Here is a 63253-nt window from a genome sequence, read left to right as displayed (position 1 = left end):
GGGCCACGATGGGAACTCCCTCACAATATTTTATAAGCATCAGACCTTTTTTATTTTTTAAATTATTGTTATTTCCCCAATACAATTTTTTTCCTTCTGTACAGCGTGGTGACCCAGACACACATACATGTTCACCTTCTGTTTTCTCACATGATCATGCTCTAGACAGAGTTCCCCGTGCTGCACATTGTAGATTTAAATGTTTAAATCCGAGTGTAGTTGGTCTATGGCGTTGTGTACCTTGACAATACTGATTCTTCCAACCTAAGAACATGGCGTATCTTTCCACCTGTTTATATCATCTTCAGTTTCTTTCAGCAGTGCCTTATCGTTTTCAGGTCTTTTGCCTCTTTAGGCAGTTTTTCTCCTAGGTATTTTATTCTTTTTGATGCAATGGTAAATGGGATTATTTCCTTAACTTCTCTTTCTGATCATTTGTTCCCTCAATGCCCACTTTCTGGAGAACTTTTATCAAAAATGAGTGTTAGGAGTTCCCGTCGTGGCGCAGTGATTAACGAATCCGACTAGGAACCATGAGTTGTGGGTTCGGTCCCTGCCCTTGCTCAGTGGGTTAACGATCCGGCGTTGCCATGAGCTGTGGTGTAGGTTGCAGACGGGGCTTAGATCCTGTGTTGCTGTGGCTCTGGCGTAGGCCGGTGGCTATGGCTCAGATTCGACCCCTAGCCTGGGAAACCTCCACATGCCGCAGGGGCGGCCCAAGAAATAGCAAAAAGACAAAAAAAAATGAGTGTTGAATTTTGTCAGAAGCTTTTTCTGCATCTATTGAGATGATTATATTGTGCATCACACCGATTTGTGGGCCTTGAAGAATCCTTGCGTTCCTGGGATAAATTCCACTTGATCTGGTGTATGATCCTTTTAATGTATCGTTGGATTTAGTTTCGTAGTATTTTTTGAAGATGGTAATCAATGATATTGGCCTGTAATTTTCTTTTTTTTTTTTTTGTGGTGTCTTTGTCTGGTTTTGCTATCAGGATGATCACGGGCACATAGAGGTCACCTGTGGAGGACTGTAACAAAACCCTGTTTCATGGGTTAACTTCCAGCTTTAACGTGGAAGAAAGCCAGGTAGATGGAGCAGGAGCAGCCCGGCTGTGGATCAGGAGGGAGCAAGCACTTGTACACTTGGTATTTTAATGGAAAATTCTTAAGAACAGGGATGCTGAAATCTTATTCATGGTTACCAAAGGGGAGGGGTGGGGGGGATAAATTGGGAGTTTGGAATTAACAGAGACACACTAGTATGTATAAAATAGATGAGCAACAAGGACCGATTGTATAGCACAGAGAATTCTATTCAATATCTTGTAATAACCTATAATGGAAGAGAATCTGAGAAGGTTGTATATGTGTATACTAAATCACTATTATATCTGATATATCACATGTATATATCTCAATCATATATATATCATGAATTTGAATCATATATATATCAATGAATCACTTTTCTATATACCTGAAACGAATCCAGCATTGTGGTCAACTATACTTCAGTTAAAAAACAACAGGGATGATGTGATGGACATTGTCATGGCAACAGTCTTTTAACTGATAGTTAACATGTTAACGAGTGAAAACCCAGAGCCACAGAGTATGGAAACAAGGTCAAGAAAGGAGGCAGGACAAAGGGGGTAAAACTGAGACTTGAAACAACAAATGACATAAACGGATCAAAGAAAGATGCAAAGTCAAGACTCAGACTTACCTCCCCAGGTCTTCCTGCTTGGTCCTTAATGAATGGTGGCTGGAACCAGGAAGAAAAAGGCTACGGGGCCATATGATTGGCCAATGATCTGCTCTTTTCCCATTGGCTCATGAGGGCGTTTGGTGCCCAGAGCCAGAGAAGATGTGAAACAAAACTTAAAAATTTTCCACCTTAGATGTTGGCAAAGCCTTTCTTCCCTGGTGTCCTACAGAGTGGTCGGTATTTCAGCCTGAAATGCTGAATTAGGATTCCCAGGGCTTCTGGCTCTGAGAAAGCTCCTCAGGTGCTACAAACTGGCTAATTTAAGGAGTGAGCATGACTCTCTTCATTCCCTAATGATCGTGAAATCTCTACATGATTGATTTCTTCTTATAGCCGGAGTTCCTGGGGGAATGCTGGTGTGTCCTGGCCATTTCCCTGACACCACTGTATCGGACACACAGGGGGCCCGAAGACTAATGGCTAGTGCAGTCATGGTATGTGGAACAGGTGTTACATTTTCCAGGTGTGGAGTCAGTATTTCTTCGTGGAGCCTGGTTTTCACTCTGCCCTGGGGTTCCTTGTGCTCATCATCTCCAAAGTTCATGGGAAACTTCACTGTGCCAGGAACTATTCTTTTCTAATTATAACTTTGCTTTCTCCTTATAAGAATCCTATGAATTAAGTAATATTATTTGGGGAAGGAGAGGGTTATGAAATATATTTTGCATATAAAGGAGTGTAGACAACATAATGGAAAACTGAGGAAATAAGCGTAGGTATCACAGAAATGTTTGTGGTCCAGAACCTAGATTAAGAAATAGACATTATGAGAATCTTCACGGGCTCTGCCTTCCCAGCTGCAATTGCTCGCCTTCTCCACCCTCCATCGCTGTCAAGGGAAGTGAATTCTGTGAATTATTCCCCTGGGCTTTCTATTTTTTTTTCCCCACTGGCAGATGATTCTCTAAGAGATGTGTTTAGTTTCCCCTGGTTTTGAATTACAGTGAGTATATCCTCCCACGACCTGCTTCTTTCAGTTACCATTATGTTCTTGAGATTTATCAATATTATTTTACATTTGCCTCAGTGGCAGTTCATTTACTTTTTACTGCCTTACAGTTTTTTTTTGTCCCTTTGCCATTTCTTGGGCTGTTCCTGAGGCATATGGAGGTTCCCAGGCCAGGGGTCCAATCGGAGCTGCAGCCACCAGCCTATACCAGAGCCACAGCAACGTGTGATCTGAGCCGCATCTGCAACCTACACCACAGCTCATGGCAACGCCGGATCCTTAACCCACTGAGCAAGGCCAGGGACCGAACCTGCAACCTCATGGTTCCTAGTCGGATTCATTAACCACTGCGCCACAACGGGAACTCCCGGCCTTACAGTATTTCAGCGTACAACTATGTCGATGCAAATCAATTATTGGTCTGTCATAGGGATAGGAAAGAGTTTTATTTGAGCCAAACAGAAGGTAGGGGAGGCAGCCTTCTAATAGCTCCAAGGAAATGCTTTGTTGAAGCATGGTCTCCAACACAATCGAATACCTTATCTGAACAAAGAACATGCATCAAACATGACAGGATGTATTCCTTTAAGGTTTCAAAAGAGAGTTAGTATGCTGACAGAGAGCCAGAAGGACACTGGTGTCTGGGAAGGGAACCCGCTCTTCCAGGGAGAGTCAACATGGATGACAAGAGAAGGGAGTTCATCCTCATCTTCCACACGGAGCTTCTTTACCTTCATGGTTAAGGCAGAAGTGCTGTGCGGGCGACAGGCCACGAGCCAAGCTCTCTGAGTTCCCAAGAATCAGGCTGAACCATGCCTAAGCCCAGATGACATCCCTATTCCTCAACAAGTGAAAAATTTCTCCATCAAATAGATCACAACTCATCTCTTCCCTCGGTGACAATGTTTTGCCAAGATGAACAATGGTGTTTTGAGATATTCTTGTACGTTATATCCTGGTTCCCATGTTTCAGGACTGTGCACTACTCAAGACTGGAATTTCTGGGTCATAGAGGGTACCTAGCTTGCTTCCTGTGCCTTTCCATAAATGTTTCAGCAAATTACTGTCAGGCATGGGTGGATGTTCCCACGGCTGCACCATCACCGCCTACCTGACGATGTCAAAGTCTAAAAATACTTGCCAAATACTAGGTGGGAAAAAGAATTTCATTGTTGCTTCCCTTTATCTTTACACGATGACTAATGAAGTTGGTCCGTTTTCGCAAGTTCCTGGGCCATATGTGGTTGCCTCTTGGTGAGAGGGCTTTTGATCACTTTGCTTATTTTCTGTTTTTTATTGGCGTGTGGCATGCTCTGCATGGTTTGAGGCTGAGTTGGCCAGTTGTGTGCGATGCACCTGTCTTCTCCTGGCGTGTGGTTTGTATTTTTCTGTTTCATTGAGGTCACTTGCTGCAAAGTGTTCATTTTTAATGAAATGAAATTTAACAAGTTTTACTTTACGCTGGGTAAATTTGGGGTCTTCTTTTTAAAAAATCATTCCCTACCCCGAGTCATTCAGATGTCTTAGAGTATTGTGTTTTAAAATTTGGTAGAGGTTTGCATTTCACACAGAAGTATTCATCCACTGGTAATTGCTTTTCTCTATGATAGGGAGAAGACATCCATTTTTTTAAAAAAATATTTATAAAATAGTACTAGCTCCATTTAACAAATAGTTCACCTGCCCCACTGCCCATAATCTGTTATGAAGCCGATTTAATATTGATTTGCTTTGTGTCCGAGCTCTGTCTTTTGGTCCATTGATTCATTGTTCCATCCATGTGCTGAAAAGTCTTAATAAGTTTTTAAATTAAATATTTATACGGTAGGTCCAATTCAGTCAACAGTCTCCGCCATTACGTTGCAGGAATATCGGGGTTTATAACAACTCCTTCTGTCTCTGACATACATTTTAAATTATATTTTAACATAAAATTTCTATTAAGATTTTATTAGATATTTCCCAAATATGGAAATCTATCTGGTGAAAATTAAAATTATAATTCCTAACAATTTCATAATAATAAAGGCCTTTCATATGTAAGAGCTTTACTGTGATTCATTTCTTTAGATGTTTTTTAATGGCTAGCCATAAAACTGTATATTTTATCCAGTAAAGCTTAACATCTCTTATTAGGTGTATTTCTAATTATGTTACATTTTTCTTGTCGCTGCCTATGGCATCCTTTTATATTTCAAATTCCACCTAGCTTTATAGAAATGCAAATGAATTTTAGTATTATTTTATATTCATCAATATACTTTTTAAAAAACCTTGAGAACATTCATTATTTTTTCAGTTTTATTGAGATGTAATTCACACATAACAGTGTGCGAGTTTAAGGAGTATATGCATCGATTTGAAATTTATATTTTGCAAAATGATTACTATGCATGGCCTCAGCGAAAGCCTCAAACACACCACATAATTTCTTTTTTTTTTTTTTTTGGTAGTGAAAACACTTGAGATCTATTATCTTAGCAACTTTCAAGTGTTTAATACAGTAATCAATCCTAACAGTTTTTCTATAGATTTTAAAAGGAGGGAATTACACAGGTGCATCAAATTATCTCCAGTAGTGATAGTTTGGCCTCTTTCCTTCAAATGCATTTTCTTGTCCTAGTGAACACTCTACTCCTTCAGCAGTACATTGCAATAGAATTGGTGACAGGGCATGATTGTGTTGTATTTTTTCTCGAAGGGTATTGTTTCATCATTTCTCCATTAAGTATGGGGTGCTGGTTGTTTGGGGGGAACATTTTATTAGATTAAGGAAATCCCTTTCTTTCCTAATTTACACGAATCTAAGAACACGAATAGGTGTTGACTCTTCTAGATTTACCTTTTTTTGGCATCTATTAAGATAATCATATTGTTTTTTTAATCTATTCCATTTAGAATAGATAAGCAATGTGTTCCTACTGTACAGCACAGGGACTATATCCAGTCTTTTGGGATAGCACATAATAGAAGACAGTATTAGAAAAAGAATGTGTGTATACACACACACACATATGTACGACTGGGTCACTATGCTGTATAGTAGAAATTGACTCAACCCTGTGAATCAACCATACCCTAATGAAAAAGGAATTTGAAAAAAAATAGCGTATCAGATAAAAATCTGTTAAACCAAGAAGTGACTTTTTCAGTAAAGCAGGATGCCTACAGGTGGGGGAGAGTCATGGGTGATTGTCAAAGCTTACAGGTGGTTCCAGTTGTTTCGAGAAAGCTGGCAAACCCTGGCTGTAGGATCTACAGAGTGTTTCTGCAATTCCTACCACCTGTTTAAGGCACCTGTCATTGCACTCAATCACAAATATTTTGGCTTCTCCCTGCATTTGAAAGGCTCCCTGCCAGATCCTGGTGTACATTGAATATGCCCTTTCTGTAGCTTATGCCTTATTATCTGAAGTTGAGATTATGCAGAAAATTTTTTCCCCTCTGACACCTCCCAGATCAATTGTTTTGGGGGTTCTTGGCCAGGTGCCCCCGGTTTGAGTCTGGACCATCTTGCAATCAATAGACCCCATGAAGAAAGAGCTAGGTGGAGAAACAGCACCCAGGTGAAGCCAGTTTTCCTCCCATGGCGAATGTGGTTTAAGAACTTACTTCAGCCAATAAAAAGAGAGGAATTAAGGGGTCCACCTCTGGGTGGGTGTATCTTTTCCTTTCCCTTCCCAGTTCCTGGTTAGTTTGCTTTAGAAACTGGCCCAGGAGACCTGGTGAGTTAACTTTCTTGCCAACTTTCTTCCTTTGATTTTAGAATCCTTTTGTGTCTATTGTTCCTGACATTTTCCAAGTTTACTATTTTTCATGCTGTTTTTCTCAACCAGAACCTCATCTTGTGGACTTCCCAGGGACGGCACTCTTCTATTTGGTATGTGATGTGTTAAAGAGAGAGGCTATTTTCAAGGGTCAGACATAGCTTCTCTACTTCTTGGGATTTTTAAGCGAGTTCTGACCCACTGGTCTTCAGTTCAGGTTGCTTGTTGAGGTCATCTTGGGGGAAACTGTAACAAAATCGTTTCCTAGGTTAACTTCCAAATTTTTTGATTTAACAGGTGTGGGTACTTGTGGGCATTGGGGTTATTAAAAATTCAGAAATACCAAAATTAAAGCTACCAGATCAGTAAAAGAATGTTACTGATTAACATTCCAAATTTTTTGATTTAACAGGTGTGGGTACTTGTGGGCATTGGGGTTATTAAAAATTCAGAAATACCAAAATTAAAGATACCAGATCAGTAAAAGAATATTTAGTTAGAGTTTATCGTGCATATAAGAACAATTCATAAGCTGGGAGCTTTTAAATCCAAAACTGAAAGGAGGCTGCTTACCGCGTAAAAGCGAGGAAGTTATTTATCCTTTACGGAGGCTGGTGGGCAGTGTGGGTTTCCAGTCCGCAAGGGATTGGGTAAAAGCAGTTATCTCATACCAATTTTAGGAAATTTAGTTTATGACTTTGAGGCATTTGTTTTGAACTCAAGTTTTGTCTATGTTTGTGACCTAAGCTAGATATAGTCTTGCTTATATGGCTTAAATGGTTTCATCTGCTCAGGGAGTTTTTCAAGTCTGGTCTCCATGTTTTAGTTTTAACAGAATTTTAAAGAACTTTCTAAGTGATCCCTTTGTGCAGCAATGCTCCAGAAGTTCCGGTCAAAGTTTCCGATTGGCTTGTCATCCGTTATTCAGCCACCTCACTCATTGAGGGTCAGGATACCACACTGCTTTTCCATAGGAAACGGTGCACAGGTGCTGGACCTCATCTCAGCTCTTCATGTGAGTCTGAGTCCAAGGAGGAAGGTCAAAGGAAGATGACATCAAATAGAAGTCCCAGGAGGAAACTAACTTGAGAGTTAGGGAGAGGGATGGTTTTTGTGAGGCTTAACAACTTTTAAACACGATTTTTATTTATTTATTTATTTATTTTTGTCTTTTTGCCACTTCTTGGGCCGCTCCCACAGCATACGGAGGTTCCCAGGCTAGGGGTCGAATCGGAGCTGTAGCCGCCGGCCTACGCCAGAGCCACAGCAACGCGGGATCTGAGCCGCATCTGCGACCTACACCACAGTTCACCGCAACGCCGGATCCTTAACCCACTGAGCAAGGCCAGGGATTGAACCTGCAACCTCATGGTTCCTCGTCGGATTCCTTAACCACTGCACCACGACTGGAACGCCACACAATTTTCATTTTTATACATTTTTGACAACAGAATTTTTATGTAGTCATAAAATGCTTTTATTAAAGTATATTGCTTTACAGCGGTGTGCCAATTGCTGCTGTACTGCATATGGTCCAGGCATATGTATATGTATGTTATTTTTCTCATACTCTCTTCTATCATGTTCTATCGGAGACTCCCTGTGTTGCACCGCAGGGTCTCATTGTTTATCTATTCTAGATGGAATACTTTGTATCTACCAACCCCAAACTCCCCATCCATCTCACTTCTTCCCCCCTCCCCCTTGGCAACCACAGGTCTGTTCTCTGTCTGTGAGTGTGTGTGTGTTTTACAGTTAGGTTCACTCGTGCCACAGTTTAGAGTCCACATCTAAGTGATATGTATATGTCTTTCTTTCTGAATGACTTCATTTAGTATGAGTCTCTAGTTCCATCCGTGCTGCTGGAAATGGCATGGTTCTTTTTTTAATGGACAAATAGTGTTCCATTGTATATATGTAGCACATCTTCTTAATCCATTCATCTTTCGATGGACATTTACATTGTTACCATGACTTGGCTATTGAGACCAGTGCTGCAGTGAACATATGGGTGCATGCATCTTTTTGAATTACAGTTTAAAGAGTACACCCCATTCAGTTATTACTAAATATTGGCTCTATTCCCTGTGTTGCACAAGATATCCTTTAGCCTATCTTAAACCCAATGGTTTGTATGTACCGTGTCTCCACCCTATGTTGCCCCTCCCCCCCGTTAGTGACCACAAGTTTGTTGTCAGTATGTGTGAGTTTGCTTCTTGTTTACGTTCATTCGTTTGTTATTTTTTAGATTCCATAGATAAATGATATTATACAGTATGTCTTTCTCTTTCTGACTTACTTCACTTAGCATAATACCCTCTAAGTTTATCCATGTTGCTACAAGTGGCATAATTTCACTCTTTTATTGCCGAGTAGTATTCCATTTCATACGTCTCCTACACATCCTCTGAATCCATTTGTCTGTTGATAGACACTTAGGTTGCTTCCATACCTTGGCAATTTTAAATAATGCTTCTATAATCACTGGGGTGTGTGAATCTTTTTGAATTATTGTCTCATTTTTTTGTATATATATATATATATATCTGGCAAGAGCAGAATTGCCAGATCTTACAGTAGTTCTATTACTAGATTTTTGAGAAATCTCCATACTGTTTTCCATAGTGGCTGCACCAATATACACTCCCACCAACAGTGTAGGACAGTTCCCTTTTCTGTGAAGCTTAACTTGCATCACTGCATAATCTTAGGTTTCTTGAAGAACACTTAGAACCAAGATTTAAAAGAAGACTCTTTTTTCTTTGCTACACAAATACAGTTGGTGTTGAACCGATTTGAATGAAGTAAGTCAGAGAGAGACAAATACCATATGATATCACTTATATCTGGAATCTAATACATAGTACAGATGAACATTTCCACAGAAAAGAAACTCATGGACTTGGATACTAGACTTGTGGTTGCCAAGGGGGAGGGGGGTGGAGTGGGATGGATTGGGAGCTTGGGGTTAATGGATGCAAACTATTGCCTTTGGAATAGATTAGCAAAGAGATCTTGCTGTGTAGCACTGGGAACTCTGTCTAGTCCCTTATGATGGAGCATGATAATGTGAGAAAAAAGAATGTATACATGTATGTGTAACTGGGTCACCATGCTGTACAGCAGGAAAAAAACCATATTGGGGAAATTACTATTAAAAATTACAAAAAATAAAAAAATAAAATGAAGATACAATCTTTCACATAACTTATATTTCCCTAAATGTAGTAGTGTGAGCGCTATATTGTTAAGGGCTCTTGGAAAGCGTGACTTTAATTTGGTTTATAATACACAACACTGACATGCTAGAAATATTTGATCATGCTTTGTCAGTCTTCAGTTTCTGATTCATTAGGACAATTGAAATAATACCCTATTACATAAGCTCTACACCTAGTGGTTCTGCTTCATAGGTGTTTAAGAGGGAAAAATCTGAGACTGTATTAAAAGCTTTTTAAAAATTTTTTTATTATTTCCCCAATACATTTTTTTCTACTGTACAGCATGGTGACCCAGTTACACATACATGTACACATTCTCTCTCTCTTTTTTTTTGTCTTTTTGCCATTTTCTAGGGCCGCTCCTGCGGCATATGGAGGTTCCCAGGCTAGGGGTCCAGTCGGAGCTGCAGCCACCAGCCTACGCCAGAGCCACAGCAACATGGGATCCAAGCTGTGTCTGCAACCTACACCACAGCTCACAGCAATGCCAGATCCTTGACCCACTGAGCAAGGCCAGGGATCGAACCCGCAACCTCATGGTTCCTAGTCGGATTCGCTAACCACTGAGCCACGACGGGAACTCCATACATGTATATGTTCTTCTTTCTCACATTTTTATGCTCTGTCATAAGTGACTAGACCTGGTTCCCAGTGCTCCACTGCCGTTCTGTACACCCACCTGGCCACACTGCAATGATTTAAAAAAAAAAAATTCATTGAGGTGTAGGTGACTTACAATGCTTTATCAGTTTCAAGTGTACAGCAAAGTGAATTAGCCATACATCTACATACATATCCATTCTTTTTCAGGTTCCTGCCCTAAACAGGCAGTAACAGTATGGTACAGAGTTTTAATGGATGACTTGAATTTGTTTTTCTTTGAACCAAAATGTGAACTGATCTGAACATAAATATTTCAGCCATTTATAACTTCCTGTCACTATTTCTCACTCATATACCTAACTGTTGGGTATTTTCTCAATGCTTATTAATAGAACTCCTGAGTGAAGGCTATTTTTTTAAACCTTGTTTTTTGTGGTATTCAATTAGTGCTTTTAGGTGTAAATTTTTTTCCTTCAAAATCATGCATAGGATGATAAATTTCTATGTTTTTTTATTAAGTTCCTTTCATATTTCCTTTAAAAATGCAATGATTTTATTTTCCTGGAGTTGGCATGTGGAGTGGTGGAAGGGTTGGGGTTTCCTTCATATCTAAGTAGGCGATTATCTCAGCATCACTAATGATACACTTTCATTTCAATGCACATTCATGGCATTGCGGTTATCATGTGCCCAATTGTAGCTGCACACGGAGATGTGTGTACATCAGACACACATATAAGTTGCCTTTTTTCCATGGGATATTAAAGATGACACTCCATTACCAAAGAACTGATGTCTGCCTCCCCCCCCCACCCCCCGCCCCGAAAGGCTTTATATGACAGGCAATTCTCAAAGTCTAAAGGCTGTTTGGTATCTAGGGGTAATTTTTACTGCAAGAATGTTGCTTTTTAACACAACTAATATTCCACATTTATCTCAGCCCAGAAGAGTATCGAGGTTAGTTGTCAAGGTCATTTTCCTGGACAATGAGGAATAGTTCAGGCTGTTATCCAAGAAGCTCCTATCAGACCACAAGGAATTTTCTGCTATGTGAACTTCAAATGAATTGCTGCTACTGTGTAGTTGTATTCTCTGATGCCATCTTTATTTTCTAGATCCCATAATTCCTTGGTCCTGGAGCTTTTTTCTAAGACTGAACCTTCTGGAGATGCAAGATGACAGAAACAGATTCTCCTGACTTTGACTTGCTTTGGTATCTAGAGAAGCTTAATAAAAAGGAATTTATGAGTTTGAAGAACCACCTTAAACAAGAGTGTCTGGAGATTGGACTGCCAGAGATCCCAGGGTTTGATCTAAGGACAGCCAAACCAGATCTGGTTAACCTGTTGACAACCTTTTACGAGGCACAGCATGTCTGGAATATGATGTTGAGCATTTTTCAAAAGATCCGTCGTGCAGATCTCTGTGAGAAGATCAAAGCTAGACGAAAACGTGAGTAGTGGATAGGGATGGGGAAGTTTTTAGGAAGCCTGATTGTTTTTATGAACAAATATAGCCAGTCTTCTGATCTGGAAGTCATAAGAAGGCCAGTGATAGATTAGATGTGGGTCTTGTCCTGCCTTGTGACTTTCTTTTTTTAATTTTTTTTCCTCTTTTTGCCATTTCTAGGGCCACTCCTGTGGCATATGAAGGTTCCCAGGCTAGGGGTCGAATCAGAGCTGTAGCCGCCAGCTTACACCAGAGCTACAGCAACACGGGAGTCAAGCCGCATCTGTAACCTACACCACAGCTCACGGCAACACCAGATCCTTAACCCACTGAGCAAGGCCAGGGATCGAACCCACAACCTCATGGTTCCTAGTCGGATTCGTTAACCACTGAGCCATGATGGGAACTCCAGTGACTTTCTGATTTTACCCTATTTTCTTCCATCCTCCTAGCTCTTAGGAAAGTAGCCAGCCAAAGGAGTAGACTCACCCAAAGAAAGGGCTCAAGCTAGTGTTGATACCACACATGAAGCTTTGCCATAGACTTGTTAAGATCTGGCCAAAGAAATCTGTAGACCTGTGTGCAAAGATTATGGAGAACTTAACATACGAGGTATTCTGCTAAGCACATCATGTTTATTGGCTCATTAAGTCCTTACTGCACATCTCTGAAATATTTGCAGTTATTTCAATGGAAAGAAATGGAGTGTTGGAGAGGTTAAGAGAGATGACCAAGATTGTCAATCTAGTCCAAAGTCTCCGAGGTAGCAGAGAAAAGATTCTATGCCAAAACGTAGCCAACTCTAAATGCTGGGATCTTTTCTAATATCTTTCCCAGCCCTTACATATTTTCTCTCTGTCTAGAAAGACTCAAAAACGTAGCAGGACCATTGAGTTAGGGAATAGAAATATTCAAAGTAGTTCCCAGTTGTAGACAAAACACGTGTTCAAGTTCAATACTAATCCCTCAGCTCTTGTTCCTTTCAGGTAGTTACAACTCATGTTTTTTTTTTTTTTTCATTAAAAAATTGTATTGAAGCATAGTTGATTTATAGTGTGATAATTTCTGCTAGACAACAAAGCAATTCAGTTGTACATGCACACACATCTGTTTGCTTTCAGATTCTTTTCTCACATAGATTATCACAGAATATTGGGTAGAGGTCTCTGTGCTACACAGCAGGTCCTCATTGACCAATCACTCCAAATACTTGAGTGCGCATTTGCCTATCCCAAACTCTCAGTCATCCCTCCAATCCTAACCAAAAATTGATTATTGGGTATGCACCACTAAACTTCTACTTTTAATAACGAGGTCCCCATGTTTCCACATATTTTGATGTGAGAAGAGAGTTTGGGGATATGGAATATTTTTACCTTTCAACACTTACCTGTTGACAAATACTGCAAATGAAAAGAACATGCCTTGTAACTCAAACAAAACGGTCATATGGGACAGGCGTTGATTTTGCGCTACTGGCTTTAACCCTCTGGCACTAAATGCGAGGGTACTTGGTGGGAGGCTATGTAGTAGGACCTGGTAAGCAATAGAGAAACTAGGCTCGTACATCTTACTTATTCGAAAGCTGAACATTTCTTTTTTGAGTTATAATTAACATGTTTTATATTAGTTTCAAGTGTATGACATAGTGATTCAGTAGTTTTATGTGTTATGAAAAATCATCACAGTAAATCCGGTTACTATTTGTCACCATACAAGATATGGTTACACTGTTACTGATGGTAGTTTCTTAAGTGTACATTATCTCTCTCTGACTTACAGCTGCAGTTTGAACTTCTTAATCTATTTGATCTGTTTTCTTTGTCTCCCCCAGGTCCTCACCCTCTGGCAGCTACTGGTTTGTTATCTTTATCTGTCTTGTTTTTCACAAAAAAATAAATATAACTAATAAACAGCAAAGAATATAAACAGGGTAACAATAAAATAAAAATTCACCTGAAATTATTCCATCCTGATCTACATTCAGTCATCCATAATAGCAATATCCTTCAGGAACTTTCTAAGCAGGTAGGCAGGTGCAGATGTACCCAAATAGTCATACTATACACTTCATTTTTGAGCTGATTTTTATCTACCAAACTTTATAAACCTTTACAAACAAGGTTAAAAATACCTTAAATCTTCCACATTTTGTGTCTCCCTTCCAGGAGGGAACAAGCTGGCAGTTTTCATAGGTATCCCCTTCAAAGTTTTTACAATGAACTCAATATATTTAGGAGAATAATTTTAATGGAAAGAGTGAAATTCTAATATGTAAAATGCTTCAAATAGTGGGTTCTGTTAGAGGATCTGGCTTTTGCCTGAGTGAGTCAGGAGAACCATATCCACCCCGCTCTCTAACATCTAATTGCTGATGTTCTCATGGGAAGAGTCCATTGCTGACCTTTGCAGTTCGTTCAGGTCAGCACACTCCATTACCTTATGGGTGATGTCACAAGCCCACTGCTGTAGGATGGTGACAACTCAGTGACTCAAAATGACACTGTGTAGCAGTTCCTTCTCATATAGGGACAGTAGTAGGAATATGAACAAAACATGAGGATATCATTGCTCACCCATCCTTGGAAACCCCCTTGGTTAAGGGCATAGACATTTGAGTCATTTAAAATCAGCCTTCAAACTCTAATCATGTGTAATAAAGAGTTAACTTTGGGAGACTTATTTCCAAAAACAACTTTATTAAGATGTACTTGATGCACAAAAGTCTGCACGTATTTAATGTATGCAATCTGATGAGTTTGGACCTGTGAAATCATCACCGTGACAAAGTTAACATTACCTCAAAAAGCTTCCTTGAGCCTCTCTTTTTGTTTTTGTGGTGAGAATATTTTACATAAGATCTACCCACTTGAAGATTTCGTTTTAATTTAAGAAATTTTTACTTTTTAACTGGAGTATAGTTGATTTACAATGTTTCTGGTGTACAGCAAAATGATTCAGTTATAAATTTATATACCTATTCTTTTTTCTGATTCTTTTTCATTATAGGTTATTAGAAGATACTCAGTATAGTTCCCTGTGCTCTGCAGTAGGAACTTGTTGATCTATTTTATATAGAGTAGTCTGTATCTGCTAAACCCCAATTCCAAATTTATCTCTCTCCTATTTCCCTTTTGGTAGCCACAAATTCATTTTCTATATCTGTGAGTCTATTTCTGTTTTGTAAATAAGTTCATTTGTAGCATTTTTAAAGATTCTACATATAACCGATGTCACGATATTTGTCTCTGTCTGACTGACTGAGTGAGAATTGCTAATTCCATCCATGCTGCTGCAAATGGCATTACTTCATTCTTTTTTTATGGAAGAGGAATATTCCATTGTGTACATGCACCATATCTTCTTCATTCGTCTACTGATGCACATTTAGGCTGCTTCCATGTTTTGGCTGTTGTAAATTGGCAATTTACAATACAATTCACAATTTACATTGTGTGTATCTGTTCAAGTTGAGTTTTCTCCAGATAAATACCCAGGATTGTGATTGATGGATTATATGGTATTTTCTATATTTAGCTTTTAAAAGAAACTCAGTACTGTCTTCCATAGTGATGGCACCCATTTACCTTCCCACAAACGTTATAGGAGGGTTCCCTTTTCTATGCACTCTCTCCAGCATCTATTGTGTGTAGACTTTTTGGTGATGGCCATTCTGACTGGTGTGAGGTGGTACTTCATTGTTCTTTTGATTTATGTTTCTCTAATAATTAGTGAGGTTGAGCATTTTTTAATGTTTTCTGGCCATCTGTATGTCTTCTTTGGAGTAATATCTATTTAGGTCTTCTGTCCATTTATTTATTTTTTGCAATGATGTGTATGAGCTGTTTGTATATTTTAGAAATTAATCTCTTATTGCTCACAATTTTGCAAAGATTTTCTCCCATTCTGTAGGTTGTCTTTTTTATTGTTTGCTGTGCAGAAGTTTTAAGCTGTTTAAAATTATAGTTGATGTAGAATGCTTGTTTCTTTGATTCCTGTTCCACAGCAAAGTGACCCAGTCACACACATTCCTTGTGCTTACGGTAGGAGACCGTTGTCCATCCATTCCAAATGTGAGAGAGAGTTGACATCCACTGACCCCACACTCCCTGGCCATCCCACTCCCTTCCCTCTTCCCCCCTCACCAGCAACCACAAGTCTGCTCTCCATGTCTGGGATCTGTTTCTGTTTTGTAGATAGAATCATCTGTGCCATATTTCAGATTCCACAAATAAGTAATATCCTATGGTAAGTCAGAAAGAGAGAGATTTTAGGTCCCATTGGTTGATTAATGTTTTTATTTTAATTACTCTAAGAGGTGGATCCAAAAAAGATATTGCTGCAATTAATTACAAAGAGTGTTCTGTCTATGTTTCCTTTAAGAATTTTATAGTGTCTGAACTTACATTTAGGTCTTTAATCCATTTCGAGTTTATTTTTGTGTATGGCGTTAGAGTGTTCTAATTTCCTTCTTTTACATGTAGTTGTCTAGTTCTCCTAGCATCACTTCTTTAAGAGAATGTCTTTTTCCCATTGTATATTCTTGCCATCTTTGTCATAGATTAATTGACCATAGGTGCTTGGGTTTGTTTCTGGGCTTTCTATCCTATTCTTAATCTCTGTTTCTCTTTTTGTGCCAGTACCATACAGTTTTGATGACTGTATCTTTGTAGCATAGTTTGAAGTCAGGGAGCCTGATTCCTCCAGCTCCATTTTTCTTTCTCAGGATGGCTTTGGCTATCTTGGGTCTTTTGTGCTTCCAAACAAACTTTAAAATTTTGTTCTAGTTCTGTGAAAAATGTCTTTGGTAATATAATAAGGATTGCATTGAATCTGTAGATTTCCTTGGGTAGTGTAGTCATTTTGACAACATTGACTCTTCCAATTCAGGAATATGGTATATGTTTCCTTCTGTTTGTGCCATCTTTGATTTATTTCATCAGTGTCTTGTAGTTTTCAGAGCATTTGTTTTTTTGGTCTCTTTAGGTAGTTTTATTTCTAGATATTTCATTCTCTTTGCTGTGATGATAATGGGATTGTTTTCCTCATTTCTCTTTGTGATCTTTTATTGTTGGTATAGAGAAATACAATCATTTTTTGTGTATTAATTTTGTATCCTGCAACTTTATCAGATTCATTGATGAGCTCTAGTAGTTTTCTGCCAGGGTCTTGAGGATTGTCTGTGTATAATATGCCTTCTGCAAACCACAACAGTTTATTTCTTCTTTTCCATTTTGAATTCCTTTATTTCTTTTTCTTCTCTGATTGCTGTAGTTGGGACTTCCAAAACTAATAAACTCGGTGACAGTGGATATCCTTGTTTTGCTCCTGATCTTAGTGGAAATGCCTTCAGCTTTTTAACATCGAGAATGTTAGGTGTGTGTGGTCATATGTGGCTTTTATTATATGGGGTAGTTTCCCTTTATGCCCACTTTCTGGAGCTTTTTTTAAAAATCATGAATATTTAATTTTATCAAATGCTTTTTATCCATCTGTTGAGATGATCATATGGTTTTTATTGTTCAGCTTCAGTGTATCACACGGATTGATTTATGGATATTGAAAAAAACCTTGCTACCCTAGGATAAATTCCATTTGATCATGGTATACAATCCTTTTAAGATATTGTTGGAGCTAGTTTGATAGCATTTTGTAAGGATTTTTGGCATCTATGATTCATTCAATTATATTTGCCAGTAATTTTCTGTTTCTGTGATAGCTTGGATGGTTTTGGTATCAAGGTGATAGTGGCCTCATAGATAGAGTTTGGGAATGTTGCTTACTGTACAGTTTTTTTTTTTTTGGATTAGTAAGGATGGATGCTAACCCTTTTCTAAATGTTAGGTAGAACTGACCTGTGAAGTCATCTGATTCTAGATTTTTTTTGTTGTTTTGAGTTTTAAAACTACTGATTGAATTTCAATACTTGTGATTGGTCTGTTTCTATCTTCTATTTTCTTTCTGGTTTAGTCTTGGGAAATGTATATTTCTAAGGATTTGTCCATTTCTTCTAGGTTGTCCATTTTATTGTCATTTAGATGCTCAAAGTAGTCTCTTATGATCTTTTGTACTTCTGTGCTGATGGTTGTAACTTTTTAATTTCTGATTAAATTGATTTGGGCCCTCTTCCTTTTTTTTTTCTTGATGAGTTTGGCTAAAGGTTTATCAATTTAGTTTATCTTTTCAAAGAACCATCTTTCAGTTTTAATGGTCTTTTCTATAGTTTTCTTAGTCTCTGTTTAAATCATAAATATCAGAGCAGAAATTAGTTCTTTTTTTTTTTTCTACTAACTTTTGGGTTTTGTCTTTTCTTCTTCTTTCTAGTCCCTTTAGGTGTAAAGATAGATTGAGATTTTTCTTATTTCCTGAGCTAGGCTTGTAGTGCTATAAACTTCCCTCTCAGAACTGCTTTTGCTGTGTCTCATAGAGTTTGAATAGTCATGTTTTCTTTTCATTTGTCTCTAGGAATTTTTTGATTTCTTCTGTGATTCATTGATTGTTTAGTATCGTATTGTTTAGCCTCCATGTGTTTTTGTTTTCGTGATTTTTATCCCCTTGTAGTTGATTTCTAGCTTCATAGCACTGTGGTCAGAAAAAAATTCTTGGTATGATTTTAATTTTCTTAAATTTACTGAGGCTTGATTTGTGGCTGAGCATGTGCACTTGAAAAGAATGTGTATTCTGCTGGTTGAATGGGATGTTCAATAAATATCAGTTAAACCCCTCTGGTCTAATAGGTCACATAAGGCCTATATTTTCTTATTGATTTCCTGTCTTCATGATCTGTCCATATGTATGTGGGATGATAAATTCCCCCACTGTATTTTGTTTCTGTTGCTTTCTCTTTTTATGCCTGTTAATACCAGCATCTTTTGGTTGGAGTATTTAGTTTATATTTAAAGTAGTTATTGATTTGTATGGCTTCACTTCCATTTTACTGTTTTGTGTTTGTTTTCGTAGTTCCTTTTTTCTCCTATTTATTCTTTTCTGTTGTGGTTTGAAGACTCTTACTGTTTTTTTTTTTTAATTTCCCCAATACATAATTTTTTTCTACTGTACAGCAGGGTGACCCAGTTACACATACATGCACACATTCTATTTTCTCACATTATCATGATACATTATAAGTGACTAGACAGTTCCCAGTGCTACACAGCAGGATCTCATTGCTACTCCATTCCAAAGACAATAGTATGCATCTATTAACCCCAAGCTCCCAATCCATCCCACTCCCTCCCCCTCCCCCTTGGCAACCACAAGTCTGTTCTCCAAGTCCATGATGTTCTTTTCTGTGGAAAGGTTCATTTGTGCCATATATTAGATTCCAGATATAAGTGATATCATATGGTATTTGTCTTTCTCTTTCTGACTTACTTTACTCAGGATGAGTGTCTCTAGTTCCATCCATGTTGCTCAAATGGCATTATTTCATTCTTTTTTATGGCTGAGTAGTATTCCATTGTGTATATATACCACACCTTCCTAATCCAAATGTATGTCCATGGACATTGAGGTTGTTTCATGTCTTGACTATTGTGGATAGAGCTGCAATGAACATGCAGTGCATGTGTCTTTTTTAAGGAGCGTTTTGTCTGGATATACGCCCAAGAGGGGGATTTCTGGGTCATATGGTAGTTCTATGTATAGTTTTCTAAGATACCTCCATACTGTTCTCCATAGTGGTTGTACCAGCTTACATTCCCACCGACAGTGCAGGAGGTTCCCTTTTCTCCACAGCCCCTCCAGCATTTGTTATTTGTGGACTTATTCATGATGGCCATTCTGACTGGTGTGAAGTGGTATTTCGTGGTATTTTTGATTTGCGTTTCTCTAATAATCAGGGATGTTGAGCATTTTTTCATGTGTTTGTTGGTCATCTGTATATCTTCCTTGGAGAAATGTTTATTCAGGTCTTTTGTCCATTTTTTTCCATTGGGTTGTTGGCTTTCTTGCTGTTGAGTTGTACAAGTTGCTTGTATATTTTAGAGATGAAGCCCTTGTCAGTTGCATCATTTGAAACTGTTTTCTCCCATTCAGTAAGTTGTCTTTTTGTTTTCTTTTGCTGTGAAAAACTTGTCAGTTTGATTAGGTCCCATTGGTTTATTTTTGCTTTTATTTCTATTGCTTTGGGAGACTGACCTGAGAAAACATTGGTAACGTTGATGTCAGAGAATGTTTTGCCTATGTTCTCTTCCAGGAGTTTGATGGTGTCTTGTCTTGTATTTAGGTCTTTCAGCCACTTAGAGTTTAGTTTTGTGCATGGTGTGAGGGGGTGTTCTTTGCATCTTCTTTAATTTCCTTGATGAATGTTTTATAGTTCTCAGCATATGAGTATTTAACCTCCTTGGTCAGGTTTATTCACAGGTATTTGATTTTTTGGGGGGTGCAATTTTAAAAGGTATTGTATTTTTGTATTTCTTCCCTAATATTTCATTGTTAGTATACAGAAACATGATTGATTTCTGAATGTTCATCTTTTAACCTGCTAGTCTGCTAAATTTGTTGATCAGTTCAAGTAGTTTTTGGGTTTTTAGGGTTTTCTATATATATAGTATCATGTCATCTGCATACAGTGACAATTTTACTTCTCTTCCAATTTGGATGCCTTTTATTTCTTTTGTTTGTCTGACTGCTGTGGCTAGGACTTCCAATACTATGCTGAATAACAGTGGTGAGAGTGGGCATCCTTGTCTTGTGCCAGGTGTTAGTGGGAAGGCTTTCAGCTCTTCTCCATTGAGTGTTAAATTTGCTGTGGGTTTGCCGTAAGTGGCTTTGATGATGTTAAGGTGTGTTCCCTCTATACCCACGTTGGTGAGAGTTCTGATCACGTTGGATGTTGGACTTTGTCAAATGGTGTCCATGCTCCAGGGTGGAAAAATTAACATTGTAGAAATGGCCACACTACCCAAAGCAATCTACAGATTCAATGCAAACCCTATCAAACTACCCATGACATTTTTCACAGAACTAGTACAAACAATACAAAATTTTATATGGAACCACAAAAGACAGAATCGCCAAAGCAATTCTGAGGAACAAAAACAAAGCAGGAGGCATAACTCTCCCAGACTTCTGGCAATATTACAAAACCACAGTCATCAAGACACTGTGGTACTGGTACGAAAACAGACAGACCAATGGAACAGAATAGAGAACATAGAAATAAACCCCGACACCTATGGTCAATTAATCTTTGACAAGGAAGGCAAGAACATAAAATGGGAAAAAGACAGTCTTTTCAGCAAGTATTGCTGGAAAACCTGGACAGCTGCATGCAAATCAATGACGACTCTTATTGTTATGTTTGAATTTATTTTTCTTTTTTTGGTTGTATACTTATTACAGATTTTTGATTTGTAGTTACCTTGAAATTTTTGTGTAGCTCTCTCTCTCATCATATATATAATGATTGCTCTAAGTTGTTGATTGCTTAATTTCAATCTCATTAAATACCCTGTAGTTTTACTGTTCCCCTCACAATTACTGTTTATGATATGTTTTACATTTGTTTTGTGTGTCCCTTAATTGTTTATTGAGGATACATGATTTTACTTGTTTTATCTTTTAACCTATGTACTGCTTTATTTGTGGATGGTTTCCTACCTTTACTATGTTTGCCTTTTGTGAGATTTCCTGTTTCGTAATTTTCCTGTTTCTTTTCTGTCTGTCTTGTCTTTGTCTGCCTGTCTTTCTTGCTGTCTGTCTTTCTGCCATTTTAGGGCTGCACATGCAGCATATGGAAGCTCCTGGGCTAGGGGTTGAGTTGGAGCTACAGCTGCTGGCCTGTGCTACAGCAGTGCGGGAACCAAGCCATGTCTGGGACCTACACCTGTGCTACACCACAGCTCACGGCAATGCCTGGATACTTAACCCACTGAGCAAGGTCAGGCATTGAACCTGCATCCTCATGGATACTAGCCGGGTTCCTTACTGCTGAGCCACAACAGGAACTACTATTTTTCTTATTTCTGGTTGCAGTATTTTCTTTTTAATCTGGAGACACTCCTCTAGCATTTGTTGTCAAGCTGGCTTGGCGGTGCTAAATTTGTACTTTTCTGGACTGTGAACTTTTGATCTCTCCATTGAATCTGAATGACAGCTGTGCTGGGAAGAGTATTCTTGGTTGTAACTTTTTTCTTTTATCCTTTTATTTATTTTATTTTATTTTTATTTTTTTTTGTCTTTTTGCCATTTCTTGGGCCGCTCCCGCGGCATATGGAGGTTCCCAGGCTAGGGGTCGAATCGGAGCTGTAGCCACTGGCCTACACCAGAGCCACAGCAACACGGGATCCGAGCCGTGTCTGCAACCTACACCACAGCTCATGGCAATGCCAGATCCTTAACCCACTGAGCAAGGGCAGGGACTGGACCCGCAACCTCATGGTTCCTAGTCGGATTCGTTAACCACTGCGCCACGACGGGAACTCCCCTTTTATCCTTTTAAATAGTTGATGTTTGTTGTTTTTATGTTTGTGGTTGTTTGGTTACATTTATCAACCTTGGGGAAGTGGCCTCTAGGAGGCATTCCATACATACCAGCAATGCACGCTCCTTTAATCTCCTGAGATATGTGCTCTAGGGATTCCCTATGAGTGCTGTATGGGTCCTTCTGTTTGAGTGGGCTGACCAGGTGGGTGGTCTGATAGGCTTGGTTGACCCCTAGTCCAGTTGGTTGACAGACCTTGTCTTGTGTGGATGCTGCTGGCTGCTGTCATGGTGGTTTCAGGGCTAGTGCTGGCTTACTGATGGGTGGAGTCAGTTTCAAAGGCTTGAGGGCTGTTGGCCACTTACTGGAAGGTGAAACTAGACCCCTGAGGTCAGTGAGCATGTTACTGGGGTCCGGCTGCAGGGCCCAGAGATCCAAGAGCTCATTTTGGGTTGTTGTGGTGAGGTGTGTCAGTTCCTTTCGAAGCTGGATATGGAGTTTGGGGTGTCCTGAAGGTTGTGCTGGCCTGCTAGTGTGCAGGACCAGTGTCCAGCTGGTCCTAGGGTAGGGTCTAGCTTGCTCTGTGGGATCATTCTTGCTTCTGGTGTCTGTCCCCCTGGGGGGTGAGGCCAGTCTAGAGGCTTATGCAGGCTTCCTTGTTGAAGGGGCTGGCACCTGCCCACTTTTGGGTTGGGCTGGTTCTTGGCCTTCTGGTGGGCTGGGCCATGTCTTGTGGGTGAGCCTAGAGGCAGCTATGGACTCATTAGTCTTAGGCAGCCTGTCTCCTGAAGGATGGGACTGTGTCTCTGGCCAGATAGTTGTTTGGCCTGAGGTGTCTCAGCTCTGTCACCTCCAGCCTGTTGTGTGGGGCCAAGTCTTAAAGATAATGAAGCAATGTCAGCCACAAACAATGTTCCCCAATGTCTACCACCAGTGTATGTGTCCCCAGGGTAAGCCACTGCCACCCCCACCTCTGCCTCTCTAAGAGACCCTCCAAGATCAGCAGGTAGGACTGGCCCAGGTTCTTATGAAAGTATTTCTTATGCTCTGGGTCCTGGAGCACATGAGATTTTGTGTGCACCCTTCAAGAGTGAAGGCTCTGGAATTCCAACTGTGGCTCAGTGGAAATGAACCTGACTAATATCCATGAGGATGTGGGTTTGATAGCTGGCCTCACTCAGTGGGTTAACGATCCAGCATTACTGTAAGCTGCAGTGAAGGTCAGACATTCCTTGGATCTGGTGTTGCTGTGGCTGTGGTATAGGCCAGCAGATGTAGCTCTCATTTGACCCCTAGCCTGGGAACCTCCATATGCCACACCTGTGGCCCTAAAAAGCCAAAAACAGGAGGCTCTATTTCCCTGAGTCCTGGGGGACTCCTGTAATTAAGCCCTACTGGCCTTGAAATCCAAATGCTCTTGGGGGCTTGTCTTCCAGTGCTGGATCCCCAGGCTCTGGAGCCTGACATGACACTCAGAGCCCTTGTTCCTGTGGGAGATACTCTGCAGTGTAATTCTCTAGGGTGTGGGTCACCCACCTGGGAGGTGTGGGAGATGATCATATCATGAGCCCACCCCCCAACTATCTTGTTGTGGTTTCTTCTCTATATCTTCAGCTGTGGAAGATCTTTTCTGGTAGGTGGTAGCCCTTTCCACTGATGTTCTGCACATAGTTTTGATTTTGGTGTTTTTGTGAGAGGAGGTGAGATCAGGGTCTTTTTATCCCACCATCTTGTCTGCTCTCCCCACTTAAAGTTTTAAATGTAAAACACAGTACTGTTGACGAAGGGCACTGTACTGCACAGCAGGTATCTCATATGTACTCACCAGTTTTCCCAACACCACTTATTGAAGAGACTATCTTTCCTCCACTGTGTGTTCTTGCTCCTTTATCATAGACTAATTGACCATAGATGCTTGGGTTTACTTTGGGCTTTCTATCCAGTTCCATTAATCTATTTCTGGTTTTGTGCCAGTACTATACTGTTTTGATGACTGTAGCTTTGTAGTATAGTCTGAAGACAGGGAGCCAACTTCCCCCATTTCTGTTTTTCTTTTTCAATATTGCTTTGGATATTTTTGGTCTTAAGTATTGCAATATAGATTCACTCCTGCCTATGAAAGATAGTCTTCTCTTTCCCCTTTGCCTCCTTCACCTTGTTTATGTAGAATTTATATGGCCAAGATTTGTAATCTTGGCTCTTGACGGCAATTGTAATTATCTTCTTGTTTGTACTCATTTCCATATATAAACCTGTATATGGTATATTGCACACGCCAGTCCCTGAAGTGATGAATATCCCTAAGGCTCCATGGGTGCTGGATTCTTTGATTTAACTTTATATTTACACAAAGGACAATGTGACTAGACATAGTACTCTTCATCCCTTTTATTAGGGCAGAAATTGCTTCCATGTCTTTTGGCTTTAAATACTTCTGGAGGAATCTTAGGAGAACATGTTATAAGTTATTCTCTTTTTAATATGTTTTCTTTATGCTGAATCTGAAGAGAAAGAAACACTTCCAAAAGTTGGGACCTTAATAGACTCATTAAATGAGCAGTGTTTAAGTAATGATATACATAAATATAAAAATAATAGAAAAATGTGTAACTAATGGTTAGTAGTTAGAGATCTAGTGGTTGGCTCTTTTGAGCCAGTTGTATATGAGCAGACAGTCTCTGAAATCAAGAATCATTACTTCATTTTACACCAAACCTTTTCTTTGAAGTGCTGTAACTAAAAGCTTAAAAAAAAATAAAAGGCCATGGAACCACAAAAGGTGAAGGAAATAAGAATTCTCTTGTACCAAGATACATGAGAGGGAAGCTCTTGAAAGATTGTTTGGATAAATATTACATTATTAATTCCACTGATGAAACCTAGGTTTATGCAGTCGTCTTATATTTATTTATTTTTAAATTAAAAAATTTTTCAATGATTTTTATTTTTTTCCATTATAACTGGTTTACAGTGTTCTGTCAATTTTCTACTGTACAGATGATTGGATTAGGAAGATGTGGTATATATACACAATGGAATACTACTCACCCATAAAAAGAATGAAAAAATGCTAATTTTTAATCTTTTATTTATTTTTTTCTGCTATACAGCATGGTGACCCAGTTACACATACATGTATAGATTTCTTTTTTCTCACATTATCGTGCTCACATTATCATAGTTCCTAGTGCTACACAGCAGGATCTCATTGCTACTCCATTCCAAAGACAATAGTATGCATCTATTAACCCCAAGCTCCCAATCCATCCCACTCCCTCCCCCTCCCCCTTGGCAACCACAAGTCTGTTCTCCAAGTCCATGATGTTCTTTTCTGTGGAAAGGTTCATTTGTGCCATATATTAGATTCCAGATATAAGTGATATCATATGGTATTTGTCTTTCTCTTTCTGACTTACTTTACTCAGGATGAGTGTCTCTAGTTCCATCCATGTTGCTCAAATGGCATTATTTCATTCTTTTTTATGGCTGAGTAGTATTCCATTGTGTATATATACCACACCTTCCTAATCCAAATGTATGTCCATGGACATTGAGGTTGTTTCATGTCTTGACTATTGTGGATAGAGCTGCAATGAACATGCAGTGCATGTGTCTTTTTTAAGGAGCGTTTTGTCTGGATATACGCCCAAGAGGGGGATTTCTGGGTCATATGGTAGTTCTATGTATAGTTTTCTAAGATACCTCCATACTGTTCTCCATAGTGGTTGTACCAGCTTACATTCCCACCGACAGTGCAGGAGGTTCCCTTTTCTCCACAGCCCCTCCAGCATTTGTTATTTGTGGACTTATTCATGATGGCCATTCTGACTGGTGTGAAGTGGTATTTCGTGGTATTTTTGATTTGCGTTTCTCTAATAATCAGGGATGTTGAGCATTTTTTCATGTGTTTGTTGGTCATCTGTATATCTTCCTTGGAGAAATGTTTATTCAGGTCTTTTGTCCATTTTTTCCATTGGGTTGTTGGCTTTCTTGCTGTTGAGTTGTACAAGTTGCTTGTATATTTTAGAGATGAAGCCCTTGTCAGTTGCATCATTTGAAACTGTTTTCTCCCATTCTATAAGTTGTTTTTTGGTTTCCTTTTCCATGCAAAAGATTGTTAGTTTGGTTAGGTTCCATTGAAATAACGTATTTTTAAATTTTAATTTTATTGGAGTATAGTTGATTTACAATGTTGTACTATTTTCAGATGTACAGCAAAGTGAATCGGTCACACATACAAATATATCCATTCTTTTTTCCCCATATTGGTTATTAAAACAATTGAGTAGATTTTTCCTGTGCTGTACAGTAGGTTTTTGTTAATCATCATTATAAAATGATTAACAAAATTGGAGTTCCTATCATGGCTCACCAGTATTTGACTAGCATCCCTGAGGATGTAGTTTTAATCCGCCAGGGGGTTAAAGATCTGGCATTGCCATGAGCTGTGGTGTAGGTGGCAGATGCATCTTGGATCTGACATTCCTGTGGCTGTAGTGTAGGTCGCCAGCTGCAGCTCCGATACAACCCCTAGACTGGGAACCTCCAGATGCCATGGGCCCATCCCTAAAAAGACAAAAAAAAATGATTAACAAAATTAATCATTTTGTTAATTATTTTATACTGGAGAGTTCATATATTATTCCCACCCTCACAATTCTTCCCTCCCTGCTATGGTTTTGCCTATGGTAACCATAAGATTGTCTTTTGATTTTGTTCTTTTTTAAAAAATTATATTTATTTATTTTTCCAATGTCAGAATGGGAACCAAGTTACACATACCTGTATACGTAATTTTTCCTCCCATTGTTGTGTTGCAATGTAAGTATTTAGACATAGTTCTCAGTGCTACACACCAGGATCTCATTGTAAATCCATTCCAAGAGCAATAGTTCACATTCGTTAACCCCAAGCTCCTGATCCTTCCCACCCCCTCCCTCTCCCCCCTGGGCAGCCACAAGTCTATTCTCCAAGTCTATGATTCTCTTTTCTGTGGAAAGTTTCATTTGTGCCCTATATTAGATTCCAGATATAAGTGATATCATATGGTATTGATCTTTCTTTTTCTGACTTCACTTAGGATGAGAGTCTCTAGTTCCATCCATGTTGCTGCAAATGGCATTATTTTGTTCTTTTTTATGGCTGAGTAGTATTCCATTGTGTATATATACCACATCATCCTAATCCAATCGTCTGTCAAGGGACATTGAGGTTGTTTCCATGTCTTGAATGGTGCTGCAATGAACATGCTGGTGCATGAAGATCGTCTTTTAAATCTGTGCTTTTTTTTCTGTTTAGAAATAAGCTATCTTGTGTCAACTTCTATTAGATTCTACATAAGTGATATCATATGATATTTGTCTTTCTCTGACTTACTTCACTCAGTATGAAAATCTCTAGATCCATCCATATTGCTGCAAATGGAATTATTTTTCTTTTTTCATGGCTGAGAATATTCCATTGTATATGTTGACCAAAATGTCCATCATCCAGTCCTCTGCTGATGGACATTTTGATTGCTTCCATGTCTTGGCTATTGTAAATAGTGCTGCAGTGAATATTAGGTTGTATATATCTTTTCAAAGTATAGTTTTTCTGGATAGATTCCCAGGAGTGGGATTGATGGATCTTATGATAGTTCTCTTTTTAGTTTTTTTTTAAATGGAACCTCCATAGTGTCCTCCAGAGTGGTTGTACCAATTTGCATTCCCACCAGCAGTGTAGGATGGTTCCACTCTCTCCATGCTCTCTCTAGAATTTATTGTCTGTAGACTTGTTAATGATGGCCATTGCCATTCTAGCTGGTATGAGGTGGTACCTCTCTGTAGTTTTGACATGCATTTTTCAAAAAATTACTGATGTTGAACATCTTTTCATGTGTGTGTTGGCCATTTGTAGGTCTTCTTTGGAGAAATATCTGTTCAGATCTGTCCATTTTTTGACAAGGTTTTTTGTTTTTGTGATATAAAAGTTCTATGAGATGTTTGTATATTTTGGAGATATACAAACAGTCACTTCATTTGCAGAGATCTCCCATTTTATGGGTTATCTTTTCATTTTTTAAAATGGTTTTCTTTGCTGCACAAAAACTTGTAAGTTTAATTAGGTCCCATTGGTTTATTTTTGTTTTTATTGTCATTATTCTAGGAAATGGATAAAAAAAAATACTGCTGCAATTTATGTCAGAGAACGTTCTGCCCATGTTTTCCTCTAGGAGTTTTCTATTATCTGGCCTTATGTTTAGGTCTCTAATCCATTTTGAGCTTATTTTTGTGTATGGGGTTAGAGAGCATTCTAATTTCATTGTTTTATGTGTAGCTGTCCAGTTTTCCCAGCACCACTTAGTGAAGAGACTGTTTTTCCTCCACTGTTTATTTTTGCCTCCTTGGTCATAGATTAGTTGACCTTAGGTTCTTGGGTTTATTTCTGGGCTTTCTATCCTGTTCCGTTGAACTCTATTTCTCTTTTTACGTTAGCACCATACTGTTTCGAGCACTGTAGCTTTGTAGTGTACTCTGAATTCAGGAGGCCTTATTGCTCCATTTCCGTTTTTCTTTTTCAATATTGCTTTGGCTATTTGTGGTGGTTTGTGTTTCCATACAAATTTTAAAATATTTTCTTTTAGCTCTGGGAAAGAATGTCAGTGGTAATTTGATAGGAATTGGACTGAATCTGTAGATTGCCTTGGGTAGAATAGTCATTCTGACTATATTAATTCTTCCAATCCCAGAGCATGGTATATTTTCCCATCTACGTGAGTCGTCTTTGATTTCTTTCATTAGCATCTTAAAGTTTTCAGAGTACTTTTGTCTCTTTAGGTGGGTTTATTCCTAGGTGTGTTATTCTTTTTGATGTGACGGTAAATGGGATTGTTTCTCTAATTTCTCTGTCTGATATTTCATTGTTAGTATATAGAAATTCATTCAATTTCTCTATATTAATTTTGTATCCTGCAACTTTATCAAGTTCATTGATGAGCTCTAACAGTTTTCTGGTAGCATCTTTAGGATTTTCTAGGTATAAATCATGCCATCTGCAAACAGTGATACTTTAACTTCTTGTTTTCCAATTTGGATTCCTTTAATTTCTTTTTCCTCTTTGGTTTTCCTCCCAAAACTATGTTGAATAACTGTGGAGAAATTGGACATCCTTGTCTTGTTCCCGTACTTAGAAGAAATGCTATTAGATTTTTACCACTGAGAATGATGTAAGCTGTGGGTTTGTCATATATGGCCCTTATTATGTCGAGGTAGGTTCTCTCTATGCTCACTTACTGGAGAGTTTTTATTGGAAATGTGTGTTGAAGTTTATCAAAAGCTTTTTCTGCATCTATTGAGATGATCATATGGTTTTTATTCCTTAGTTTGTTGATGTGGTATATCACATTGCTTTTGTGGATATTGAAGAATCTTTGTATCCCTGGTATAAATCCCACTTGGTGTATGATCCTTTTAATATTTGTTTGGATTTGGTTTACTAATATTTTGTTGAGGGTTTTCCTATCTGTATTCATCAGTGATACAGACCTGTAATTTTCTTTTTTGGTGTTACCTGTGTCTGTTTTTTGTATCAGAGTGATAGTGGCCTCATAGAATTAGCTTGGAAGTCTTCCTTCCTCTGCACTTTTTTGGAAGAGTTTCAGAAGACTAGGTATTAATTCTTCTCTGCGTATTTGATAGCATTCACCCGTGAAGCCATCAGGTCCTGGACTTTGGTTTTTCAGAAATTTTAAAATCACAGTTTCAATTTCAGTACTTGTGATCGGTCTATTCATATTTTCTATTTCTTCCTGGTTCAGTCTTGGAAGCTTGTAACTTTTTAAAGAATCTGTTTTTTCTAGGTTGTCTATTTTATTGGAATATAGGCTTATAGTAGTCTATGATCCTTTGTGTTTCTGTGATGTTCATTATAACTTCTCCTTTTTTCTCTTAAGTGATTTTAATTTTTTCCATTATAATTGGTTTACAATGTACTGTCAATTTCTACTGTACAGCAGAGTGACCCAGTCTCACCCTCCCTCAACTTATCCTCCATTATGTTCCATCATAAGTGATTAGATATACTTCCCTGTGTGATACAGCAGGATCTCACTGCTTATCCCCTCCAAATGCAATAGTTGGCATCTCTTAACCCAAAACTTGCAGTTGATCCCGCTCCCTCCACCTTGGCAACCACAAGTCTGTTCTGCAAGTCCATGAGTTTGTTTCTTTTCTGTGGAAAGGTTCATTTGTGCTGTATATTAAATTCCAGATATAAGTGATAGCATATGGTATTTGTCTTTCTCTTTCTGACTTCACTTAGTATGAGAGTCTCTAGTTCCATCTATATTGATGCAAATGGCATTATTCTGTTTTATGGATGAGTAGTATTCTATTGTGTAAATATATTCCACATCTTCCTAATCCAATCATCTGTTGATGGACATTTAGGTTGTCTCCATGTCCTGGCTATTGTGAATAGTGCTGCAGTGAACATAAGGGGGCATATGTCTTTTTCAAGGAAAGTTTTGTCCTTTTACATTCTCAAGAGTGAGATTGCCTGTTTATATGGTAGTTTTGTACTTAGTTTTTTGAGGAACCTCCATACTGATTTCCATAATGATTGTACCAATTTATATTTCCACCAACAGTGTAGGAGGGTAGCCTTTTCTCCACACCCTCTTCATCATTTGTTATTTGTTGACTTGTTAATGATGGCCATTCTGACTGGTGTGAGGTGGTACCTCATAGTAGTTTTGATTTGCATTTCTCTAGTAATCAGTCATGTTGCGCATTTTTCACGTGTCTTTTGGCCATCTGTGTATCGTTGGAGAAATTTCTATTCAGGTCTTTTGCCCATTTTTCACTTGGGTTGTTGGCTTTTTTTGCTGTTGAGTTGTATAAGTTGTTTCTAGATTTTAGAGATTAAGCCCTTGTCAATTGCATCGTTGGAAACTATTTTCTCCCTTCTCTAGGTTGTCTTTCTGTTGTTGTTGTTGTTGTTTTAATGGTTTCCTTTGCTGTGCAAAAGCTTGTCAGTTTGATTAGGTCCCACTTGTTTATTTTTGCTTTTATTTATGTTCCCTTGGGAGAATGACCTAAGAAAACATTTGTAAGTTGATGTCAGAGAATGTTTTGTGTATGTTCTCCTTTTTCATTTTTAATTTTATTGGTTTGAGCTCTCTCCCTTTTTTCTTGATAAGCCCAGCTAAAGGTTTTAAATTTTGTTGATATTTTTGAAGAACCAACTTTAGGTTTCATTGATCTTCTCTATTGTTACTTCGTCTCAATTTCATTTATTCCTGCTCTCATCATTATAATTTTTTAGGGTTTGTCTCTTCTTCCTTTTCTTCTAACTCCTGTCCTCAATTCTTAACATTTTTTTCTTTATTCTTTTCTGTGGCAGTGATACCCACCACACTATCTTTCACCTCATTTACTCTTCTGGCTCAGATATTCTGCTATTGATTACTTCTAGTGTAGTTTTCATTTTCATTTCAGATATTGTGTTATTCACCTTTTGTTACCTTTTTTTTTTTTTTTGCTTTTTTGAGGGCCACGCATGCAGTAGTTGGAAGTTCCCAGATTAGGGGTTGACTTGAAGCTACAGCTGCTGGCCTGCACCACAGCCACAGCCACAGCCATGCAGTATGCAAGCCATGTCTTCAACCTGCACTACAGATCATGGCATTGCTGGATCCTTAACCCACTGAGTGAGACCAGGGATTGAACCAGGATCCTCATGGATACTAGTCAGGTTCATTACCATTGAGCCAGAATGGGAACTCCACTTGTTCTTAAATCTTCTAGCGCTGCATTAAACATTTCTTCTCGTGTCTCAATCTGGGTCTTCGTTCTTTTTCTGAGATCTTGGATCATCCTTACTATTGCTCTGAACCCTTGTTTTCGTCATTTAGTTGTTTTTATGGGTTTTTATTGTAATCCTCTGTCTGAAGCATATTTTTCTGTCATCTCATTTTGTCTAACTTTCTGTGGTTGTGATATCCTATCCACAGGCTACTGTATTGTTCCCTCTTGTTTCTGGTGTCTGCCTCCTCATGGGTGAATCTGATCCAGGGGATTGTATAGACTTCCTGGTAGGAGAGGCAGGTGCCTGTGCACTGGTGGGTGGAGCTGAGTCTCTCTGATGGTCAGGGCTATGACAAGGAGTGTTTTTAGAGCTGGCTGTGAGTTCAGGATGACTTAAGACTGTCTGTCTGAGTGTATATATATATATATATTTTGTCTCTTTGCTATTTCTTTGGGCCGCTCCCGTGGCATATGAAGGTTCCCAGGCTAGGGGTCGAATCGGAGCTGTAGCCACTGGCCTACGCCAGAGCCACAGCAAAGCGGGATCCAAGCCGCATCTGCAACCAACACCACAGCTCACAGCAACGCCAGATTGTTACCCCACTGAGCAAGGCCAGGGACCGAACCCACAAACTCATGGTTCCTAGTCAGATTCGTTAGCCACTGTGCCACGATGGGAACTCCTGAGTGTATATTTTTGATGCAAGGGCTCTTTTTAGTATGGATGTCTGTTATGTCTTTCCTTAGTGTCTGCTGGCCATTATCCCATTGATAGGAGGTGAGACTAATGTGGTGACCTGAGCCTGCACTGGATATTGAATGGAGGCTCTTTTTTGCTCTGTGGTTGTCACTACCCAGTCTTCTCCCTATTTGTTGAGGGTAGGATCCAGCAGGTCTGTTTTTGAACTGTTTGTGCCCTGTGGTGTGAGGTAGGAAGGATTGGCGTGCTCCCATTAAGAGACAAGCATCTGAATATTCCTCCACTAGAGCTGGTCACCTGTGAGTGTGCTCTGTTGTGTCACTTTTCATCTGCTGTGGGGGTTCACCAAGTACACGATTGATGGCAGTGCTATGCCTGCAGTTGGCCCTGGTTTCTCAGGTGTTGTTTTCACCAGGACATCTGCACAGATCTGATGAAGTCGGGCCCCAGTGCCTGCTCTGGGAGCCATGGAGACAGCTTAGCTCTAGCTTGGTTCAGTCCCCACATGTACATGGCCACGGATCTCACAGATGGCAAAGTCAGACATGTATCAGCCACAGAAGCACTTTTTGCCTGTTGAGATGTTTCACAGGCACTGGATTTACAAAGCTGGCAGCAGGAGGTGTAAATCTGTGGTTCCCACAGCCAGGAGGAGAGATTTCAGCTCTCATTCCTTAGTTGAAGGGCCCCTGGGGCTCAGCTGTATTTACAGCCCCAACCTCTGAGTGTGGGGAGCCCACTCAAGTCTGCTCCTGAGGTAACAGGGGTATAGGAACCTATCGAGAAGGGAGGCAGGTGGGGGCACTGATCAGGCACATGGGATCCCTGCACTTTCTGTACAGCAGTGGCAGGATCTGGTGCCCCATCGCAGGTTTCGCAAGGTGACTGGGGTTCTCTGTAGCTGGGGCAGAGGACCAGCTGGTATCCACTCACAAGTCTCATGCAGTATCTGTGACTCTCTGCAGTCCTGGGAGAACTGAAGTGGAATCAGGTACCTGCTGGGAAATTTCCAGGGTATCTGGGACTCCCTGCACTCTCAGCACAGCTGGAGTAGAGTCAGGTGCTTGCTGGCAATTTTCACAGGGACGACTGGTATTAGAGAGCTCCTAAGACCATGGGAGTAGGGTGGCACCTACTGGCAGTTTTTCAGAGGTATCTAAAATCCAGGCACTTCAGAATCTCAGAGGCAGGGCTCAGTGCCAGCTTGCCACTGGTCTCCTAGCATCTGCTGGCCTCTGGACCTCACAGTGGTGCTAGAGGCTCACACCCACCCCACACACTAGTAGACGGTTTCCTGTCACCTGAGAGTGCTCACAGAAGGGGGATTCTAATGGCAGCCATGCCCCTCTCATAGACTGCCCCCCAGCAATGGTGCTTTGCCTCTCTGGCAGGACCCGGTTTCTTCTGAGCCCACCTCCAGTGTCACCATCCAGCCTCTTGAGGTCGTCTCTGTGCATCCAACCCTTGTCATCTCCCTGAATCTGACCTCTGCATCCTGGGGGATGATGCTGGGGCGCACAGCAATGCACTGCTGACCCTCCGCATAGCTTACTCTGTTTTTCTCCTTGCAGACCTCCTGCTGCTCTTTCTTTCTGGGCTCCAAAGTTCCCCTCTGTTCAGGCTGATCTCACTGGTGAGAGGGTTACCAGGGGTGTGGGAACTTTTTTCCCTTAAAACTTCCTCCCTGGGGTGCAGGTTGCATCCTGGTTCTTTTCTCTCTTTCTCTTGCTCTCCTTTTTCTATTTTTCCTTTCTCATCCCTCTTATCCCACTCAGCTTCATTTTTTTTTTTTTGCATTTTTGGAAGTCTGATGTCTTGTGTCAGTGTTCAGTAGATGTTATGCATGGAGTGTTCCATGCATAAATGTATTTTTGATGTTTTTGTGGAAGGTGAGCTCTGTCCATTTTTCCACCATGGTCTCTATTATCTCTATGCAGTCTTCTTTGCAAATGTTATAGCAGATATTTTGTACCTGTTTCTTTATGATGAATGCTAATAAGTAGAGATAATGGGTGAACATATATGTATATTTTTGTATCTTAAACTTCTGCCCACGTTCTGAATTTTTTTCTGCCCTGTGTTCCATAACTTAGGTAACAGGGAAACACACAAAGCTCTCATAAAGAATAAAATACTACTCCAGTGGGAAAAATGCCTTTTCGAAAATGTTCATAATACCTTCTATGAAGAAACAATAGTAGAAGTTCTCAGAAAACTCGATACCGTATATGACCCCAGGAGCACTTTTTACACAAAAGACGTATTTCTGGTAGGAGAGAAAGGAGCGGGAAAAACGATGGTTATGAAAGTGGTGTTGTTACAGTGGACACACGGTGATATTTGGAAAGATGTCATCTCATATATTGTTCATCTCACCTCTCATGAAATAAACCAGATGTCTGAGAGCAGCTTGGTTGAGCTGATTTCCAAGGAATGGCCCAGTGGCCAGGCTCCTGTTGCAGATATCCTGTCTGATTCTCAGAAGCTCCTCTTTATTCTCGAGGACATGGACAATGTGGACGCCAGCTTAAATGTAGATGAATCTGCCTTGTGTAGTGACAGCAGAAAGCACGTGCCAGTATCAGTCCTCCTGTCAAGTTTGTTCAAGAGAAAAATGGCTCCAGGTTCCTTGTTCCTCATCTCCTTACGGCCGGATGGCAAGGCAGCTGTGATGGCATCAGTGAAGAAGAATTACTCTATAACACTGAAATTTTCTGATGAAAAGAGGAAGAAGTACTTTGCCTTATTCTTTAAGGACAGTCAGAAGGCTACGAGAGCCCTCAAGCTCGTCCAAGAGAATGATATGTTTGTGAACCTGTGCCAAGTACCTGTCTCGTGCTGGATCACCTGTGTTGCCCTAAACCGGCAGGTGGAGATGGGAGGTGAGGGGAAACTCTCATGCCAAACACTCACTGACTTATATGCCCACTTTCTTGCCAACACACTGACATCTGGGGCTGGGATAATGACCAGTCAGCGCCGCCGCACCCTATTGGAACGTCTTTGTTTGTTGGCTCTAGAAGGACTGTGGCATGACATGCTGCACTTCACTGATGCGGATCTTAGGAGTGTTGGGCTGACGAAGGCTGATGTCTCTGCGTTGAAGGCTCTGAGGATTCTTTTGCCAAGCAGCAACTGTACCGACCGCCATACTTTCATACACTTGAAAATCCAGGAATTTTGTGCAGCCGTGGGATATATGATGTTACTGAGTGAGTGCCAGATCCCTTCAGCCAACAAAAAGTATCCAGAGAGAAGGGAACGGTACAATGACTTTAGCCCCATCACCATGTCTATTTTTGGTCTTCTGAATGAGAAGAGGAGGAAAATTCTCGAGACATCCATTGGCTGTAATCTGTTGACGGGAGAGCTCAAGAAATACTTTCTACAGAAAATGAAATACATGGGTGATCATCCAAAGACAGTGGAACACCACATGCCTTTGTTTTATTGTCTCTTCGAGAATCAGGATGAAGAATTTGTGAAACAGATTATGGACTCTTTCCTAGAGGTGACCATTTATATTCAAGAAAACAAAGATCTGATGGTTTCCTTATATTGTCTGGAGCACTGCCGTCTCCTACAGAAACTTAAGTTGAGTGTTCAATGCATCTTTGAAAACAAAGAGCCTCATACGCTAACTCCTAGGTGAGTCTTCTAAAAATTCTTTCCTGTATTTCTTAGACCTTCCCCAAATTCTGCGTGTTGACTGTAACAGCACTGAATCTCAAGGCCATGCAGACCGTGGAGTCCTGCAGAGCCTCTGATTGATCCAGTGATTTAAAAATCTCTCTGCTTCCATTTAACTCAGGATTTCTGGGTAAACATCAGCATTATTGACATTTTGGGCCAGATAGCTCTTTGTGGTGGGAGCTTTCCTGTGCATTGTAAACCATTGCGTAGTATCCCTGGCCTTCACCCAAAAGAAAACAGTAGAACTTAATCCCTTTATCCAGTTGTGATAATAAAAAATACCTTCGTACATTGCTAAATCCCACACTTTGCTTCATTGAGAAGCAGTGGTTGTGCCTCAGTTCTTCAGACCTGTTGTGTGGATTAACTTAAAGCAGTCTTACAAATCACTTAGGGGCGTTCCCAGTTGTACATAACATTTGTCATCAATTTGATGTATCTTAGTTAACATTGTCACATGCAATACACCCTCAATATGTTGGATCTTTCCTGCCTAGAGACACAACAACGACTTTTGTGGATCTGGATGCCATATTTAGTGCTTCATCATACTTCTTTCTGCTGGGTGTTAATTCTGAGTCAGAAAACAAGTACTCCCAAAATACTTATTAATGCATATATTATCTATGAAATGTCTGGAGTTGATTTTTTTCCTCTAGAGTTATATTTTTCCCTCCAGCAGTAAAATGAGGAGCCTCGTCTATTGGAGAGACCTCTGCAATTTACTCCACACCAAGGAGAACCTCAAGGAACTGGAAATTTGTAATAGTGACTTTGATGATACCTCAGAGAGGGTTCTGTGCAAAGCTCTGACACACAGCAGCTGTCACCTTCAAACACTCAAGTAGGTATTCTATCAACTCTTACCTTAGATGTTCCCCTGGGAATAATAGTATTACTCTTTTCCTTCTCTGGGTGAGGACAGTATAGTGCAAGAAAGCAATGAGGATCTCATATGATCAAGGTAATGCTGGGAATGGGAACTGGGGCAGATGAATGAAGTGGGGAGACGCTCCCTGATATTGTTGTAGGATCTTCAGAAAACAGCTGACCTATCACAATGTATACAATATCAAATTATGTTGTACACCTAAAACTAATGTCATGCTTTATATCAGTTATACCTTAAAAAGATAATTGAGGTGTTCCTGCAGTAGTGCAGTGGGTTAAGAATCTGACTTCAGGGGCTCAGGTTGCTGCAGAAGTATGGGTTCAATCCCTTGCCTGGTACAGTGGGTTAAAGGATCTGGTGTTGCCGCAGTTTTGGCATAGGTCACAGCCATGGTTTGTATTCAGTTCCTGGCTCAGAAACTTCCATATGTTCAGGGTGGGGCTATAACATTTTAAAAAGATAATCAATTCAGATGCTGATGAATCACAAGTTATCTGGGCAAAAAAAAAGCCACCTTACTCTGGATTATGTTCAACCACATGAAGTGGAAGCCCTCCCCCTATTCTCCACTCTGATGGAAAGTCTGGAGGTAAGAAGCTCATGGCAGGTGTACATTCAGATTTATCATGGTCTAGCCTCCGCCCCCGTACTATTCCTCAGTTGTCTTTAGTGCTTCTATGATGAAGATGACTTTGTGCCCCAGGCATTGTGCCCATCTTCCGGGCAGGAAGCAGAGGGAAGAGGAGGAGGGGGAAAGGCATTCATTCAAGTTTCAGGAGATTCCTTAACGAAGCCCTTCCAGAATCCCCACTTGGGTCACTTCTGTTTGCATCTCATTGACCTGTTCATTTGGTCCTGAGGTAGTTTCACGTAGTTGCAAAGGAGGACACAGAAGCCAGTATCTATTCTTAGAAGCAGTGATAAATTGTAAAACAAACAAAAGACTTATTCTAAGGATAAACGCAAAAATGGTTCAGGGTAGGAGTCTAACAGCTGATTCCATAGAAGTGCATTAGAATCAATGGGAGAATACGTCCCTTGCCAAAACAAAGTCACTGGTAATCTAACATTCACCTGAGTCTGAGGCTTAGCCTTCTTTTCATCCAAGAAGAATGCCCGTGTTGTTTCAGGTGCTAGTCTAGGCACTTGGGATACGTCAGTTGAGTTGAGGTGGGGGCAAGTGTCCTTACTTTTCTGATGGGATAGAAAAAAGGCAAACGTAATAAAAACATGTATTTTTAATATATTTGAGGTTAACTGTTGGGGAAAGAATAGCAAGAAAAGGAGTCTAAATGGGGTGTCTGAGTGGTGGAGGGGACAGGCTTCAGTAATAGATGCATAGTAAGGTAAGATTTGAACAAAGACTTGAACTGTTGAGAGAATGAATGAGCCAGATAAACCACTGGTCACAGAGTATGCTTGGTGGAAGGGATCATTGGAGCAAAGGCTGAATGTGTTCAGAGACTCTCAGAGACCCATGCGGTCGGACTAGCAGAAGAGTGGAAGGGCACCAGGCAAAGCGCTCCCAGGCTTGTAAGTCAAGATCACAAGCACGGTTAGCCAGTGTCATGACTTGAGGTTCTGGAGCGACGTTAGGTGTGGTTGGGGGTTAGAGCGACGATAATGTGACTTGCATTTTAAGAGGTTTATTCTGACTACCATGTTCAAATACATCAGGAATGTAAGGGAGACTTGGAGAAATCAGGGGAAGTTTTCAGGTAAGCATCAATGGCATATCTGATGAGGGCGTAGGCAGCAGAGGTTGGTGGGGTGCCAGATACTGGGTGAATACTGGTAGAGGAGGGTTCTTGGATCACTAGGATATAGAATATAAGAAAGCAACTGATGGCTCCCGAGACCTTTGGTTTAAAAATCTGGCAGGACTGAGTTGATACTGAGATGGGAAAATACATGACTGGGTCAAGATTTGGAGGGATGTCAGTATGACACTGTTGGACATAAATCTCAGATGTCTGTTAGAAATCTAAATAACAGCGTGAGGATCCCTGAGCTGAAAATGATTATGTTGTGTGCGTGTATTAGTGTGAAATTACTATGTAAATATGCAATAGTTAAAGCCAAAGACTGATGGTTTCACCGAAGATAAGAATTTCTTTGGGGGAAGGAAGAATTCAAAGACTGATTCCGTCTTCTCCAGCATTCCATGGTTGGGGAGAAAGTCGGGAATCAGCAAAGAAGTCTGAGAGGTGGTCATTAGGCTAAGAGGAAAAGTAAAGACTGGTATCCTTCAAGCGAAGTGAAAGTATTAAAGCAGGAACACCTGACAGTGTCAGGATGGGAGAGATGGAGAACTTTTCAAGTTAATAGTGAGGAGGTCTTTGGTGGCCAAGAACAGTTTTAGAAGGGGAGTGATGGAAAATCCTGATTGCAAAAGGCATCAGTGAGAGGAGAACTGGATAATTTTGAGTAGCTTTGTTGCAACAGGAGCACAGATGGGAAGAAAATTGTTTGGGGAAGAGGAGTCAAGAGAAGAATTGGGTGAGGGCTTCAGAAACAGAAAAATGTGAGACACATTCAGCTCCTACTAACTTCTCATGTAGGTTGGGACTGAATTTAAAGGGGCCTTCCATGTGTGTTCTGCAGTTGAATTCATCACAGAATCATCAGTCCTAAACTGAGGTTGGCCAGTTTTTACAGTCTTCTTCATGTCTCTCGTTTAATTTCAAGTTACTTCAAAGATAGTTATCTCCAGTACCCAGGGGAACATACTCTGTCCCTAGTAATCTTGAGTCTACCAGAGGAGCATTTGTGGGTTCCTAACCCTTCTCTCCATGTGGCCTTTGGAGGGGTAATGACAAAAGCTGTTGCTTGGATGTTGCCCTTCAACTTCCAAGGGAATCATGACAAACTCGAGAAGTGTCCTCAGCTCTGCTTCTTTCACAGTCCACACCCCTTCCCTGAGATAGCCCCAACTTTCTAAATATATCCAAACCACAGCTTCTGGGTCCTTAAAACATCTAACCACGTCTCATTTTCTACTTTATGATCAACTGTAGCAAAGTCCTCCACCTCTCACATGAAAAATTTTCAAAATTTTCCTGCCTGGTTTCACTGTGTAATGATAGCAGGGTTAGTGAGGTGACAGTTTTGAGGAGGTAAACCAGGAGAGAGATGGTGTAGAGCATTTTAGCTGTGGTATGGCCATCTGTTAATTCAAAAAACATTTAACGAGCCCCAACTGCATGTCAGTAATGACTGGGATATGAGGGGAAGCAGGAATAATAACTGGCATAGGTAAAACAATTATTGGCTTTCAGAAATGGCATTGTAAGTGTGTAATAAACATTTTAGGTGTTAGTGGAATATGCTATGAATAAAAAGGTAGTACAAGGGGGCACAAAGTTAAAGAGGCAACCTTAAGGTGGTCAGGGAAATACTATCTGAAAGTTGATTGATTTGGTACCTGAAGGAAGAAGGGAAGTTGGCTACTTGGCTGTCATGGGATAGAACTTCTGGCAGAGAAAAGAGCACATTTCAAATGCCCTGTGGTGTAAATGTCCTGTAGTATAAGAGAAGGCAAAGCACTGAGCTGAATGTGCAAAGAGAACAGAAGTGAGGTCCCAGAGCTACTGGGGCTAAATTGTTAAGAAGCTGTGTTGCCTGTTCAAGATGTTGGATTTTCTGATAAACGCCTTTTGAAGGTTTTGAGCAGACACTGTGGTTTCTGGCAGGTAGAAGATCACTAGTAGGAAAGGTGAAAGGAGGAACAATTAAAGTGTTTCTGGAAGGATCCAGGAGAGGAGATAGTGGTTCACATGGTAGGTAGTGCTAGAGAGGATGAGAAATGATAAGATGCTGCCTTTATTTTGGAGGTAGAGCTGGCAGGATCTTCCTGTTTTGGGGTGTTCTCTTGGGGGATGGATATTCTTCTCCTTGGGGGAAAGTGCTCAATGATTCCTTTTTTTCAATGAAACTGTGAATCCCTAATGCATGTTAGATGCTGTGGATCCCTTAACTGTTAGCATATTATGACCTTTGATTCCATGGTTGAAGAAGCATGGTTTCATTTTGCATGCGGGTGTGTGTATTTTCTTAGCGTCACTTTGGATAGTGCTTACAGGAAGTTCAATGTGGTAAACACATGATAAACCCAGATTATTTCCAAGGGGGAAACATGATTTTAAAATTAGTTGAAACTCTGTGACCTGACTGGGAGTCTAAAATGGAGAGTATTACTTGAGGAAATGATCCACACTTAGGATCTGTTCTGATAGGAAGTAGAGTAGGCAGGGAAAATTATGCAGAGAATGTTCTAATTTCATTCTTTTACATGTAGCTGTCCAGTTTTCCCAGTACCACTTACTGAAGAGTCTATTCTCCACTATAAGGTCTTGCCTCCATTGTCATAGAATAGTTGACCATAGGTATTTGGGTTATTTCTGGGCTTTCTATCCTGTTTCATTGAAATCTATTTCTGTTTTTGGTGCCAGTACCTTACTGTTTTGAGGACTGCAGCTTTGTAGTATAGCCTGAAGCCAGGGAGCCCAAGTCCTCCATTTCTGTTTTTCTTTTTCTTTTCTTAAATTTATTTACTTTTTAAATTTTATTTCCCCAATACATTATTTTTTTCTAGTATACAGCATGGTGACCCAGTTATACAAACATGTATACATTCTTTGTTTTTCATTTTCAGCATTCAGAATCTTTTGTGTTTCCACACAATTTTTAAAATATTTTGTTTTAGTTCTGTGAAGAATACCATTGGTAATTTGATAGGTATTGCATTCAATCTGTAGATTGCCTTGGATAATATAGTCATTTTGACATATTGATTCTTCCAATTCAAGAGCATACTCTATCTTTCCATCTGTTTGTGTCATCTTTGATTTCTTTCATCGGCATCATAGTTTTCAGAGTGCAGGTCTCGTGTCTCTTTAGGTAGTTTCATTCCTAGGTATTTTACTTTATTATTACTTTTTTCATACTGTCATGTTCTACCCCAAGACATGGGACGTAGTTTCCTACGCTGCACAGAAGTGTGTATTCCGTGTCGGACCTTAAGTGTAACTCTCCCGTTATTTTGTCTTCTGCAGGTTATCCTATCTCTCAGTTGGTACCAGATTTGAAGATGTGTTCAGGGCTATTGTTTATAACCCGAATCTGAAGTTCCTGAGCCTGAATTGTGTGCCCCATTCCCTAAAAATGTTTTCACTTTTAGGTGAGGTCTTGGAGAATCCAGTCTGCAGAATACAGCATCTGAGGTGAGTCACTGCCCTGCTGAATTCTCGTAGTATATGAGAGGAATGGCTAAATTCCAGTGTGCAGAAAAGTATGCTTGTGTAACACCACCTGCTACTTCTCCTTGATACCCGTTCCTTGGAAATCTTAAGCACATGGCTTATATCTCTCCCACCAACATTATTCCTGTCATTGTGGATGATTTCAATTTCTACATGGATGACCTTTTCTACAACTCGGCTTCTCATTTCTGTGACCCATATTTCTCCAATCATCTTTCTCTTTTTTTCCCATTTTTGGACATAGACCACCCTGATCAAATCTTAGAGCCTACCCAATGGAAATACTGTGCAAGCCACAAAGATAATTAACTTCTTTGAGTAATTACATTAAAAAAGTAAAATGAAACAGGCAAAATCAAATTATTATTATTAAATAATGTAAATTAATATATATTACTAAAATATGTATTAACATATCAAATTATATCAATATGTAAGTGATTGGAAAAAACTATTAATTTTTTTCCTCTCTTTTTTTGGGAGTATTGTCTTTAAAATCTGTGATGTAGTTAACATTCCCAGAACACCATTCTGATGCTAATTTTTTTATCATAAACACTTGGAGTTTTTATTTTAAAACATTTTAAAGTGTGATTTACAGTGTTGTGCCAATTTCAGCTGTAAAGTGAGTCAGTTATACAGATACATATATCCATCCTCTTCCAGATTATTTTCCCATATTGGTTACCACAGAATACTGAGTACATTTCCTTGTGCCGTATAGCAGGTCCCTGTTGACCATCCATTTCATATAAAATAGTGTGTATATGCCAATATCAAATTCCCAATCCATCCCTCCCCACTATTTTTACCCTTTGTTAACCACAAGCTTGTTCTCAAAGACTGTGAGTCTGTTTCTGTTTTGTAAATAAGTTCATTTGTATCATTTTTTAGATTCCACATGTGAAGGATATATATTTGTCTTTGTCTGACTTACTTTATTTAGTGTGATATTCTCTAGGTCCATCCATGTTGCTGCAAATGGCACTATTTCATTCTTTTTCATGGCTGAGTAATATTCCACTGTATATATGTACCATATCTTCATCAACTCCTCTGATCTACAATTGAAAAATTGGTTCACACAAAGAAATTTCAAAGCCGTCTTAAACACATTGGATGTTCATTCTATGAGTTCTCATCTACTTACATGCCTTTAGCCTCTTTCTGCTGAAGATTCCAAGATGCATGTTGACATATATATCTCTCTCGATTTCAGACTTGTACCTAACAAACTTCTCAACATCTCTACTTTGATGTCCTAAAGACATGTCAAATACAGCTCTTCTAGTGGCTGGTAAAACTAGTTAGGTCTACAATCAGAATGGATCCATCTGACTACTTCTTGCTCCCTTTGCTGATAGGCATGGTAGCTGAAGTCACTGTCATCTCTTATCTGAACTATTCCAATGTTCTTTTACCAGTTTTCTGTCTCTACTTTTGTCTGCCACTTGGAAAACAGAGTAGAAGGGCAATTTTAATTTTCAATTTAGGTCCGATTTGCCACTTTTCTGTCTTCTGATCTCCAATCTTCAATCTCACTCAAAATAAAATCCATCATTTCACAGTGGGTATCACTGGTCAGCCCTCTCCTTCCTCTCCTCTATTCACTGATTGTGTTGTATCTGTATTGACAGTGTTTTAGGACTTTGAACCACCAAGCCTACTCTTGGCTGTTCACCTTTGCACTTATTTCCTCTAGAGAGTCTCTCCTCCTGGAGATCTGGAACATGCCATCTTAGTTCTCTTATTTCTGCTCAAACGCTACCTTATTTATTGGTACTTTTCTCACTGGCTACTCCACCTAAAAGTTGAATAGCTACTTCCCTTTCTCTTTATTTACCTTGATTAAAAAAATAGAACTGATTACCTACTGGACACAATGCACATTTAGTCATTTATTTCTACTCAGTAGAATTTAGCCACATTTCTTCTGGTTCTCTGCTCTATCCTAGGAACTTAGCACAATGCCTGAAATATGGTAGACAGTATGTGTTAGTTGAATATACGATGATCAGCAAGGTTCTCATGAAAGAAGTGAACTTTGAGTGACAGACTTAAGAAAGTGAGAGAGCCAACCATGCAGATACCTAAGGGAAACTTATTTAGCAAAGACGATGGCAAGAGCAGAGGTGCTAAAGCAGGAATGTGTTTGGAGGATGAACAAGAGTGAGAGGACCAGGGAGGGTGAACTAGAGTGAACAATGTGTAGAAAGTTTGCCAAAGTCAGAAAGGCATTCCAAGGTCAAATCATGTAGGACATTACAGGCTATGTAGAAAAAAAAATCAGCAGTCTGCAAATGTGATGGATAGCTGGGTGTCCTGATGAGGTGTGTAGCTTGATTCCTGACTTAGAGTTCTGAAACAGTGATGGATATTCTGTAGAGATGGATGCAAAATACTGAAGTTCATAGTCATGGCGTTTCTTGGATCTTCAAATTTACCCAAATGGGAACTTTGAGGGCTGGTCTGCGGAAAGATGAGAAGCAGAGATCCAGTTAACTCCCATTTAAAGTTCCTGTCCTCCCACTTTGTTGGGGCCAGTTTGACGTTAAAAGAGGGATGGCTTGAAAAACTGAGCAGCCTCATTTTCTCTGTATGTATTCCTCTTGCAGCTTGATGAAATGTGATTTGAAAGCTAGCGAATGTCAAGAAATTGCCTCACTCCTCATCAAGAGCAAGAACTTGAAGAAACTGACCTTATCCAACAATCCATTGAAAAATGAAGGGGTGAAAATTCTATGCAATGCTTTGCTCCATCCAGACTGTACTCTTGAGTCACTGGTGTAAGTCAGCATGGACAAGCCTACCATGCAGAAGCTTACATTTTGCTGTAAATAGTGAGGCCTATGGCCAAACACAATGTGGTGGGGAGTGGGGGGTGAGGTTCAGCAAAGCATAATAGGTGAAGGCATGGTATTTGGAGTCGGACAGGTCTGGGTTCTTGTTCTGGAAGGATAAATAACGTGTACCACAGGGCTGGCAAAAATCTATTTAGATTTCCTCAACCTGCACCTCACAGTCTGGAGAGTGAAGGCATAGCATTTCCGATCTTAGGGATTTGGAGAGAGAGTTAAATAGGGTGCCAAGTAGTTTCTAAACCCATCTGGGCCATAGCAACTGACTTGGTAAGAACAGCGCACCTGTAGTTACTTGAACGATAATCAATATGCCAGGTGTCATATGGAATGTCTTGCTGGGGCACGAGGAAGAATGCCACGGAAAGGAGCTGGGGTGCTTGACAGCCTTGCAATAGGGATTGCTTCTGTCTAGTTTCTGCCTCTTCCAAGGTGGCAGATGATGAGCTATGGTCACACTTCTTACTTGTTGTGGTTGCATATGATCTCTCTCCATTCTGGAAAAGTTGCTAGAAAAGTGGATTATCTCAGCCAGTTGAGGCATGGTGCAAGATGTCAGAATGTGGTAAGATGAAGGCATGATGGTACAAAAAACATAAAAGGGCAGAAATGGTCAGGAAACAAAACAGAGTAAGTAGCTCAGTGTATTTAAGGACATGATCTCTTATATGCAACCCCCAAATTCCTAAATCATTGAAGAATGTAATCTTTTCATAACTCAGATTTCAAATCATGACAACCAGGACTGAAACAATTCTCCTTTTTAAAAAAAATATAGTTAATTTACAGTGTTGTGTCAGTTTCTGCTGCATAGCATAGTGACCCAGGCATGTATGTATTCTTTTATATATATATATATATATATATATATATGAATAAAATAATATATATAACATTAAAATAAGTTATTAATAGTATATATATAAGAATATATATGTATTCTTTTTCTCATACAATCTTCAATCATGTTCTACCCCAAGAGATTGGACATAGTTTCCTGTTCTGTACAGTAGGGCCCCACTGCTTATCCATTCTAAATGTAATAGTTGGCATCTATCAACCCTAAACTCCCCTTCCTTCCCACTGATCCCTCCTGCCTCCTGGTAACAGTAAGTCTGTTCTCCACGTCTGTGATCTATTTCTGTTTTGTATATAGGATCATTTGTGCCATGTTTTTGATTCCACATATAAGTAATATCATATGGTTTTTGTCTTTCTCTTTGTGATTTACTTCACTTAGTATGAGAATCTTTAGTTCCATCCATCTTGCTGCAAATGGCATTATGCTGTCCTTTTTAGGGCTGAGTGGTATTCCATTGTGTATATGGACCACATCTTCTTAATCCATTCATCGGTCAGTGGACATTTAGGTTGTTTCCATGTCTTAGCTATTGTGAATGGTGCTGCAATGAACATAGGGGTGCACATATCCTTTTGAATTATAGTTTTGTCCAGATATATGCCCAGGAGTGGGATGACCAGGTCATATGGTAGTTATATATTTAGTTTTCTGAGGAACCTTCATACTGTTTTCCATAGTGTTTGTACCAATTTACATTGCCACCAACAGTGAAAGAGGGTTCCCTTTTCCCCACACACTCTCCAGCATTTGCTATTTGTAGACTTTTAATGATGGCCATAATGACTGGTGTGAGATGGTATCTTATTATAGATTTGAGTTGTATTTCTCTAACAGTAATTAGTGATGTTGAGCATTTTTTATGTGCCTGTTGGCAGTTGGTTCATCTTCTTTGAGAAACATCTATTTAGGTCTTCTGCCCATTTTTCAATTGGGTTGTTTGCCTTTTGTTGTTGTTGTTGAGTGTATGAGCTGTTTGTATATTTTGGAGATTAGGCCTTTGTCTGTTGCATCCTTTGCAAAGATTTCCTCCAATTCTGTGGGCCGTCTTTTAGTTTGTTTAATGGTTTACTTTTCTGTGCAAAAGCTTTTGAGTTCAGTTAGGTCCCATTTGTTTATTTTTGTTTTTCTTATCATTATTCTAGGAGGTGGTGGATCAAACAAGATGCTGCTGTGATTTATGTTAAAGAGCATCCTGCCTGTGTTTTCCTCTAGAAATTTTAGAGTATCTGGCCGTACGTTCAGGTCTTTAATCCACGTTGTGTTTATTTGTGTGTGTGGTATCGGAGAGTGTTCTGTTTCCACTGTTTTACAGGTAGCTGTCCAGTTTTCTCAGCACCACTCATTGAAGAGACTGTTTTTCCTCCACTATGTTTTTATCTCCTTTGTCATAGATGAGTTGACTTTAGGTGCTTGGGTTTATTCATAGGTTTATTTCTTGGGTTTATTTCTGTTCCATTGATGTATATACTCTGTTTTTGCTTTGGTCCTCTGGGTGTACTTGGCCAACCCCACTCCAGCGCAGCCTTTTCCTATATGGGGGAGACCAAGGGCAGTTCTTCCCAGCTTTTTAAAGAATATAGTACAGATTTTTAAATCAAATATATTGTTACCAAAGGGGAAATGAGGCACAGAAGGGATAAATTAGGGGGTCTGGATTGACATAGACACACTATTACATATAAAATAGGTAACAAGGAACTACTCTATAGAATGGGGAATCCACTCCATACTTTGTAATAATCCACATGGGGAAAGAATCTGGAAAGAAACTGATAAATGTATTTGCATACCTGATCTACTTTGCTGTACACCTGAAACGAACACAACTTTCTAAGGTACCCCAATAACATTTGTTTAAAAAACAGAATCTAGAAACCCAACTTGGAAATGCTTCAGCTCCTGAATGTTGCCAACCAATTAAAATGGAAGCTGTAGATACCACAAAAATGGGGCTGCAAGTCCAGAACCAAAGGGCATCAGGAATGCTTTCTGTCCTTATCTTTCATCTGTTTTCAAAATTTTCAGAGGTTCATATAATTTCAGCAGCCAATGAACTCCTTCAGAATGGTAGAATTTAAAAGTTGAAAATCACTTTGGGACTAAATATAACCAGATATGCCATATCAAAGTAAGGAGGAGACCAAGTTATAGAAGTAATTTCTCCAAGGTTATCAGATTAATTGAAGAAGGAACTTGATTTTTCTCACACCCTGTTTCATTTGATCCATTCTGAGTTTCACCCTCTTCACTATTTCAGGTAATTTTTATTTCCCCTTCCCAACAAGGATTTGGGGCTCTGGTAGCTGAAGACAAAGAAACTCGTGTAGATTGTGGATGGGTGGTTACATCAGATCCTTTTTCAGGTGGTCAAACTTACTGACTTGATGCTCTTCTCTGTGATTCCATGCAGGTTACTCTTCTGCTGTCTCACTAAAACTGGTTGCATATCCATTGGGAGAGTTCTGATGCTCAGCAAAACTCTAAAGCATCTTGATCTGGGTGTGAACTTGCTAGAAAATCTTGGAGTAAGCATTTTAACGCTGCCCTTGATGTTTCCAACCTGTAAATTACAGGAGCTGGAGTAAGTGTCCTGGTGGCTTCCTTGGGTGACCACGTTTCTACCATGTAAGAGTTTGGGTAGTGGACGTGGCTGTGCACAGGGCAAAGGAAACGTGCGCTCTCAACAATGCAGCACAAGAGCAGGGTAAAAATATTTTTTTACTTTGATCAGCTTTTTATTTTCCCACGTGGCTAAAGTTGTCACAGTCTCAGTCGTAGGGGAATGAGGCAAGTTTCTGAAATATTCTTATCTTCTGATTATTCTAAAGGCATACATGACCCTCATTTCATTCTGTTTAGTTAGTTTTTGATTACAAGACAAATACCCCTCCCTCCCAACCTCCAAAACTGAGCCATAGAGGAGACTGCAGTGGGAGGACGAGGTCATTAGAAGAGAAAACCGGAGTTCCCATCGTGGCGCAGTGGTTAATGAATCCGACTAGGAACCATGAGGTTGCGGGTTCGGTCCCTGCCCTTGGTCAGTGGGTTAACGATCCGGCGTTGCCGTGAGCTGTAGTGTAGGTTGCAGACGCGGCTCGGATCCTGCATTGCTGTGGCTCTGGTATAGGCCGGCGGCTATAGCTCCGATTCGACCCCTAGCCTGGGAACCTCCATATGCCGCGGAAGCGGTCCAAGAGATAGCAAAAAAAAAAAAAAAAAAAAAAAAAGAAGAGAAAACCCATGCATAGAGGGGAGAGGACTCAGTGACAGGGTTCTCATTTATGGGGTGATGAGCTGCTGACCTGTGACTGAAGGCACCGTTAGGACTGCACAGCCTTTACTTCTGCAGAGATTTAGAAATAGAGCAGGGTAAAATTTTTTGGCAAAACACTTCAGCTAAGAAGAAGGGTCCATAAAATCTCTCAGATCCTCACTTTCACAAAGAGAAGTGTGGCTGGGCCAGACCCAGAGAGACATCCCATGGACCAGGGCTACATGGGAAGGAACCCATTGTTTCAGCCCTGACCTGGTTTAATACTTGTGGGGGAGAGAACATCTTCTGGTGCAGGCTGTTACCAGGGCATCGTTGTTGAGGGATGGTCTTAGTGGAGAAGGGGTGTGTTATCAGGACCCCTTTCCAAATGGGGAGGTGGCCATGTCTTAGCCATGATACATGATGTTGGCCAAAAACACCGTGTATCTCTGTGGAGCTTCGTCATGGTGGGATGGCCTCGAACCAAGGCGTCCTGGAGGAAACAGGTAATAACCTTCGACAGCCTTCTGAGGGGCTCTTCTCAGTGATGCTAAATAACCAACTTCCTCATGTATTTCCAGAGATGAGGAAAGATCAATGGTCTGAAAAAAAATGAACTTATCATTCTTGGAAGTTATTGACTTTGCAACAGTTATTTGAAAGTGTTCCATCTCAAATGTCTATTTGGGGGGGCTCAGAAATAGGAGAAATATATACACTATAACAGTATCTCCTCTTCATAAAATAGCAACACTATGGCTGTGGTCTCCTGACGTGCTTAGTGGACTTGTATCAGAAAATAACCAGGTGTATAGCATATGACGTTTTATTGAAAATTTACGTCTGCTTTGTTGTGATTTAAATCTGTGGCTGTCTCTAATGCGATAGGGATCGGCACGTCAAGGAATACATGGAAACCTTTCCTTTGAGAACCTTGCTTCCTTTGATGTGGCAGTTTATCAAAAAACTGTCTTGAGGAAAAGAACTCTTGTCTTTTCTTCCCCCAGGCCTTTACTTTATAACCATTGATTTGACGTTAACGGATTCAATTCTGTAGACCAGGGTCTTTTTCTCTGAAGTGTTAGTAAATATTGGGGGACTTGTGAGCTCCGTGGTTTCGGTCACAACTATCCAACCTTGAGAAGCTATGGAGGATGTGTAGGTGAATGGGTGTGGCTGCATTTCACTAAGACTCTGTAAGGGCGGAAAGTTGTTGAGATTTGGCTCATGGGCTGCCGTTTGCTGTCCTCTGCTGTAGACTCCAGAACGCTTCTCTTATCCTTCAAAAATGTATAACATTCCATTTTTTTCTATTGCCCACCCCATCCTGTGTGGAGGCCTCTTCCCTGAACACTTATAAGGTATATAAATAAAACCCTACATTTTTTAAATCACACTTCCAATTCCCCTTAAGTTTGAAACTACAGATGTATATTATCTTTATTCTAAATTTATCATAGTGATCGGTACACTGTTAAAGCTCCATAATTACGCAATGAATAAACTTGAGTTTTTCTAATGTATGCATCAGTATCTAAGTACTTAAGAAATTGCTAAATGTATATGGTCGGGCACCCTTCTCAGTGCTTAAGATACATCAGCAAAAAAAAAAAAAAAAAAAAATCCTCGCCCTAATAGATTTTGCCTCAGCTCTGAAGTACAAAGAAATAAATAATACACAACTAAACTAAGTATTTTGTAAGACCAGGGCCCAGCAAGCTGTAGTCCGGGGACCAGATCTAAACCTCTCCTTGTTTTTGTAAATAAAGTTTTATTGGAATACAACCATTGGTTTACATGTTGTCTGTGACTGCTTGTAAGCTGCCATGGCAAAGCTGAATTATTGTAACAGAATGTGTGGCCCATAAAGGCTAAAACATTTATCATCTGGATGTCTACAGGAAAAGGCTGTTGACTTTTGCATCAGTAAGAATTGCTATGGAGTTTTAAAAAGTAGGTCAGGATATGTGATTAGAAGTGCTAATGGCGGGCTCTGGTTATCTTAAACAAGGCCAGTCACTCTTAACTTTTACTGATAAGCAAAGACCAACGTATACAGATCCATAGAGGAGTGCTTGCAGGTAAAGAGAACCACCGCTGTGAAGGTGTTAACATGGGAACATCCCCCTTGGCTCAAGGTACAATAAGAAGGTCAATGTGGCGAGGTGGGAAGTGACATTTCAGTGGTAGATGGTGTGGGAGACGATTGTGCAGAGCATCTGGGCAATTGTAGGACTTCGAGTGACAGGAAGAGAACCATGTGATAGAATTCTTTGTTACAAAAACAGTAACTCCATTCTTTTAAATGATTTTTTTTTTGAGTCACATATTGGAAAGTAGACAAACGAACATCAGAAGTGGTTGCCTAGAATAACTCTTGGGAAGTCAAATTCAGGACCCCAAAAAAACTTGGATTAGAAATTCTTTTATCCAGTTATCTGAGTCTTCAGACTAAAGTGTTTCCAGTGTTGTGGTCTCAGTTTCCCTGTTTGTAAAAGCAGGATAATAGCAGCCCTTTGACCACTGCCTGAATTAATACGCACCAAGCTTTGAATATTGATCGGTATATTATAAGCACTTTATAAAAGTTAACGCTACTCTCATCCCTAAATGAGTCCCTTCTTCATGGATATCAAGAGATGAGTCCAAAACCACTTAACCACGCATGATATAAAACTTTGGAGGCAGGCAGCCATGACTCTGGCTCATATTTATCTTTTACAGGCTGTCTGGCTGCTTTTTCACCAGTGATGTTTGCCAAAGTATTGCCTTAGTTCTCACTAATAATTCAAACCTGAGGAGCTTGGAGCTTGGGAGCAATGACATCGGAGATAAAGGAGTGGAGATGCTGTGTGATGCTTTGAAACATCCAAAGTGCAAGCTGGAGAACATTGGGTAGGTGCTTGGCGGGTGTCTGGAGTTTGGAAAAGCTGAAGGGATAAATATGAAAGGAAGTGGGGGAGTTCCACTGTGGCGCAGTGGAAAAGACTCCAACTAGAAACCATGGGGTTCCAGGTTCAATCCCTGGCCTTGCTCAAGGGGTTAAGGATCTGGCGTTGCCATGAGCTGTGGTGTAGGTCACAGATGTGGCTCAGATCTGGCATTGCTGTGGCTGTGGTATAGGCCAGTGGCTGTAGCTCCGATTGGACCCCTTGCCTGGGAACCTCCATATGCTGCAAGTGTGGCCCTAAAAAGAAAAAAAAATACAAGGAAGTGGGTTGGAGAATAAAAACTCTGAGACACTTTGATCTGGTGTTTAAAACGCTACTCTGTCAGTGGGTCAATTCTTTTGTCAAGAACGTCCAATCTCGGGCTAGAACATGATGGGAGGTAGTATGAGAAGAAGAATGCATTTGTGTATGACTGGTCACTCTGCTGTACAGCCAAAATTGGCACAACACTATAAATCAACTATACTTTAATAAAAGAGAAAGGGAACTTGTGAGGGAGGTATTTGGTAAACTGGATCTCTCATACAGGCTCAGCCTGCCACGCTTCCCCAAGAACTGGGTTCTACCTCCCTGTGCCTCTCCTTGCTATAGGCTGGAAGAGTGTATGTTAACCAGCGGCTGCTGTGCGTCTCTCGCCTCAGTTCTTATCAGAAGCAAAACTCTGAAAAAACTCAATCTTCTTGGAAATGACTTGCGTGATGAAGGGATTCTGCAACTTCTGGAGGCCTTGGGACACCCAGATTGTGTGCTTGAAGCAGTTGGGTAAGTTGGATGCTCTTTTCTTTCGTGTCGGGAATGATTTTGTATTGATAGGGTCCAAGGCATACAAGATGATGATAAATCATGTTGCCAGACACAAGTACCATGCCAGTCTCCTCTGTTGGCATATTCGAAATAGACGTAGATTGCTCAGTGCAGACGACCTTGTCAATGCTGAGTAAATACCGATGATGAGCATGACTTTGTGTACTTGGTGTAGGATAACAACTGGTCTATATTTATTTTTTATCTTCTTACCTTCTCCATTTTGATATCTCTTTTATTCCTAGAGAAGGAAAAAAAAATGTTAATTCTCAGCTTGACGTTGTTTAGCTCCAAATCTTGGGTCATTTTTCCTTGTAAAATGAAGATGCTCGTCCTCCCTGGATCACCGGAAATTTAGGGTTGAGACAACATACATTTATTGTACCAGTTTATGTGGGTGAGGCATCAGTCCCGTTACAACTTCTTTAGCTGGTCCTCTTCAGGGTCTCCCACAAGGCTTCCCCAAAGATGCCATCCATGGCTGGGGTCATCTGAAGGCTTGATGGGGGCAAAAATCTGCTTGCAAGTGCTTGTCCGCAAAGTCCAGTTCCTGTATGGCTGTGGGACAGAGGGTTTTAGTATCTGGATGGTGGGGACCCTCTGTTCCTTCCTATATGAGCCTCTCGAAGATGACCACTCTCTACAGCAACTTTTTCAAGGCAAAAGAGTTCATTAGCAAGGAAGAAGTATCATGTAAACCCATCAAAGGAGTAGTGTCTCATCATGTCTGCTTATTGGTCAGGAGCAAATCACGGGTCCCCTCAACAAGGGTGTGACTCACCGATAACCATCTTGGAGGCTGCCAACTAGAGTTGATATTCACATTTTGTCTACATACCCAGAAACTTCTGACAATACCTAGCCTTCCATTTCTACCTGCCCTGTATTCTTTTGTTCATTCTTCCCTTGGTTCAGTGTTTTTCCCCAGATTTACTGAGATATAATCAGCATATAACTGATACAACTTTGAAGTGTACAATGTGGTGACTTGAAGATACATGTATATATTTGAAATTATTACCACAACAAGTTACATATCCTTCATTTCATATAGTTACAATCTTTAGTATCTGTTGAGAATTTTTAAGATCGATTCTTGGCAAATTTCAGGTATACTGTAGGATATTGTTAAGTATTGTTACACGGTTCATCACACTATACATTACATTTGGCAGAACTGACTCCTTTTATAACTGGAAGTTTGCATGCTTGGACCATCCTCATATATTTTCCCTGCCCTCTTGCCCCCTGCCTGGTCAACCACCAACTTACTCTGTTTCTATGAATTAATTTTTTTAAAGATTTGACATATAAGTAAGACCCTACCATATTTGTCTTTGTCTGACTTATTTCTCTCCACATCCTCAAAGTCCATCCAGCTTGGCACAAACACAGTGGAATACTACTCAGCCATAAATAAGAATGAAATAATGCAGCTTCCTTTAATAATATTATCTATGACATAATATGTGAAATGTATGATATTATATATTTAAGATATTCCTTTGTATATCTACCACTTTTTCTTGATCCATACATCTATTAATGAGCACATAGGTTGTATCCATGTCTTGGCTATTGTGAATAATGCTGAAATAAACATAAGAGTGTGGCTCTCTCATCAGGATACTAACTTCATTTTAGTAGATATGTACCCAGAAGTAGAACTGCTAGATCATGTAGGAGTTGTGTTTTTAATTTTCGCAGGAACCTCCAAACTGTTTTCCATCGTGGCTGTGCCAATTTACATCCCCAGCAGCAGTGCCCAGGGGCTCTCTTTTCTCATCCTCATCAACTGTTTTTACCTCTTGTCTTTTTGATAATAGCAAATCTAACAATACATGATATCCCCAAATCCTGGATTTACCCATTGATCAGTTATAGACTAGTCACCTCATTGTGTTTTGCCAACAGTTTTCTTAGCTGGGTGTTTTTCTCAGAACTCTTTTTTTTTTTGCCTTTTTAGGGTCAAATCCACAGCATATGGAAGTTCCCAGGCTGTGGGTGAAAGCAGAGCTGCAGCGGCCGGCCTACACCACAGCCACAGTAATGCCATATCTGAGCCACATCTGTGAACTGCACTGAAGCTCAGAGCCATGACATATCCTTAACTCACTCAGTGAGGCCTAAACCCATCCCTACCCTCATAGATACTAGTTGGGCTGGTTACTGCTGAGCCACAATGGGAACTCCTCTCAGAACTCTTAAAATTTAAATTAAGTCACAAACTCAGTGTGCTAGGGACCCCAAAATGAGTTATTTACCCTTCTCTTCTCCAAATGATATTTTCCTACTAATATTGAATGAGACACTCAGATGCACAGAGGGGCCAGTCAAACACTGAACTCTCCTCAGTCCCTTCAGTGGTTGCTTTTTCTCTAAGACATTTTACGTCTCCTAATACATAATGTACTTATTATGCCAGTTACTGACTTCATCCCTCTCGACCACAAACTCCATGATGGCAGGTACTCTTTTCCCCTTCGATGTTGTGTCCTAGCACTAGATGCTCAAAAACAGGGGACTGAAGACATGAACATGGTACAGATTATAAGTGTAACTGTATCTAGTGTGAATTGACACATTCACATACAAAGACGGCCCACAGCACCCTGAAGTAACTACCTGTCCCCATCCTTGACTGGAAGGAGCTGAATAAAATATTACAAGCATGGGCTCTGGAGCACCTGCCTCTTTTCTCTAACCATGAAAACCTGCTTGAGTTGAAAACTTTGATGGTAGGTACGTAGTTTATAAAATGATTAAGGCTATCACCTGTTTTAAGGATCTAATGATATATACGTGTTATGTATTGAGTACACAGAATCAGTGGCTAGTAATCACTTCCACTCTCCTCCCAATGGAATTCTTGCCTGGTGCTCCAAAGCTGAATGGAGAGAATTCTATGTACTCTACGAATGGGGGGTTTTAGTCTAGATTTGATTTTCCTTTTTTCCTCAGGGACGGGATGAGAAAATCTCAAGAATACCAAAGAATGATGTCTGGAGTATGCAAATAGTTGAACTCGTTTGAACTAACAGAATACTTTCTCCTGATTTTCTCAGGCTACAAATAAACAGCGTGGCTGCAGAAACCAGGAAGTCACTACTGACCGTAAAAAAGAAAAACACGAGACTCACCCTCCTTTATCAGTCGTGGGCTGCAAAGAAAGGCAGAGAAGTCAGTTACAATGTCGGCGATATTCGTGCTGTAAGTCTTCCTCCGACTGTTCCGGTGTCGCCCAGACTTAACTGGCATTTGATCTGTTTCCACATGCCCAGAAAATTTAGACACAAGAAGTCAGCTAAAGTTTCTAAGCAACCCCCTCCATCATCTTCTACCTGAAATGGATTTGACATAAATTATGACCACAATTGAGACGCAGGAAAATTAGAGTTTTCACATCTCACTTGTATTTTTGTGACTTGTTACCCATTTTCCTTATAAAACCCCGACACTATTCACAAGAGTAATTAAACCATCATGTGAAGTAATAAAAGGTGAAAATGCTTTGGAAAAATGTATGTATGATGCCTTTTATCAATAGGGCATGTGGAGTACCAGATTGAATGGAAGGAGCTATGGTCCTTTCACTCTTTTGCCTAGGTGGAGTTTTCCAAAGAAACCCTTGAAAAGAAACTTTTACCTTACCTTCCTTCCTTTGGGCTTCCATGTCAACTCTTCATCCTTGATTGGCTTATGCATCAACTAGTATTTATTGCATTATCTGATCCCCCTCTGCTTATAAATACATGAGAGTGTCCCATAGAGAGAAGGGTGACTTTCCCCTCTAAGCTGCAGAGGAAATTGAGGTCTGTGTGATCTCAGAAAATCCTCTTTTTACAGTTTCTTTCAAAGGAGGGAGTTGGAAACTGGCACCCTTGAATAACTTTTCCAGGTCTGACCTATTTACAGGACCCCATTTCTAAGTATTTGGAACTACTGGGGCTAATACAGCGCCAGAGGTAAAGGGAAACAGTTATTTAAGTTGGGTAGTTTTAGGGTGTGTGAACTGCAAATGGGCACTTGCGATCTGCCTCTACATGGATGGAATCATGAGCCACTGCAGCTGCTGACACTCAACACCCCCGACAGGAGCTCAGGGTGGAGATCAGGAGGGAGGCACTCTGTGCTCTGAGGAAACGGGCAGAGCAGGTCTTCCGAGAGTTAGATATTATCAGGAGAAGATTTTATAAGCCCAAGTCTTGCATATCGTTGAATCTAGAAAAGCACAAATATCCTTCATGGTGACATCTGCTCCCTGTACCTACCAGTAACCTTCACGAGACTATCACTGATCTTCTGCAAAACGTGTGCTTCGTTGCAAGTACCGCCCCCTTCACCAAAATCTATCAATTCCCCCCTACGTCTTTTGAGGAAGATTTTCAGAGCTATGTGAAATGCTGCCTTCTGGGACAGAGTCTTCATTTCACCCCCCCAAAACTTAACTCTGAACTTTCAGATTGTGCGTAGTTTTTAAATCAACAGGTTCTTAGGGCAGGAAAATCCTTTTCCAGAGCACACACACTGTTCCCTGTCGTGATTGTACCAATTTGCATTCCCACCAATGGTGTCATCTCCCTTTGCCCCACACCTTCACCTGTCCTTATCTCTTGTTTTAACTTAGTTTTAAAATAATAGCCATCCTAACAAGTGTGAGGTGATATCTCATTGAAGTTTTGATTCGCAGTGGCCATTTGTGTGTAACCTTTTGGAAATGTTTATTAAGGTCTTCTCCTATTTGTTAACTGAGTTATTACCATTATTGTTATTGTATTGTAGACATTTCTAACATTGAAATATTAACCCTTCACCAGATAAGTATCTTCTTCCATTCTGTACTTACCTTTTCACTCTGTTGACAGTTTCCATTGCTGTGCAAAAGCTTATCATTTGGGGCAGTCCCACTTGTCTATTTTTGCTTTTGTTGGCTGTGCTTTGGGTATAATATCCAGAAAACATATTGTCCAAACTGAGCTTTTCTCCCTTGCTTATTTCTAGTAGTTTTATAGTTTCATGTCTTGTAAGTCTTTAAACCATTTTGGGTTGATTTTCACATGTAATGTAAGATAAGGGTCTAATTTCATTCTTTTTTTAAAAAATTCCCTAATACTTTTTTTTTCCTACTGTACAGCGTGGTGACCCAATTACACATACATATATACATGCTTTTTTATCACATTATCATGCTCCATCATAAGTGACTAGACAGAGTTCCCAGTGCTACACAGCAGGGTCTCATTGCTCATCCATTCCAAAGGCAAGAGTTTGCATCTACTAACCTCAAGCTCCGAATCCATCCCACTCCCTCCCCCTCGGCCGCCACGGTCTATTCTCCAAGTCCATGAGTTTCTTTTCTGTGGAAAGGTTAATTTGTGCCCTATATTAGATTCCAGATATAGGTGATATCATGTGGTATTTGTCTTTCTCTTCCTGACTCACTTCATTCAGGATGAGAGTCTCTAGTTCCATCCATGTTGCTGCAAATCTTAATGTGTACATTGTTTTCCTAAAACTATTTACTGAAGAGACTATCCTTTCCCTATTTTCTGTCCTTCACATCCTGTGGAAGATCAGTTGATTATAAGTGAATGGATTTATTTCTGCACCCTCTCTACCGTTCCCTTGGTTTTTATGTCTGGTTTAATGCAAATACCACATCGTTTGATCACTCTGCTTTGTAATGTTTTGAAACGAAGAAGTGTGGTGCCTCTAGCTTTGCTATTTCTCCAGATGGCTTGGGCTCCGTGAGATTTTGTGTAGTTCCATACACATTTTAGGATTGATTCTTCTATTTTTGTAAGGAATGCCATGGAGACTTTTAGACCAGTTGCCATGAATCTGTAGATCACTTTGGGTAGGGTAGACATTTTAACAATTCTTCCAACCAATGAAAACAGAGTGTCTTTCAAACATGCCTTTAACTTCTTTCAATATTTTGTACTTTTCAGCGTACAAATCTTTTAATTCTTTAAGTTTATTCCTGAGCATTTTATTCTTTTTGTTGGTATTGTGAATGTGGTTGTTTTGTCAATTTTGTTTCTGGATAGTTTTTTGTATATATAGTTGTACTGTCGTATGGCGATCTTTGTGTCTTGTAACTGTGTTGCATTCACATATCAATTCTGATAGGTTGTTTTTGTTGATTTTTGAGTCTTTAGAATTTTCTGTGTACATGATCATGTCGTGTACAGAAATAATTTTACTTCTTCTTTTCCAGTTTGGATGACCTTTTTCTTGTCTAATTGCTCTGAGTAGGACTTCCCGTCCTGTGTTGAATATGAGTGGTGAAAGTGGGTATCTTTGCCCTGTACCAGATCTAAGAGGAGAAGCTTTCACTGCCCACAATGATGTTGGCTGTAGGTCTCTCATATATTGTTTTTATTGAGTTTATCTAAGGTCCTTCTATACTTATTTGAGAGACTTTATCATAATATTTTGAATTTTGTCTAATTATTTCTGCATCTATTGAGATGATCATGGGTTTAATATGTTAATGTGGTGTCACGTTGATTGGTTTATGTGCAACCATCTTTCCATCCTAGGAATAAATCCCATTTGGCCATAGTGTGAGATCCTTCTAAAAGGATATTCAGTTGAGTTTGCTGGTATTTTATTGAGGATTTTTGCATCTATGTTCACTAAGAAATGTGCCTGAAGTTTTATTATTATTTCTTTGTGGTGTCTCTGTTTGGATTTTCCATCAGGGTGATACTGGTATCATAAAATGAGTATGAAATAATTCCTGCTTTTCATCTTGGGAAGTGTTTAGGAAACACTGGTATTGGTGTTCTCGTTGTGGCACAGTGGTTAACGAATCCGACGAGGAACCGTGACGTTGTGGGTTCGATCCCTGGCCTCCCTCAGTGGGTTAAGGATCTGGTGTTGCCGTGAGCTGTGGTGTGGGTTGCAGATGCGGCTCAGATTCCGGGTTGCCATGGCTCTGGTGTAGGCTGGTGGCTACAGCTCTGACTGGACCCCTAGCCTGGGAACCTCCGTATGCCATGGGTGCAGCCCTAGAAAAGACAAAAAAAAAAGACAAAATAAAGAAACACTGGTATTGATTCTTCTTGGAATGTCTGGTAGAATTCAGCCATTAAGCCATCTTGTCCTAGAATTTTCTTTCTCGGGAAGGTTTTAATTACTGATTCATTCTCCTTATTTGTGACTGGTCTGTCCAGGTTTTCTATTTCTTCTTGATTCAGTCTTGGTAGGTTATGTGTTTCTAGGAATTTATGCATTTCTTCTAGGTTATCCACCTTGTTGGTACGTAATTTTTCACAGTAGTCCCTTATCGTCCTTTTTATATCTGAGACACATGTTGTAATGTCTCCTTTGTCATTTCTCATTTTATTCTAGTCTTCCCTTTTTTTCTTAGTCTAGCTAAGCATTCATTGCCTCTTATCTTTTCAAAAAATCAACTATTAGTTTTGTTTTCTTCTATTCTGTATTTGATTTATTTTCCAATTTTTATTATATTACTCTTGCTGATAATGCTGGGCTCAGTTTCTTTTATCTGGTTCCATGTGATATAAAGTTGGGTAGCTTGATATCTCTCTTCTTTAATGAGGGAATTTATTGCTATAAGCTTTCTTTTAGTGCTACTTTTGCTGCATCCCACAAATTCTGAATTGTTTTCATTTTCATTTGCCCTAATATATTTTAACAATTTCCTTTTATTTATTCTTTGGCTTATGGTTGTTTAAGAGAGTGTTGCTTAATTTTCATTTTTTTTTTTATTTTTCCAATATTCTTGCTGTTACTGACTTTTCGTTTCATACAATTGTGGTTGGAAAAGATACTTGGTATGATGTCAAAATTAAATTTAAGACTTGTATTATGACCTAACATGTAATCTATCTTGGAAACTGTTCCATGTGCATGTGCACTTGGGAAGAATACATATTCTGGTGCTGTTGAGTGGAATGTTCTGTATATGTCAGTTAGGGACACTTATCTGTAGTGTTATTCAAGTCTGCTGATTTTTATTTTTATTTTATTTTTTTATAATTTTTTTAAATTTTCCCACTGTACAGCAAGGGGGTCAGGTTATCCTTACATGTATACATTACAATTACATTTTTTCCCCCACCCTTTCTTCTGTTGCAACATGAGTATTTAGACAAAGTTCTCAATGCTATTCAGCAGGATCTCCTTGTAAATCTATTCTAAGTTGTGTCTGATAAGCCCAAGCTCCCAATCCCTCCCACTCCCTCCCCCTCCCCCTCCCATCAGGCAGCCACAAGTCTCTTCTCCAAGTCCATGATTTTCTTTTCTGAGGAGATGTTCATTTGTGCTGGATATTAGATTCCAGTTATAAGTGATATCATATGGTATTTGTCTTTTCACAATAGCCAGGACATGGAAACAACCCAAATGTCCATCGACAGATGATTGGATTTGGAAGATGTGGTATATATACACAATGGAATACTACTCAGCCATAAAAAAGAATGACATAATGCCATTTGCAGCAACATGGATGGAACTAGAGAATCTCATACTGAGTGAAATGAGCCAGAAAGTCTGCTGATTTTTAAATTGATTTTTTATTTTAAAATATGAAAAATTTGAAAGCTGTGCTATACATTTCACATAAATGAGGCCAAAGTTTTATTATAGTATTTCAAGGCAGAAATATTATTAGCATCTCACTGAAGTGGAATCTAACCTAAGTGAAATCTCTTATTGAAGAATGTTCAGAATGTTTGTGAAGAGATAGGGAGTGAAGCTCCGTTGTGTGAAGCTCGGTTCAAAGCTTTTCACCCTACCATGGTGCTTCCTACAAAACCATCTGGTGGTGTCACAAACATATTTTTGTGTACCTATTATGTCTTAGAAACTAACAAATGCATGAGACACTTACTCGATGCTTTGCCATTTTAAGGTTGAAGTTGAAGTTCAGAGAGTCAATCATTTGTCCAAGGTACATAATTATGGAGTGATATAACAGATATGTTTGCATTAGAAAATGCTCAATTCCTCTCCTGAGAACTTTAAAGTACTTTTCAGGCAAAACCAGAGCTGAGATCTTGTTTTCCAAATGTCTCAACAGCCAGAGTAGATATAGAAGTAGAGAGTCAAACTTGCACCTGTTGATTCTCAATCACTACATAGAATTGCTCATGATAATCATATTTTAGGGAAAATATTGTCCATTATCATAAGAGCTATATACGTGAGGTTACAACAAAGGGAATTCAGTAGATCAAGTTTTCCATAGAAAACAGAGCATGTACTTTTAGTGCCAAGTGGACCTGGCAGTGGTTGAAACAAAGGCTTTTCAGACTTGGGTATAAAATCTGTATGCAGTGTGGGTCTCTCTAAGACAAGACGATGGAACTAGATACCTTAAAGCCAAGGATGCCTGTAAAAGAAGGAATATCCTGCTTCTAAACTTCCAACAACTGAATAGCTTAGTAAATTAATACAATGTGACTACTGTTAAAGAATGACAGGGGTTCCTGCTGTGGCACAGTGGGTTAAGGACCAAGAATTACCACAGCTGTGGCATAGGTTGCAGCTGAAGCTCCTACTTGATCCTGGTCCTAGGAAATTCCATATGCCACGGGTGCAACTGAAAAAGAAAAGAATGACAGCAGGGGAAAAAAAGGTACATTTTCAAAACCCCAGAAGTCCCACTTTGTCCTTAGGGGAAGCTTGCCAAACCATGTATCTGAGATTAGCCTGCCTTTTTTTTTTTTTTTTTTTGCCACCTAGAGCTCTTCCACAGAGTATTTGTGTCGTAAGATAAGTTTCTACAATATTTTCTTAGCCTCTTTGCTGAAAACTCTATCTTGTCCTGCTTTACTTTACCCCATCCTCCTGCTTGAAAAACAGACGCAGTGACAGTGAATGACTCAAGCTTAAGAACAAAGACCTAAAGGCATAAATTATTCCTGTGGTCAGCTGAATGAGGACTTAATGCATTGGTCTAGGCACACTGGACCTGTGCAGATTGGGACGCTGTTTCCACAGCACCATATGTCCTCTTAAGAATAAAAG

At 39.8% G+C, this 63253-nt stretch overlaps 1 protein-coding gene across 3 annotated transcripts; it reads left to right on the top strand.

The window, feature by feature from the left end:
* The first annotated feature begins 11486 nt into the window (after positions 1-11486).
* NLRP11 (NLR family pyrin domain containing 11) lies at positions 11487-56627 on the top strand. Of its 3 annotated transcripts, XM_047792432.1 has the most exons (9): positions 11487-11763; positions 34768-36322; positions 37029-37211; positions 42314-42481; positions 45136-45306; positions 48651-48821; positions 52218-52388; positions 53036-53206; positions 56314-56627. In XM_047792432.1, the coding sequence occupies exons 1-9, from the start codon at positions 11487-11489 to the stop codon at positions 56591-56593; spliced, it is 3147 nt and encodes a 1048-aa protein (XP_047648388.1). In that variant the 3' UTR covers positions 56594-56627. The 3 variants fall into 3 exon arrangements, with proteins under 3 accessions (XP_047648388.1, XP_047648391.1, XP_047648389.1); XM_047792435.1 differs by lacking the exon at positions 37029-37211; XM_047792433.1 differs by lacking the exon at positions 52218-52388.
* The last annotated feature ends 6626 nt before the right edge of the window (positions 56628-63253 follow it).

This window comes from Phacochoerus africanus, chromosome 8, assembly GCF_016906955.1.
Source record: "Phacochoerus africanus isolate WHEZ1 chromosome 8, ROS_Pafr_v1, whole genome shotgun sequence".
Lineage (NCBI taxonomy): Eukaryota > Metazoa > Chordata > Mammalia > Artiodactyla > Suidae > Phacochoerus > Phacochoerus africanus.
Note: the sequence above shows the minus strand (reverse complement) of the source record. Positions and strands in the feature narration are given on the sequence as shown.

What these genes read in the sequence shown, in the direction of transcription:
- NLRP11 (XM_047792432.1), top strand. Translation starts at nt 11,487, where the DNA reads ATGACAGAAACAGATTCTCCTGACTTTGACTTGCTTTGGTATCTAGAG. An exon ending in TGTCACCTTCAAACACTCAA is followed by an intron (nt 37,212 to 42,313) that starts GTAGGTATTCTA and finishes TGTCTTCTGCAG; the next exon opens with GTTATCCTATCTCTCAGTTG. An exon ending in TGCAGAATACAGCATCTGAG is followed by an intron (nt 42,482 to 45,135) that starts GTGAGTCACTGC and finishes TTCCTCTTGCAG; the next exon opens with CTTGATGAAATGTGATTTGA.